The sequence below is a fragment of the Nicotiana attenuata genome, chromosome 1 (assembly GCF_001879085.1).
Source record: "Nicotiana attenuata strain UT chromosome 1, NIATTr2, whole genome shotgun sequence".
In the NCBI taxonomy this organism is placed as follows: Eukaryota; Viridiplantae; Streptophyta; class Magnoliopsida; order Solanales; family Solanaceae; genus Nicotiana; species Nicotiana attenuata.
The window spans coordinates 42,895,732-42,967,820 of NC_031989.1; the positions used below are offsets into that span (position 1 = coordinate 42,895,732).

Consider the following 72,089-nt stretch of genomic DNA (forward strand, 5'->3'; position numbering starts at 1 on the left):
ATTAGTACCCGCGCGGATGCGCGGACACTAATCATGTCAAATATTTAAGTTATTTGGATTGTATGTAAATAATATTAAAAAAATTTACACTTTCTCAATATATATGGATAATCATTGGATATTAACTACATGAAAAAAAAATTAACCATTTCTTCTATTTTTCTTTTTTGATACCATTCTTGCCAGTGTCATTGGATCCTAAAAATAGTCAGGAAACAAAATAATAACTCATATTTATGGCAAAACAATCAAATGTTGAGACAATGAATGACTCTTTAGATAAGACTTAACTCTTTTACTACTACTTAAACTCTTATTTGGCGTGTTCATATCTCTTAAAAATATTTCTTTCTTAAAATTTTAGTTTCTAAAATATTATTTTTCAATAATAATTATTTTTATAATAATATAAATGAAAATATTATTCGTAATTCAAAACTCATTTTAATTGGCTATCTAAAAATATAAAAATTTCTTTAGCTAGTGAATTTTCTTACTCCATTTTGATATTTGACATTAACCATGTTAAATATCTGAGTTATTTGAGTTATATGTAAATAACCTTAACATTTAAACCTTCTAAATAAGTATAGATAACCGTCAGATATTAAATTATTAAGAAACACTATGAAAAAAGGCTAACATTTTTTCTCAATTCTCGTAGTGATAATTTTATTTTTACACTATTCTCATAGGTGTCATTGGACCTAAAATAGCCACAGTGTAAAATAATAACTCATATTTATGGCAAAGCACAAAGGTTGACACGTAGAAGAACGATTCTTTGATTATGACGTGACTTCTTATACACACTTGAACTCTTATTTGGTATGATTTTTATCTTTCAAAAAATATTTCTATTTGAAATTTTAATTTCTAAATTTTTATATATATTATATAATGATTATCTTTATAATGATGCAAGTGAAGAAATTATCCTTGATTTAAAATTCACTTTAATCGGCTATCTAAAATTTTAAATAAGTCTTTGGCCGGATTTATTTCAGTATGACTCCACTTTATGTTTATCGATATCTCTAGCCCCAGAATTTAAATTTTCAATACCCTATATATACAAAAGTTTTGTTCTTTGAATCATTAAATGTTAAATTAGTTGATTATTATTATTATTATTATAAAATATTGCATATATTGTCTTAAAATTGTCAAGTAGTTTAATTTTCGACACCATACTTGGCTTAACCTCAATGCAAACTACTCAAATTGCATTCCAATTCAAATTATCATATCAGTTAGTTAGTAATAGTAATTTTTAAAAACGTCACATGATGTAAATTAAAAAAAAATATTCTAAGATATCCTTATCTTATAATCTATGTATTTGAGTTGAAAAAAATATATTTGAAATCGAGGAGATTAACTTTAAAATTTTTTAAACAAAGATGAAACATAAGAAGAAGAAATTTATTGTCATCTTTTATTTCTCGTTTTTAGATCTTTCTAACATTTTTTCAATATATATTTTCTTTTATCTTATTTGTTATGTCATTATTTCTTTTGTTACAAAAAATTAATTTATTTCACTATAAAAGGATGAGTTTTAATAAAAATTGTCTACATATGAACTTTAATTATATTTTTATTCTTTGGTTGAAATTATTTCATATTTTTCTTTTGGCTTTATCTAATCAGCCTAAATAGGTGCTCACCGGACCACTTAAATTAAAAAAATTGAATGATGTGTAATTTATGTATAATCCATATATAATATGTGTATAATCGTTGTTATCGGTATATCATCTATTTATATTAGCTATAAAAAGTAAACAATAAATATGACCGAATATTATATAAATATTGCAAAAAATTTTGATTTTTTGAGTTTATCCATGATATAACTTCTATTATAATAATTTTAAAACTCTCTACTAATGTTCAAAAATATCTTATCTTTTTATTATCTTTGAATTATAAAAAGTAAAGAGTTTTTTCGAAACAATTTGTTTACATTTTTAAAAAAATATTTCACATCATACCAATCTTTTATTTATATGCACTCTTTGTTACACTTAAAGTCGCTATCGAAACTATCAATTAGAAACCAATTTCTCTCTTGTTGAGTTTGCAAAAAAAAAAAACTTCCACATAATCTAATGATTCAAAACAAATATTATTCAACGAAAAAAATATTATACCCTTGCAATATTGGCTTGACTACAGCTAAATGAAGGGGTTTCATCTTATATGCTTCAATTCCTTGAATGTGCTAAATTGAAATTAATGATAGCAATTCTATAGCCAAAGTTTTGTTATTTGTTTGATGTCCATTTATGCAAATTGACTCTTCAAACAAATATTCTTCAAGAAGAAAAAAGAAACAACTTTTTTTTTTTTTTAATATTGACTAATTTTGTGATGTTTCTTTTATATATGTAAGTAAGCTTTTATTTTGTTTTGTAAACTCTTTTTTGTTATTTAAATAAACATAGACATGTACCCTATATATTATATTTATTTTAAAAGAATTTCGTTTTATTCAAATCTAGCTACAATGTTTCAAAGAACTATACTTACAGGATTTTGAATGTGAAAAAGTTTTATAGTTATATGGATTTTTTTTTTTTTTTGCTAGAGGCGAAGTAGTATTTAACTAATTAGAAAAAATAATAAAAGTTCCTAACATGTTTGTAAATGATCATTAACCAATAAGTATGATAACATGATAAAAAAAAGATAAATTTTATTTTTAATTTAAACTCGAATGTTATAACTTTATCTATAAATTCAAAATTATCTTTTAATTCAAATTCCATATATATATATATATATATATATATATATATATATATATATATATAAAATTTGTATTTAACTAAAATAGTCAAATATAGAATAAAGTTACCATATACTATTGACATTTATTAGCTTGCCACTTGGCTTAACCATAATGTCAATTATATATGATAACTTTCTTGCTTTAATATATATATATAGATATAGATTACTAATTAATCCTCGCGCCTTAAATATTTTGAATCTTGGAGATTCTGAACTTGAAAATTTCTTTTTGATCTGGGTGGTCGAAGAAATTTTAAAAAACAATTCTAGTTGATAAGCATCCAAAGTTTTCTTTTCTATTTTGTGATGCATTTATTTACTTTTTATGGTTTAGTCGCCATAAAACCTAATAATAATAATAAAATAATAATAATAATAATAATGCACAAATTTTTTTATGTAAAATAAAAAAGATCAAAAAAAAAAGTTTGAATTAACCAATATTTTCGATGAGAAAAGTAAATGATAAACTATCTGGCTGTAACAACTCACTTTCTTGTTTATTACTATTACAGTATTACAGAAAATAAAGTTTTATATTACAATATCCGTAGCGACCTCTTTAATCATCACCAAGAGTAGTATTATATGTCGTTGTTTGTAGTAACGACCTACCTAACATCTATTGTATGGACTATTTGTATCTCTTTGACGAGCTTCGTCGCCACAAAAGCTAATAATAAAATAACAAGAACAAAACAACAAGGGCGGACGCACGTCACATATCCATGCCTTGGAGAAAATTTTAGACAAAGCTTGTATAAGAAAAATAATATATTTGGATTCAACAACTCACTTTCATGTTTATTACTGTTAAAGCATTACATAAAATAAAATTTTCAGTACTAGATATGCCTGGCAATCTTCTTAGTCGCAGCCAAAAGTAACTTATAAAAGGTTTTCAATGACAACCCATACAGTCGCACCACAAGTTATGCTATATATGTCGCCTTTCCAAGTGGAGGCATAGCTAAAATCGTTTTCATTATTTACTTTTTGTGGCGATTTCAGTTTATGTAGCGATCTTTTGTGGCGACTATGGCGACCAATTTAGTCGCCACGAAGAGTTATGGGATATGTCAGCGTTGAGAGAGGCAACCAACTAAAGTCATCTTTGTGGCGCAATATTTATATATTGTGGCGACTAAAGGTTTTAGTGCGACCTGCCGCGGCGATCCTTTTAGTCGCCACCAAAAGTTATACTAATATGTCGCCAACCTAGCGAAAATTTATTTGTGCACGTTGTTTACTTTTGTGGTGAGCTTTGTGGTCACAAAACCTAATAATAGAAATATAATACCACCAATAAGGGTTGTGGTAGAGTGGTAAGTACTCCTTCATCCTTAACCAGAGGTCTTGAGTTCGAGCCCTGGGTATGGAGTCGCGTTTGTTAGGGAGCGCTTTATCCCCCAATGTGAGACTTCCCAGTGCGAATCTGGATTAGTCGGGCCCCAATGTGGGCACCGGATGAGAAATCAAAAAAAAAAAAAAAATACCAAAGGAATATATGACATTACTTTTGGCGGCCAGAAAATCATCACTGAATACTTAAAAACTTCTTTCCTGTAGTGAATACTTTAATTTTGAATTAACATTCAGAACATCAACTTCTTTGGATGCTATAATATCAATCATCATAAATCATACATTCTTTTCTGTCAATGAAAGAATGTTCATATCTCAAATTGGTAAATCTATTTCACTGTATATTCAAAATCAAATAATGGCTTGTTGTCTTTCAAGTTCCACAAGAAAAAGGCGCTTCACAGTTTCTGTAAACAAACTTTCAGGAGAAACCCAATTCAGATTCAAGACTACAATAACCGAGTCGAACAGCCCACCAGCAAAGCCACAATAACTGTTGTTTTTACCTTAATCTACACTGCATATACAGGGTGCATTATATGAAGTGGATAAACTGAATATGACTCCGGTACCTGTTGAAAAACACTCACGATACGATGAAATGAGTACCAGACTCAAGACTCTGCAGAAGCTCATGGAAATAACATGCTAGCTCGATATGGAAATTTATGCAGCACTGCAGCCGCCTTCCCTTTCAAGATGATTGAGCAAGTGTCAAATCTGTGGTAGACAAAGTTCCAGACTGGTCAACATCAAGATTTTCAAACTCGTCCAACAAAAGTGAAACGTCATCTTGGTTGATCTTCCCCATCTCCTTAAGTTTATAAACCACAAATTCAGCAGCCCTTCGCATATGAAAAGTGAAGAAAAGTTAGAAAAACTTGATCTTGAAGTTGAAACACAATGGAGTAGAATATAAAAGTACTCCCTCTGTCCCAATTTATGAGGTACTCTTTTCTTTTTAGTCTGTCCTAACAAGAGTGTCACCTATATTTAGAAACAATTTAACTTTAAAATTTCTCTTTTACCCTTAATGACATTATTTAAACGACACAAATATATAAGGCTTGTTTTATACCACAAATTTCAAAAGTCTTCATCTATTTTTTTAAAAAAAATTGTGCCTGGTCAAACAATGCCACATAAATTGGGACGGAAGGAGTAGTTCTTATTTAACATACTCAACAGGCTAATTATTGGTAATAGGCTTTTAAGGTTTATATAACTTACCCTACAAGCCCATCATTATCAAGATCAGCTTCTTCCAAGTCTACATTTGTCATCCTTCTTGTAAGAACCAACTTCACCAGCTCCTTCCGTCTCTTTTCTGTGTTGACTTCAGCGACATAAAGGAAGAACTGAGCCAAACAAATGGTGCTAGTCAAAATCCAAAACACAGCAAAAATGCGCCCCGCTCTTGTTGAGAAGCTTTTGTCTCCATATCCTAAGGTTGTGATGGTAGAACAGACACAATAAAAGGCATCAATGGTACTTAACTTTTCTACCTTGGTGAGGAACACCGTTCCAACAACTATTAGCACCACGAGAGAGACCGTTGTGACAAGACACTTGTACCTTAATTTGTTTGTTTCAATTTCTTTTAGAATTTCACTTGGAATAACTTTACGACGCACGTGCATTGCTTTGATTAATAGTGTTTCCTGCTTCTCCACTAAGTAGTCTGCTCCTTCGCTTAGAACCATTCCGACAAGTGCCATCCCGGAGAAAACAAAGACGGAAGCAAGCAGTTTAGAAGTTGTACTATCCGGCACAAGGTCCCCATATCCAACAGTGGTCATTGTAACAACACAAAAGTAAACAGAATCAAGAACTCCGTTTACTTTCTTTCCCTCGATCTGGTTCTGAACAAAGTAAAAGCACATGGTACCAATAGCCAAGTATATAACCAAGTAAAACATGACTTTTTTGAAACTTGGATGGAGTTTATCCAAAATTGAATCAGAACGTGGGAGTGATTGGTTGTCCTTTGTGTCATTTATCTCTCCAGGAAAGAATTCGGCCATAGGAGCACTTTTAAATCGGCGTAATCTTCTTCTCATTGGGTCAACATTTTGACAGGCTTGAGGGGGCAGATCTAATAAAGGCTGCTTTATGTTGCTGTCTGCCATTTCAAGCAGAATCAAGTACCTCTAAAATGCTGAAAGAAATTAAGGATAAGGACGCTGTTAGTTCAAAAATCGCAACCAATACGCTAATGAATTGTGTTTTCTCAGTAGAGAAGCTCAACTTTTAAGCCAAAAAAGGAAAACTAGCAAGATTGTAAAATAATGTATTAAGTCAATCTTCTCACATTATTCATACACAATTGCACCTTGCTTTTCAGAAACACAACTTAGCATTAAAGTGTGAAAGGAGTCGAAGACTGGATAGGTGCAACTTATAACGAACTCATAAGCATACTACATTCGCAAAAAATTATGGTTTTCAGTACATAATACCACACAACTGGGTCGTTGTTGTTGTTGTTGTTAATACCACACAACTGTAATGCAACTTGTGTTGGCATTATTAAGGCCTATGACAATGTCACATACTAGATTACCATCTTTTTTTAAATTTCCAGCATAAATCAGTCTGGTCTTCCTATGCATTATTTTACAAACTCGCCTGGTTGCAGATTGCATTCTGCTTATATTCTAATTCTAGGATATGGAGGTATAGACTGGTCCACTCGATGCTAATATTGATCGCAATCTTTACGAGGTAACTGCTAGCTGTGCGGTCACATGCATGCTGCTTCTTGCTAGAGATTGATGAATTTTCTAATATGTTTGGTGACTATGCTGAAAAGGCTGAGTACAAAGGGAACTTATCTTTCAAATATTTTGGAAGTCCCAAACGACTGAGCTAACTCCAAATTGTTTCAGATTTAAATGGAAAAAGGAATGGCTAAACTTAACAGCTGAAAGATGTCAGCTGTCTTATACACTTTTTTTTGGATAAACAGGAAATTCCCGAGGGCGATCCAGTCAGTTCAAAACTCGGTAGATAATGGGCCCACTCTTTTACCTGCCTCCGGTTAAATACCAGGCTTATGTCTGCGGCGGAGTTCGAACACATGAGTGTGCCTAATACACACATCACGCGTTGCACTCTTACCGCTAGACCAAAGCCCCGAGAGCAATATAATCCGTCTTACACTAGAAGAGCTTTTCTATTTTAGCATAGTTTCTTTTGCATCCCACAGGATCAAAAGTCAAAACCTCTGGAGAAAGATGTGTGGCAAATGGAAGGTGTTAAGCGTTCCTCCAGCTTAAATTTGTTGGTAGTCAGATTCACAAACAAAGGACGACTGTGGCTTGGGTTTATACTAGTTATGAGTGAAGCTAAGGTCCACTAACAAGCAGTGGGGTACAAGTTCAACTGAACCCAGTATTTTCGACACTAAACATGGATATATATATATGTAAAAAGGACTAAAGTTAGCAAATATTAATTATGAATCCATAATTTCAAAATTACACAAGTTCATGATTAAAAATTTTAAAGTCTAAACTTATCAAGTTTAAATCTTGGATACTAACAACAAATCTCATTTTATGCCAAGAAAGAAAGATTTTCAGTACTAAAATCTTTTCTTTCTTGGCTTTCAGTTGGAAAACTGTTCTTGCAAAATTTTTTTTTTTTTTTTTTTTTTTTTTTTTTTTGCAAAAACTCTTATTCAACTTTTTGAACAAAACGCTAGCTAAATATAAAAAATTGAGAATTGCATTGCAAATTTGCAACATTCCTCGTCCACATATCCCTTGGCATCATAATTTATAAGCAGAGGTAAACTCAATATGTAGAGTCAAAAGTCAATGGATTTAGTCATTTAGAGTGGTTGAATTATTATATACTTCTATATATTTTTAAATTTTTTTGCAAATCCAAAAGCATTCCTCATAATGTAGATCCGCCCTCGTTCACAAATCAAAAACCTAGTTATTCAGCAGTCAATTCCAGCATAATTCAGCAAAATTTTCTCATAAAGCAACGGTAAACAAAGAGGAAAAGATAAACTAAAAGAAAGAGTACTGTAGCGTCAACTGTCAAGATCAGCACATATACTCTAAGATATACTTAATAGATCTAAACAAAATAATAATTCTACAAAAATTGTTCATTAGCTTGAATTACCTGAAAAAAACAGAGCAACTTACTTGTTCTACTCCAATGGAATATGCTTCTGCTTGAAATTCTGCTTCGATTACAAATTAAACTGCAAAAAAAGAGTTGTAATTATCATAAATTTGTTGTTTATTAGCTACAGCTGCATTTATTCTTCAATTTGTGAAGCGTAATCGCAACTTTACAGAGTCATTTTTGCTGTTATTTTCAGCTCCGTTGACAAGAATGAGAATATCTTTTTTGGATTATCGTTATTCCAGTGATTGAAAATAAACTTTATTTAATTTCTCCACTGCCCTTTGCTTGGTCTTTTTTATGTTTTAAATTGACACGTAAGCATTTCAATAAATAAAATAAAATTGTAAAGAATAACAAGCCTCCTATTTATAGGGTTGTGGGTAGTTAAATAATAAGTAGTATTGAAAGTTGGGGATTAAAATTGGTATATATATAACTGAACACTTATAGCATTATTATAGGTAAAACTTATTCAAAAATTAATTATTTTTCTTTTTTTAATGTCACATATAAAAGATAAGAAAATTATTCAGATTTAAAATCTCAAAAGATATGCATATTTCACTAGGTAAATATTGACGAAAGCTAATACATTATTACCAAATTCACAACTAAACATACAACGATTTAAACTCTAATGCACATATTTTAAAGCTACTAAAAAAATAAAATCTTTCCATATTGATGGAAGAATTTTGTAATTGTAGTTGTTTCATATATTTTATTTTTTACTACCGAGTAACGCTTGAATTTGTGAAGATTCATGTTCAAAATTTCAGCAAAAGGTATCCAGTGGAAAATATGTATCTTATGCAAGATAGAAACTTTGTTCAATGGAAAAGACCGTACGCATATTTTTAGAATTCTTATTAGTAATCTTAAAGATTCTATATGGCTGTTATATAGAGGTAATTTACAAAGAACGTTCTGCTATAAGTATGGATGTTGTTGTTATAAGTAAAAAAACTTTTTATAGAGAGGTAAATATAAATTAAAAAAAAATCGGTTATGAGAAAAACTTGGCTTTTATAGTGAACAATTGTTATATAGGAATGTTGTTTATAGAGAAGTCTGACCGTGTATATGTGTGTCACACGGTAAACTTATCTATATAATTATACTTGTTCAACCAAACATGACAGTATTGTACTTATGTTATGGCAAATAAATAGGTTATTATTATAATTACTAGTATTAGTACCCGCGTAATATACGGTCAATATCAAAAGGAAACTAATTATAGCATATTAATATTCATATCCTAATTATAATATCACATCAAAATTAATACTTTAATTATCTTTTTTAGGCCATATTTTCTTATAGTATTTCTAATACGAACACATGAAAAAAAAAAAAATTAAAGACTGTTAAAGTAATTTTAACATGCTTTCAAGTTAAGAAAATAGAAGAAAGCTTTGGAATTTAATTTTTATAGTCAATTTGTATCACAAATTTTATTATTAATAATATATCCGTTTTCATCTATATAAATATCCTTTGAAAAATATCATATTAATATTTTTTTTCTTTCCAAATTTTTACTCTGGCAATGTAAAGACATACACAAATATGACAGTGAAAATTACATTGTACTTATGTTCAAGCAAATAAATAGGTTATTGTTATAATTATTATACAATATAATTATCATATTATACAGTCAGACTTCTCTATAACAACATCCTTATATAACAATATTTCACTATAAAAGTCAAGTTTTTTCAGAACCAAATTTCGTGTTCTGTTATAATATATATTTTCTATAACAGCAATTCACTATAACATTCAAATATATCTAAAACAAACGATACTATTATAGAGAGGTTTGACTGTACAATTATTAAAATAATAATTATACAGTATGATAATTATACATAACTTTCTAAACCCTATATGTTTAAAAACCACAACAATAAATGCAACAGATGCTCAAGTTTGTTGACAAAAAAAAAAATTAGAAAAATGAAAATTTACGACCTAAGAAAATTGGTAAGAGAGGAAGCTTTTGCTTCTTAAATCATGTGTGATTATGTGAAGCAAAAGCTGGAAATCTAAATTTCTGGTTTTCTATATTCTAATCTAGAGTTAACCTCAGCTGCATTTCTTTAATATGGCAATTCATGTGTAGGACCGGGGAGGGGCGATTTAGTTCACGATTTAAATTATATATACCGACATAATAAATACTTGTTAGTTCATCGAGTAAGAAAATATAAGCATTTTCTTATATCGTGAGTCGTTTTTAGTCACCTCCAAAAATTGTGATGGGATGAATAGGATCCATTCAGCCTAAACCTGATATATCAGAATCAAACTCTAGAAATAAAAAAAAATTCTAGTATCGAACACTCTCCTTTTTAATAGACCTTAGACGACCCAAATCTCAATTCATTGAGGTTCTAATATGATTACGGGACACATAATGGAAGGAAAGATCGTCCCATATTACACGTTAACTCTAAGTTTAGTAAAAAAGAAAGCCATAGGATAATTTGCCGTTCCTATTCCTAACGGCAAAAATTAATTAATAAATAAAAACCGTGCGATATGTATCAAAATGATTATATCTTAATTATGTCGATGACACAACTTGTTTTAAGCTTCAAATCAAAAATAAACACTCGATATCTAATACTTGCTGATATCTATATTTCATTAATATCTATCTATATGCCGAAATATCTTCTTTTAACTTCATGTTATGTAAAATTATACCAAACAAGTTGAAATAGAGGAATTACTATTTTATTTTCACTTACGTATGTGTGTATTTCAACGGTATATGGTGCGAAGATTATCTTTGAGGAAGGTCGATTTTATGATTATTAGTTCATGACGCATGTTTTTTAGTTATACGATCATTTCAAATAAACTATAACACAAGAGCTAGATAAAAAGGAATTTGTTTCTATTCAAATTGCAAGGGATCATTATGAGATTATTTTCTCAATATTTGGATGTCAATTTCTTTTCATAAAAAATAAGGCATGTTTATTATTATTTCAGAAAGATTAAGGGTCTAAACTTAATTTTGTTCAAACCTCAGAGCTCTAACAAATAACTTTATTAAATAAAAAGGGCATAGCTCTAAATCTTCGTCTTCTTTCCTCTGTAAAACCTTCGTCCTCTACGCTTAAACCCTAGAGCTCTAAATTCCTCAAAAATGTCCGCTATAGCTCGATCGAAATCGCGCATTTTCTCAATAATTTCACGAAGTAATCGCCGATTTTCTTCAAATGTAACTACAGAACCTCCAAAGGAACCAATAATCTCTTCATCTTCTCTCCTCAAAGATCAGCCTCCGCCACCTCAGAATCAGTCTCCTCCTAATCCGGAAGCTTCTGGAACTGAGAAGAATCGGTGGAGTTTTCTTAAGTATAGCGTTATTGCTGCCGTCACTGGTGGTGTTGCCACTGCTGGTTACGCTAGCTATGGTTAGTTTTTTTTTTTTTTGAAATATTTTTCGGTTTGTTATTAGGTAGGTGTTACGCTAGCTTGAATTAGGGAATTTGGACGTTTTGATGTTGATATTCATCTGCATGGGAGCATGCTTTTAATTTTGAAATGAAGTGAAATGTGCTGAATGAAATGTAGTGGATAATGGATACTTAGGATTCTTGTAGTCGATCTCAACTTGAAATCTAGTGTATATATGTGTGCGTGCGTGCGCGAAGTAGTCACATAAGAAATCCTCTAAGAGTTCGCTAAAGTTTATGTGTGCCCACACGTTTGTGTGTGTGAATGAATGTGTGTGTGTGGGTGAAGCAGTCACATAGAAATTCTCTAAGAGCTCGAAAAGTGGATGTGTGTGTGTAACTGAGAAGAATCCGTGGTGTTCTTTTAACTATAGGGCTATTGCTGCCGTCACAGGGAGTGTTGGCACAGCTGGTTACCCTACTGGTTCGTTATTTATTTTTTGCTTTTTTTTTTTTTGGGATATTATTGGCATTGTTTCATTGTATTGGGGTTTTAAGATGTTTTAAAGTTGATATTGGATTTGTCATATGCATTTGAGCATAGAATGAAGTGAAGTGAGCTGAATAGTATGCAATTGATGCAGAGGATTCTTATAGCGGACTTCAAATACTTTGGGATTGAATGTGTTTCGGGATCGTGAAATATTAATGAAAATACTTTATGTGATACGGAATGAATTGTTCTCTAAAGTAAACTCTGAAATGTTCAATTTTGTGGTCTGATAGCATAAGAGTGAATTTTGACTCTTCGTGGAAGGATTTGTTAGTGTTCCTTGTAGTGATGTAGCAATGCTTGCTGACGTGTTACATCTTAGTTTTGGTCTTATCAAATTCAGTGAAAGTTGCAGACCTCCAGGAAAAGGAAAGTTATTGTTTGCGTTATCTGTATCAGCATAGCTTATTTCATAAAGTTTTACTATACCAAATAAAACTAGTTGGAAGCACAGCAACATGTTCCAGGTTTTATCCGTCCAACTTTGGATCTGGCTATCGTTCTAATCTCCCTGTATCTCTTATTTGCTTAGTGATGTAGTCATGTCTTTATAACTCTCCAGTTAGTTTTCTTCATGCGAAGTTTCAGCTGTGAAGCAAGTATTACTGCTTAGTTTGTAGCTAAATTTCCATGTGGTATTGGTTAACATGTTTGTTGGGGGAAGCCAAAAACTTTTACGAGATCATTTGTAGTTGCTCTTTTGTTAGTTTATGTTGCTCAAGGTGGAGTTTGGTCAAGTGTTAGAAATGGACTGTATGTGTATATAGATTGTCTATGCGGAAACAAGAGGTAAGGGGATACTTCTTGGTAAAAAACCTAGTTGGTCTGACAGATTTATCAATATTTTTCATTCTCGACTTCTCGTGCATATAATTCACAACCTTTGGCTTATCCTTTATCTGCAGCATACACATTGGATGAAATTGAGGATAAGACCAAAACTTTGCGTGAATCTGCGAAATATACTGTTGGGGATGATGCATCTGCTACCGATGTGAGTCTTGTCTTGCACTGCTTTATTTTGCTTATTGTGAGCTTATGGTGAATTTTTGCTTGTTTGAAATTAAGCTTTTGACACACATGCACATGCGCGCTCTCACATACACATTTATATTCTGCTTAGTATGGTTGTGGGTGAAGGTTAGCCCTACTTATTGCAAATTCAGCGCTATGCACTTCTCAGCTTCAACTGATCCATTTGATTCACGTTCACTGTTTGTGCTTATCTTTTGCAACATATTGCTAATCATGGACCCCTCAAAATTTGAAAGGGAATCTAAGTGAAATGACAGGATTTGTCAACGAACTCTAGAGCCTAAATCACATACTACACGAATAAACAGCTCATAGATTATATGCTTGGTATTATATGCATTTGTTCATCTTTTACCTATATAATCTTTTGGCAGTGGTATTTGAGCATGAGTAGAATAAGAGACTAATTTGTTTTCCTTTTTCCGTGCAGAAATTTCAAGCTTTATTATACTCCTCGGCAATGACAGGTTGGTGATGATTCTGACTTGTCTATTCTACACATCTCTTATTTTTAGTCAAGAAGGGGTTGCTTCTTCTTATTTGTGTGGCTTTTTGTCCACATTCATGTCAACTAAGTATAAGTTATGCTATCACAACACTTTGTATTTGTTATGACTTATGTGTATTCTATACCATAATTTTTTTTAAAACTGGAAACACAAGCTAGGTACCAAGACTATTATTATAGACATCCTCGTGTTTTCAGCAATGCTTTTCCATTTCAATGATAGAATTCAAGCATTAGTTTGTTAATTTTAAATTGCTTGACATTTCTATGACCTGATCAGTGTATTGTGGCCTGCAAAAGTCCGTACTAGCTTCAGATTATGCAATCTCATTTTCGGCACATGAAAGTTTCTGCTGCACAGTAGGTGGATGTCTATCCTGCAGTTTGTAGTGTAGAGTGTAACTGATTTATGGTTCTATCCGTGCATTGACTTATTGGAGCTTGTGATTTAAAGGCACATGGATGTGGGTAGTTCGCGGGTTTAAGTATATTGCACATCCCACTGCTAGTATGAAAAAAGTAAAACACATGTTCTACTGCTTAGTAATTTGCTGGGTTTTATTGGAGAATCACATGCTGTAATACGTTTTCTTAATGCTGTGGTGTATGATGTTATTTACACGCGTTCCCTACTTTTTGTTAATTATTAACTTAAAGCCCCAGAGTCTCTTTTAAAGCTGTTGTATTGGTTCATTTCTTTGATATTCCAGTGCCTGCCAAGCTAGTTGAGTTTTACATTGACCTGAGGCGGTTGACCGAGGAGCAAGTTCGAGTTGAGTCCTTTACATGCAATTTTAGTTTTTAATCCCTCTCTTCTTATGCTTCATCCTTCACCAAATTCACCTCAGATCTATGTGCTCTGTTTTAGGGTTTTAGTGAACCAACATCAGACCAGCTCCTGCCAGATTTGCACCCACTGGAGCAGCATGTCTTTACTCTTGTTCTTGATCTTAGCGAGACATTGATATACTCTGATTGGAAGGTAGAAATCCAAGTCATGAACTTGTTAATTTTTTGTGAATTAGTGGCTTGGACTTGCTTTAATTATTTTATGGATCATTATTAGTAATTAGTGCGATACTTTGGCAATTCAGTTTAGAGTTTCCTTGTGGTTTTTCCTCCTGATATAGCTTTTTTTCCCCCTCAAAGCATTCAGATTTTCCATCGTTTAACTTTTCCTTCATGACTACTGACTTCCGTAGTCCTTTAAAAGCGTGACAGAGGCTGGAGAACATTCAAAAGACCTGGGGTTGATGCTTTTTTGGAACATTTAGCTCAATATTTTGAGATCGTTGTATACTCTGATCAACTGAACATGGTAACCGTCACTTTCACTTCCTTCATAGTGTGTTCTAAGTGTTGTTTCAGTTATGCAATCAAAACTTCTGCTTGTGGTTTTGCAGTATGTTGATCCTGTTATCGAAAGATTGGATCCAAAGCACTGCATCCGTTATAGGCTGTCAAGAGGTGCAACTAGATATGTTGATGGCAAGCATTACAGAGTATGTTTCTTAGCTTCATCCTCTAAATGTTCTAGACTAATAGCCTGTTTGGCCAAGCTTATTTTTGGCCAAAAGTGCTTTTTTTTTTTTGCCAAAAGCACTTTTGGCAAAAAATTGAGGTGTTTGGCCAAGCTTCTGGAAGTAAAAAAAGTGCTTTTGAGGAGAAGCAGAAAAAAGTAGCTTATCTCCAAAAGCACTTTTTTGAGAAGCACTTTTGAGAAAAATACACTTAGAAGTAGTTTTTTAAAGCTTGGCCAAACACTAATTGCTGCTCAGAAGTGCTTTTCAAACTAATTAGCCAAACACAAACTGCTTCTCACCAAAGGTACTTTTGTGAAAAAGCACTTTTGAAAAAAAGCACTTCTTAAAATAAGCTGATTTTTGCAGCTTGGCCAAACGGGCTATAAGTCTTTGATTATTTGTATTTGTCGCACTCTCTTCACTTAATAGCTAATCCTTGATATATGTTAACATTGTTTTAGTATGGCAGTTCTAATAGAAAATACCTTTAATTGATTTAAGAAAAAAGAGAGTGAGTAGAAGCATAACATTGATGATGCATTGTGTTTAGATACTTGATTAAAATTGAGAGTTTCGAATAATGAAGAGCAAAAAGTGTCCTTCATCTGTATATGAGTAAACGAACTGAAATTTTGTGACAAGCATGTATTGCTTTTGTGCATTTGCTTCTTAAATCATCTCTAGTGGACAATTATGTACTTTGTATCTCCTTTTTTCGTCTTTCGATAAAGAGAGAGTGGAGGGTGTTATTGGAACTTAGGGGAGGCTTGATCAAGTTTGAAAGAATCAAGAGGCATGCAAATTAAACAGGTTACGTCTAGTTGATATTTTAGAAAGGCTGAAGGAGACAAATTGAAATATAGGATTCAGGAAGTAAAGTTAAGTTGTCCTGTGTCAGTTTTGCATAATAAAATGCGATAGATTCCTATTTTACATCTCACTGAGAGGTTACAGCAAAAAAGGCCCTGCTGAGCAAGGACCAAATCAGGCTATGCCTTTTGGCAGTATTTTCACATAATACATTAACATTTCAGGGGGTGAATGAATTTCTCATATAGACCGTGGTAATAGAAACTCAGTAAGAATCTAGCCACTTGTAAACTTCTTGAACTATGCATAGTCGAAAGGCTTTAGCTTCTGGCTTAGCTTTCAAAAGATAGAGCATCTTTCTTTTTTTGAATTAATGTGCAAATGCTGGCCTTCTCTTAATAGGTTGTTTGACTCTTTACCCTAGCCTGTTGGAAACACCGAAAACATCTACAATTTGATGGCAGGGCTTGGCTGAGTAAGACCATGCACCGAGTAGTTGATTATTCTCATTCCTTGTCATCCTTGTAATGTTGATATTTCTATCACGTGTAATTACTAGTGCATGTACATTCTCTGAGATATTCTTTAGGCCCCCAAGGCCTAGCTCAAGTGGCAAAGGGTGGTGGATTTGTGTCTTAGGTCACAAGTTCAAGCCCCCACTCCATGCAAAGCAAAGCCTGGTATTTAAGTGGAGAAGGGTAGAGGGGCGGGCCCATTATCCACCGAGTTTCGAAGGCTGCGGTTGGTCCAAAGGATCGGTCCCAGACGGATTTCTTGGTCATCAAAAAAAAAAAGATGTCTTTCTCGTTTTTTCTAGTCCTTTTAAAAAAAACTCATTTTGCACCTCTGTCTTCCCTTGTTCTACTTCTTGCAAATGGCAAAAATTGTGAATCCTTTTTTTGGCGCGTGCTTCTTTGGCAGGATCTTTCCAAGCTGAATCGGGATCCATCAAGAATTATATATGTGAGTGGACATGCACTAGAAAGTAGTCTTCAGCCAGAAAATTGCATAGAAATAAAACCATGGAAAGGAGAGGCGGAGGATACTGTGCTTTTGGATCTTATTCCGTTTCTTGAATGTAAGCACATTCATAAGTATAACGTACCCTAATCTTGTCTTCACTTTTGGGAGTACGGCAAGGTCACTGTTAATGACTACTTAACTTTGAGTGCAGATGTTGCTAAACATAGGCCAGCTGATATCCGAACTGTATTAGCTTCATACCAAGGACGTGATATTCCGAAGGAGTTCATTGAGCGGTCCAAGGATTACCAAAGGTCAAGTTTTCCTCTGTTGTATTTATTAGTTCTTGCTAGCTATTTAATTGCATTCCAAATCCTCAACACCTGGAACTTAGGATGCTTCTGATTTTTGTCTTGAATTTTACTCATGAAGTTTGTCTCTTCATATCCTTCCCCCGCCCTTTCTCCTCTTGAGAGAAACAAATGTTAGGAATACAAGTTTCTTCTCTATTGTTTTTCTTTTTTTTGGGGGGTGGGGTGGGGGGTGGGGATTACAGGTCTAATCTAACTTTACCTTGAACATTGGAAACATAAAGTGTTTCTTATTTGTCATAATCCCCAATAGTGGTAGCCATTTGGGCTGCGACTCTCGCGTTTTTTCTGCTTTCTCTTCTAGAGGTTGTTTTAGTCCCCTTTTGCCCCAGGGGCCAGTGGTTGATGAGATTTTCCATATTTAGTATTTACCAGAGAGGTGGTAGTCTTAACCTCTCCCTTCCCCACCCCACCGCCCACCCCCAACAAAAAAAGAAAAAAGAGAATGAAAAGAGTGCTAGTTCTAAACTTAGTTGAAAAGAATGGAAGTAGTTTGAATGAGCTCCAAGAAGCATTGGATCTCTATAAGGCACATACATTGTTTTCCTAGGCTTCTAGTTAATTTATCTTGAAAGGTTCTTATTTATTTTGTTGGGTAGGCTGTGCATTAGAGTTACAGTGGATATTTCTGTTCAAAGCATTTCTGGGCATTTTTGTTTGATTGAGCATACTTGAGATCTGCCACGCCCTAACTGTTCTCTTCTTTCGAGCTGCAAACTGTGTGCCTCCTACTATATTCGAGTCTGCACTCTGCTATGATAAGCTTTTCTTTTCTATTCTCCAATCCCGTGGACCTTTCTCTTTATTCACTTTATTTTGTTTTTGACCCCTTATTGAAATTATAGTATATTTTTGCTTGATGGTCTTTAACATAGTTGATCTGGTGGTTGCAGGCGTATGCAAGAGCAAAAGCAACATGGTCGATTCTGGCGCCGCTAGTAATACGAGTTGACAGCGAGTTAGTCTTGAGAGACAAAAATAAAAATTTTAAAAAAGGATTCCTTTGTAAGATTAGACCAGTTGATAGAAGGACGTAAAACTATAATCCCATTTTTGTGTAGCTAAGGAACAGGATTTGTTCCAGTTGAGAAAAGTTAACTCCTAACAACATGACTGTATTCTTTTTCCCCTCCAGCAAAAGGCTTTTGTCATTATCTCTTCGTAATAATAGAGAATGTCAATGTTTTGTTAGTAGCTGCTTGCATTCAGTATCTATTTTTTCTCTGAATTTTAGGACAGTGAGATATCATTACGTGATTCAACTGAATTTTATACAAAAAGCAGTCTTATTCGCTCATAAACAGCATTTCATATAATTTCCAGTAAACACTGTTATAGCACTTTCACAAACTTGAATGGTGTGTTTGATATGAAGGAAAATATTTTTCCGAAAAAAATAGTATCACTACTCTAGCGTTTTGAAACTATTTCAAAAGTTTCAAAATGGACTAATAGGGTAATCGTATTTTCCCTTTTAATGGAGGATATTTTTAAGAAAAATGTTTCTTGGTGTTTGATGACAGGAGTTACTTATTTTTTGGAAACATATTTCGTTTTCCTTCATACCGCAAAAAACATCTGAAGTTTGACAGAATGTTTGACCTCCTGCTCTGAATATGAGTTATGACGCGGGAAGTAATAGTGCATATTTGAGCATGAATCACCATTTTAGTATTTGTAAGTATCAATTTTAAAATTTAGAACTTCAGGTGAAAATTCAGTTTAAATGGGTATTTCAAGTAAAATGTTGTGAAACAAATTTTTAATGTTCATAAACTTTTTTCTCAATTGAAGTTCGTGTCCTAACACAATCTCAACTATTATGAAGTTTTTTCAACTTCAATCTTCAATTTTAAGAACATTTTTTCAGCTTCAATTCAAATATTGTCCAAAATGGTAGAAATGACACTAGGTAGCCGCTTGTAGCACTTGTATTTAAAATATATTTTGCTTTTAAAAACTATTTAATGTTTAGACATTTTTAGCAAATTTCAGATTGAATATGTTACTTCTTCTTCAAACCTTTAGGTACGAAGTTAGGCGGGGCAAGCGCACAGATAGCCATTCTTGCGGATGCTATTTAAGATTAGTCCGTACTTATCTTGTCTTGATATTTTAAACTAAAAATTTTACAGGACACTTTTGTCTTTAAAAAATTGAATTGAAATATTGAAATTCAGGATGCACTGACTAATTCCTAAATAGCAGTCCTTTAGAGTGTTAAAATAGCACGGGCTAGCCAGTTTTCGGACTGGTCATGCAAAAATAGCCAGCGTTTGCAAAGTCATTGAAAAATAGCCACTATTTTGCTGCAACACGGAAAGTTCCAGCATAATATACTAGAGATTGGTGCACTTGTGTATGAACTTCCAGCATATTATGCTGGAACTCCAACACGCGAAAAGTTCCAGTATAATATACTGGAGATTGGAGCACCGGTGCACTTCATAAATTTGGGCCAAAGAAGCAAATTGGAATGGGGATAGAAAGGGAGAAATTCAAAAATAGCCAGATTTACCACTGGTCGTTGAAAAATAGCCAAGTTTCAAAAGTCATCGAAATTTAGCCACTTTAAATCTGAGCGAAAACACTGTTCAAAATCTGGAAAAATACGCCCGCAAATTTTACGGGAGTTCCAGCATAAGTATGCTTGAACTCCCGTAAATTTTACGGGAGTTCCAGGATAACTATGCTGGAACTCCCGCAAATTTTACGGGAGTTCAAGCATATATGCTGGAACTCCCGCAAATTTTACGGGAGTTCCAGCAAGTATAATTGTCCAGTATAATATACTGGAGTTTGGAGCACTGGTGCTCCAGTCTCCCGCAAATTTTACAGGAGTTAGCAAAGTATACCGGTCCAGCATAATATGCTGGAGTTCGTACACAAATGCACCAGAACTCCCGTATATTATACTGGACCGGTTCCTGTTATAGCAAAATAGTGGCTAGTTTTTATTGACTTGATAAACGCTGGCTATTTTTCATTGACCAGTGTGAAAACTGGCTATACCATGATATTTTAACGGATAGAAACTTATGAGGCCCAATTCTTTCTTGTTCTTTGTCTTTTTCCACATCATTCGCTGCTTTCTGCAAAATAATAAGTAGGAAAATAAACATATATTTCTCTTCTTCGGATAAGCCTATTGCAAAATTCTCGTAGCTTTATTCCCTCTGCTTATCACTGAGTAAAAGACCCAAATGGCAATTTCATCATCTTCACTCTCAGCAGCTCTTTTCCCAGTGTGTAATTCATCCACCATTTCATCCCAATCCAAGTTCTCTCTTCTTTCTTTACCTTCAAATTCCGCTAAAACTAAAATACAGATTTTCAACCAATCAAAAGCGTCCACGTCTAAGGTTTTTGCTTCTCCAGAAGTTTTGGATGCCCAGAATGTCTCTGCTGATGTTGAGGTTCGTAATTTATGTGGTTAATTATCACTATAAAAAACTATTTTAACCAAAAAATGTGCTTTCTTTTTGCATAATTGATGTTGGGTGTTCGTCATTTTTGCTTTCTTTTAGGATATTCCTGCTGCCTCAACGCTGAGTGTTGGTGTTGATGCTGATAAGGTAACCTTTTTTTCTCTTCCTCTTTTTCCTCTCTCTGTGTGTGTATGTGTGTGTCTCCGTGGAGCAATAGGGAGCCTTGTATAGGTCACGGGTTCGAGCCGTGGAATCAGGCAGTGATGCTTGCATCAGGTTAGGCTGCCTACATCACATCCCTTCGGGTGCGGCCCTCTCCGCATAAATGCGGGATGCTTGGTGCCCCAGACTACCTTTTTTGTGTGTGTATGTGTGTGTGTTTCTTTTTTTAAATTGTACGCTGCAGCCTTTGTGGGAGATGTATTCTGCTTTTTAGCTGTTAAATTGTGAAATAGGATTGTTAAGTGTCCCACATTAGTGTAGAAATGGATTGTTGTCTCCTTATATGGACTCGTACAATACTCATCTTTTGATCTAGCTTTTGTTTGTAGAGTTAGGCCTAAGGTCCATTTCTTTACATCAGACCAAAGCTAGACTCATTCCTATTCTTGATTTACATAATGTTGGGTTCCCGTGTTATATTGTCCACACTTCACATAGGCGAATCCACGATTTAAATTTAATGGGTTCAACTTTTAAGATTTTTAGCATTGAAATCGTTATACGTTTAAAAGTATGGGCTCATATCTAATTTTTGTTAAGATATTAGTAGATTGAAAAATAGCAAAATAGCCTTTTGTTTCTTGTTTCTTTTTGGTGTACGCATGAGGTCCCCATATGTATAGAAGATTGGGCCTTCTTTCTTGAGAACCTATCTTTTTTGGGTAGGTTTTCTTCTTTTGGTATATGGCTTGTGTACGGGGTTAGCACCAATTGTTAATAAAATTATTTACCTTATCAAAAAGATATTTGTAGATTTTTACCTTATATCTATGCTTTGTGCCCATAGTTATGGGTTTAGATGAACCCGTAGCCATAAGGCTACATCTACCCCTGACGCTCCAGATGTCCGGTCCTTGGCGGAGGGAGTGTTAAGTGTCTCACGCTGATGATGAAATGGGATGTTGTCTCCTTATATGGTCGTACCCAATACTTACCTCTTGAGCTAGCTTTTAGAGTTAAGTTAGAGCCAAGGTCCATTTCTTTACAAGGATATAGTTGTATGTTGGTCTAAATGGAATATTTGTTGATGGTGTTCTGCTTTTGGCTACTGACTTTAAAATGAATCTGAAACGATAGCATCCATTTGCTCGGTGCTAACAGAAACTAGCTTCATGGCGCGGGGAGGACATGGGACATAAAATAGGATAGGTGTATTGCGCATATTATATAATTAGAGAATTACAATATCTGTACCATCTAGGAGAATACGAATCGATTTTGTTAGGTCCAGCAAGTTATTGTCATAAAAAGAATTCCCAAACATCCAGCTGGTTGCAAATCTCTAGCTTTTGTTTGATAGTAGAGAAATTTCTTTCACCCACACTTCTTTTCTTGTTAGGCCGCTGAGCAATTAAAACTAGGTAGTGCCTGTTGTTCTGCTACGTTACTGTGAGGTTAACTATTTCTAGCCTGTGAAGTAAGGCTAAGATTCATTTGCATCAAATTGGAAGTTTCTTATAGGGCTTTGTGCAGTGATATGATAACCTGCTCAACAGCCAAGCAACTTTTGATAAATGAGATTACAGAGTGTTCCGCAGTTAGATTCCTCAAGTTGGTGAATGTGGAAAAGACGGAACTTCCTCCCTTACGGAAATAACCTGGAGCTTTAGCAGTGATCTGATCACCCAAATATCTTGGCTGACTCCTTAAGTAATTTTATGCGTGGAGCCGCAGACTATTTTCCACTAAAAACTTTAGTTGTTGCGGCAAAAAGACAGAAGGACAGAAGTTTGTCGAATTGATGAAGCTTGTATTAATTTGCTTGAAGAAAGCTACATCTAATGCTATTAGGACCTTTCACTATTGCAATCTTGATTATAGCAACCAGGGTCATTAATATTAGTAACGGACAATCCTTTCAAGGCTATTTTGAGTCGTATTCGTTTCTGGATAATACATATTGACATGCTATTCAGTAAATATTATTTTTGTTTAGAATTTTCGCTGAAAAATTATTAGAATTACGATGGAACAGGACAGGCCATAGTGATTTCCCTCCTTTAATACACTCAGTTTATGAATTCTAAGGACCTATGTTGCTCAAACTCTTCAATAATGCCACCAGGTCCGTGTTGGTTCTTCCAAAAGTAGTGCATTTCGGAGGATCCGACAAGGGTGCGGCAACATTTTTGAAGAGTCCGAGCAACATAGCTAAGGACAGACTTCCCTCGATTTATCAGTCATCTGTGGGAATCCATGGAAAGCTGAAAAAATTATTACTTTACGATGGAGTGTTCTAGTTCAACATTAAGCAGGCTGTGCATAATCAAATTTTACTAGCTTTTGGCATCAAAACTTGGTGCATTTCGGAGGATCCGACAAGGGTGCGGCAACATTTTTGAAGAGTCCGAGCAACATAGCTAAGGACAGACTTCCCTCGATTTATCAGTCATCTGTGGGAATCCATGGAAAGCTGAAAAAATTATTACTTTACGATGGAGTGTTCTAGTTCAACATTAAGCAGGCTGTGCATAATCAAATTTTACTAGCTTTTGGCATCAAAACTTGGATTTTTTTCTCTAACTATTGTTGGCATCATCTAACGATCTAGACATATTTCCAGGCAGCACCAAAGCAGAAGATTAGGATCAAATTGAGGTCATACTGGGTGCCCCTAATAGAAGACTCTTGTAAGCAAATTATGGACGCTGCAACAACAACAAATGCAAAGACCGTTGGTCCTGTACCATTGCCTACCAAAAAGAGAATTTACTGTGTCCTGAAATCTCCACATGTGCACAAGGATGCACGGTTCCATTTTGAAATAAGAACTCATCAACGCCTTATTGACATTCTCTACCCGACTGCCCAAACAATCGACAAGTTAATGCTGCTCGACCTTCCTGCTGGCGTTGATGTTGAGGTCAAGCTCTGAGAAAATCGCTTCTCCTCCTTGTAGCACTGTAACTCTGTTTATCTCTTACAAGTTCATTTCCAGTTTTGGATTTTGTACCAGTACATGCAACAACATTTGTTGGAAAAAGGTAGGTAAATGCATATCCTTTTTTGTGTATTAATTTGGATTACTGGATTAGCAAGCACCTTTTCAAGCTCGTTTTTTGTGTATTAATTCGGATTACTGGATTAGCAAGCACCTTTTCAAGCTCGTTTCATCGTATACTGTTATATGTTACCAAATTTGGCTTTGATTATATCAGCTTATTGCTTGAGAATGCTGATGACAGTTCCTGGGAGACATATCTAGAAGTAGGAAAAATGGTTCATATACTGAATGGGAATTACTGGTTCAGGTTTTAGTATTCAAGTGAAAAAGACTAGAAATGGTTCATATCTTTAGAGTCAAAACCTACTGAATTCTGCCGAATTTGTACTGTGTATGGTACATCTGCCCCTGATTTCGAAACCATTTTACCTCGGATACAAGACTCGTGTAGTGTGACCAGGAGGTCACGGGTTCGAGCCGTGAAAACAGCCTCTTGCGGGTAAGACTCTATACAATAGACCCTTGTGGTCCAGCCCTTCTCCGGACCCCACACATAGGGGAGCTTAGTGCATCAAGCTACCCTTTTTCTTACAAGACTCGTGTAGTGTGATATGTTAAAAGCTCTTGACATAAACAAAGCCGATGCAACCTATTCGAAAGGTTAAAGCTATAGATTAGTTAGAAAGCATCATTGCCCCCAAGGTTTTGGTTCAGCGGTAAGGATGCAACACATGATATATGAGTTACGCGCTTGTTATAGGTTTGAGCCTTGTCCGGATAAAGCCTGGTATTTAAGTTGGGAGGAAGATAAAGGGGCGAACCCTACTTTTAACCAATGAAAAAAAGTCAAGTCCTAAACGTTGCTTGTACATGTATAACCATGGTAGGTCAACATCAAGGTGGCAAGAAAAAACATATATGTGCTGCTTCGAATCTTTAGTGTAGCTTTAGCAACATTAAGGTAAAAGGGGTATGAAGATGATTGTAGGTGGCTTTTTAAGTCCCCGTCAATTCGAGGGCTCAACCTTGGATAGGCGGTGGAAAGTGGAAACTACCAAGCTGAAGTACAGTAGGGGCAGAGGAAATTTCCGGTGGAGCAGTGAAATGCGTAGAGATAGGAAAGAACACCAACGGTGAAAGCACTCTGCCGGGCCGATATTGACACGGAGAGACGAAAGCTAGGCGAGCGAATGAACTTACGATCAAATCCTAGTGGAGACAAAAAAACTATTTTTTTCCTCATCTGTTTAAGCGTTGGTGGATAGGGTTACCTAATATATGTGCTGGTGTCGCGCCCCTTTTTCTCGCGAAATCGGGTTTCGACATGTGATAACTCTTTTAAGGAAGGTGTTAAAAGAGAGAGTCGCCACCTAACGGGTTTGAGGTGCGTTAGGGCACCTATTTGCAAATAACTCTGGTTTAACCAGTTTGCATCACCAAAGATCGGGTAATGGCTCAAATTACCTCGAAGAGAAGGTGTTAGGCACTCTTCGAGGTCTACAACTGTGGGTCCCGACCGAACTCGAGTTATATGAATTAGTCAGACAAACAAAGACAAAGAAAGCAAGGAGTTTGGAAAAATTCATTATTAAAAGACTTTAAATAAATACAAACATTTGACTCACAGATAAATAGAAATAGGATCGGGGGGTGGTCCTAAAGTTTTGAAGGAATTACATCCCTTGTCACTTGGCCTAACAGCCCAACCGAAAATGGCCCAGATTTGAAGTTCTTACCCGGTTTAGCCCATGTTGTACATAACTTGAAAGAAACTTTTGAGTCTTTAGCCCATTATTAAAGACACACTTCTAGGGTTTTTATTATTTTCTTCTTTCTTCATTCCTAGCACACCAAGTTCTCTTCCCACCGCCTCTCGCTTCTTTCTTTCCCCTCATCCTCTCTTAACCTAGCCCTCGCTATTCTCCTTTCCCCTAACCCCTACGGAGTTACTGCCATCAATGGCTCGAAGAAGGCTCAGGCTCCTCCTCCGTCGTTCAAGCCCGCCAAGTCTGATGGTGGCAAGCAAAAGAATATTAAAGATTTTGAAAGAAAAATGAAAATACACACAGATCTGGAAATAAATAGCTCTCAAACTTGATTTGCACCAAAAAATAACCACTAATTTTGGAAGATTTTGAAGTTTGAAACTTTGGTCATCATTGTTATGACCTTGAAGTCTCGAATCTGAAATTGGATATATCTTGTATGGCTGTTGAATTTCGAATCGTTGGCGCAAAATTGTTAACCTATTGACGAGTTGAATCATCCAATACCTTCTCAACTCGAAGCTTGGATAAGAAATCATAACTATTTAGCAGTTTGTATCAACACTGTATAATAGTATATAGTTGTGTATATGGATATACAAACACCTCTTATATACTGTTATGCATGTTTATACAAGTTGATACATTATTTACAGTAAGTGGAGTGTTGGACATACTATGTTTTCTAGTGGAAATATTGTATACAGCATTGTATAATTATGTATAATTGTGTACAAATGTGTATATTTGTGCATAATGTTGTATAATTATATATTTTTTCAGTTTATAAGGATGTATATACATTGTCAGTGTATAAGAGGCCTCTATGGAAGTTTGCACTTCCTTCTCTTCTTCTTTTTCGTGTATGTGATGTATGAAAAAGATCTTGTACGTGTTGGAGGGATTCTACAATTCATTTACTAAGTTTTATTTTTTCTTTTATCCTGTTGGATTGCTTCAGCAATTGCACATAAAAGTATTTGAATTTCTTGCCTTCGGATAATATGTATTATTCAGGATTTTTGAGTTGCGTTGTGGCTGATTTGCATTTTTTTTATCAAATGCTTAATAATGAAAGAAAATCAAGAGAATGAAAACAACTGGTTGTATAAAGAGAGAACAATAACCGTAGTTGATTGAGTGAAATAAGCTATTTTTCGGGAATTAGCCTATTATTTTTGGGCTATAGATTTGCAAAGTGATATCTAGGCTATTATGTTGCAATGCAGGCGTGTGAGTTGTACTTATGTTTTGAGCCTAAAGGATCACCCCGTGCAATATAAATAATACTTCGTAACTCCCTCGAGGTGGGGTGTTACTCATATTATTCGGCAGGCACAGACTATCATCTCTTGCTACCCGATTACTATCTTTAAGTTTGTTACCTAGAGCGCACTAATTGATTCAAAATCGTGTCTTATGCGTGCACTATCCGTCCCATGCCTATGGCCCAGGAGCCGTTTGGACCTCTATTTTGGGATAGTTCTAGACTTAACTTAGGCTGCTCAAAAATGATAAAACTGGGCGACATACAAAATAAGTTGGACTTCATGTAAAAGCAATTAAGGGCTCAAGTTAGCCTCCACACTTTAGACAACAAATGCACGCGAACAAATTCTCACAGTAGGCATTAGACAGTTTCGGAATTGAGCCAAATTAAAGCTATTAAGCCCTATAGACATGGTTTCTATGTGACCTCGTGCAGGCAGTTTCAGATGCAAGATGCAATCTTATAGACGTGATTTCTAAACAGCTATACAGTTTAGGGAAATATGGTATTGCATGCTGATTATTGACATGACAAATTATACGTGATTAAACCTATAGACATGATCTCTGGGTGATTTGCGCAGTAGCTTGCAGTGATAACCATTGGAAATACTCAGAATTACTCATTTTGATCCTATGGGCATGCTTTCTAATGATGGCATAGCTAAGTAACGAAACAGTGTTTGAAAGTTCAATATTAACACCTTAAAGCGAGTGGTAATGTCCTATAGACAGGATTTCTAATGATGAAACTGATTTTTTATATTTAACTCCTATAGACATGTCTTCTAGGTGAGCATTATAATAACAACATCAAATTGATCAATTAAAGACCTATATGCATGATTTCTAGATGAAGATCAGTAGAAAATAATCTCATAGTCATAGAATCTGATGAATATGCTGCAGTTATGCAAATTGAAAGAATGGTCATTGACATTTTATTTCCTATAGGCATGATATTTAATAAACATATAGAAGCAGAATATGTTGACCGAATTAAACACTTAGGTCTTATAGCAGGTTATCTAACAAACACATAGGAGCAGAACATGCTGAACGAATTGAACACTCAGGTCCTATAGGTAGGTTATCTAACAAACACATAGGAGCAGAACATGCTGAACGAATTAAATACCTATAGGCAGGATTTCTACCCGTTTCATGCAAACATTAGAATAGACCCATTTTCCCAATTTTACTAACATCCCAATTGTTATTACAGCATTATTACAGGCCCAATGAATGAAATAAACTACAAAGTTACAAAATAACTATAGTGGGCTTAAGACAGGCCCAAAGTATACCCAGCCCAGCCAGGCCTTCAGTTTCGTACCATACAGGTTTCACCATAGCCCAGAAGTCACAGTCAATCCAACACAAAATAGCCAAAACCTAGTAGCCATAGTTGATCAAAGGTCCAGAAAACAACCATTTACACAAGCCCATTGGCTTATTCAGTAGGTGAAAAGGGGCAGAATGGAGCAGTTAGGACAAAGTGCCAAGGAACCTTAGACCCTAGCGTGTCAGAGTTCACAAGGGTCTCAATTGGACTCCGAGTAGTGCTCACACCATGGAGGTCAATGATAGAACCTAGATAGCCTTGGCTTTCAGCCGGCTAAGAATGAGAACTCAAAAGAACCCAGGTAACAAGTGAAAGAGAGTAAACTAAGGTTGAGAGACAACACTGAGGATTCAAACATAGTCAAGTTGAGCACATAGAGCAGATAATCGAACAAGCTTTAGGTTTTAAGAACAGACTTAGCAAAGATTCAAAAGAACAGGTTTAACACCTAGTGCATAAGTAGTCACACATTAATAGAACAGGTTTGCAGGATTGGTGTAAACAGACTCATAGTAAGGAAAAGGTTCAAAAATATAGGTCCTAGTGTTACAAGAGAGAATCATATTAATTGGCAACAGAACTTAGACAGGATGAGAACAAATCATTGCAACTACTGGGAAGTCAAGACATGCTAGAAGCATACTAATAGGGAACAGGATCAAAACATGTTATATAGGCAAGATATCATCATAGCAAATTCAGAATAGGATAGGAAACAGACTTGTGCCATATAGTGAATGTATACATTCGTGCTTTTGAACACAATCAACTAGTCTATTAAAAGGGATACGAATTATGTAAGTAAAGCATGTTCAAGTAACAGGATTGATAGCAAAATTAAAACAAAGAGATGCTAAAATATAAAGGTCCTAAACATTAGTAAGTTGCAACACATAGACTAGATAAGCTTTAAAGGAATCTAATTTACTCAAATCAGGTTTAGGCATGCTTTAAACTGTCAATATGAAGCTAAGAGTTAAGGAGAGCTAAAATTGAAGTAGAACAAACAGAATTGCACACAAAACAACCCAGAAGAACACATTAAGCAAAATTTCAGGAGCGAAAAAATATGCAAATCACAAATACATAGGAATGAAACTACGAAGTCCAGTAACTCACCAGTTAAGCGAAAAAACAAGAGAGAACAAAAGTCCACAGTATTCTGAATATCAACGGAGAGCAAGAACCCAGAATTTCAATGGCCTTGGCTTTCAGCCGGCCAAGAACCAGAGTGTAGAATAAGAGAATTAGAAAACAAAGAGCAACAACTTCAGTTTTTAGTAAAGATTTTTACAATTCCGGTCTGTCTTAAAGGGGAATGGGGAGGGGTCTATATAGCATTAAAATCGGATGCGCAAACAAGGAAAATAATTGATTAAACACAGTAAGGAAAGAAATCAAGTAAACACAGACGAAGAAAAGGGAGAAATCTCGCACGCAAGTCAGTAAAACAACAGAAAAGGAAAAGTATCAAATTCCAAACCCTAGTTAGGGTTTAAACTCGAAATCGGACAACTGGTATGAAGGATCCAGTTCATCTCGCGTATATGGACGAAATATCACACAAATCTTCAAGATTGAGTCGATTCTCGTTCGATATAGAGGTGGTATTTGCCAAAATTAAGTAAATACCTAAGTAATACCAAAATCGAGTAACCAGTACCAAAGGAACCCAAATATGGTAAGCAAATAAAGACAAATACCCATTATCAACGGGATTAGGAGAGGGGATTAAGGGGGAGGCGACTAGGGTTCTTCAGAGAGAGAGGGAGATGAGAGGATTTAGGGCGGCGAGTTAGAGGGATTATGGGCTAGGGTTTCTGGGTTGGTAATTAAAAGGGAGGGAACAGATATGGGCTGTTGATCTCAGAGATCAACGGCCACGATTAAAAGGGGTTGGGGACGGGTTTAGTTAGGTGGGTTGCGACCGGGTTGGGTAATAGGGTTATTGGTTTTGGGCTGGGGTTATTGGGCTAGTGTATTAGGTGTTTTGAGCCATTACTTGGTCCGAAAATGTTTAGGAATTTAGGCTAGTTTTTTAAATACCCAATATTTAGCAAAAATAATTTATAAAAGTAATTAATAAATAACAAAAATATTATTTGTGCATTAAAAAGATTAAAAATAATAACTTAACGTTATAAAAAATATAAAAGTTATTTTTTGCATGCATAATGTAATTATACATAAATATAGGCTATTATTGCAAAATATGCAATTAGCCTAAAAATGCAAATATAATTATAAAAAAAATAAAGTAAAAATATTTAAAAACATGCATGTTGGTGTAAATGATAAGTTTGGATGATTAAAACATCATAAAAATAATTTGAAGGATAATTATTGAATATTTATACAATAAAAATGCAGAAAGAAATTAATTCAAAGCCTTTAAAAATTATGGAAAATTTTAAAAAATGTGTGTATAGGTTTATAAGCTAAATGATGATGCAAAATATACTATATATATATATATATATATATATATATATATATATATATATATATATATATATATATATATTTATTTAAAAATATGAGGGAAAAATTGGGTATCAATAGCTGATGAAAGATAATAAATACTCAGGGAAATTAGTCGAAGTACCCGCTAGTTCATCGGACGCCAAAGATACTCAATTATTATAGTAAATACCTTTTCAGCTTCTTTAAGGGCCACTTTTGGGGCCTTTGGCATTTTGTACTATACATTACTCACTGTATTGATTACACCATTTTTTTGGATTCTTTTTAGTTTGAAAATAATCAAATTCCAAATGCATTATGGATCTACTTTTCTTAGCATTTGGTTCTTCCTCCAATTATCTCATTGCAGAATCAATGAGTAAGAAACTTGTCAACTCCAAAACCATATTGATTTTGAACAATCTGAAACAATCAACTGAAGCACCATTCTTTGAACTAGAAAGACTACTATTTTCAATTTTACATTTCTCTTTCTCTAGACGGGAGTTTTGGAGCAACGGTAAAGTTATCTTCGTACGACCTATAGGTTACGATTCTAAGCCGAGGGTCTATTGGAACAACCTCTCTACCTTCACTAGGTAGGGGTAAGGTCTGCGTACGCATTACCCTCCCCAGACCCCACTTGTGGGAATATACTGAGTTTGTTATTGTTGTTGACCTATAGGCTACGGGTTTGAGCCGTAAAATTAAGCATTGATGTTTACATTAGAGTAGGCTGCTTACATCACATCTCTTTGGAGTGCGGCCCTTTTCTAGATCCCATCAAGGTAGGCTACTATATCACATCCCCTTGGGGTGCGGCCTTTCCGCGGACCTTGCGTGAACGCGGAATATTTCGTACATCGAAATACACTTTTATATTTTTTCTTTATTATAATAATATGTTGTATCGTCTTAACGGTGTATATTTAAAAGTTTAAATTGTTCGAGACGTTTCTAGATCCCATTCGAAGGTACGTCTACTATNCCGACCCTGCGTGAACAAAAATATTTCGTACATCGAAATACACTTTTATATTTTTTCTTTATTATAATAATATGTTGTATCGTCTTAACGGTGTATATTTAAAAGTTTAAATTGTTCGAGACGTTTCTAGATCCCATTAAGGTAGGCTACTATATCACATCCCCTTGGGGTGCGGCCTTTCCGCCGACCCTGCGTGAACAAAAATATTTCGTACATCGAAATACACTTTTATATTTTTTCTTTATTATAATAATATGTTGTATCGTCTTAACGGTGTATATTTAAAAGTTTAAATTGTTCGAGACGTTTCTAGATCCCATTAAGGTAGGCTACTATATCACATCCCCTTGGGGTGCGGCCTTTCCGCCGACCCTGCATGAACAAAAATATTTCGTACATCGAAATACACTTTTATATTTTTTCTTTATTATAATAATAATATGTTGTATCGTCTTAACGGTGTATATTTAAAAGTTTAAATTGTTCGAGACGTACATTTCTATTAAAGTAGCAAGTTGTACTCACATTTCCTCTCCTCCATAGGTTCAAATTTATCAGAAGCAGCAACACCATAGAAAGTGAGTTAGCTTTCATGATTGGTTCATTTCTGATGCTAGATTCCAAGGTCTTGTGGTCCACATTCCTCATAATCTTTCAGAAAGATTGGTCTCAATAAATCAGCATATTAACAAAAGTATTGCCAAGAAATGTGACTTTTGAATGTTTACCAACAACAACAAATCCAGCACAATTCTACAAATACAGTTTGAGAAGGTAGTGTGTACGCGGATTTATCCTTACCTTAAAAAGATAGAGAGGTTGTTTCCGATAAATTCGCGGCTCAGGAAAAATAAGAAAAAAAAGGAGTAACAACAAGTAGTAGCACCAGCGGACCAATCAGGAAACCAAAGTAAACGAAACAACAAGTTATAACAGAAATCTAAGAATAAGAAAATACAAAACTAACACTACGTAACACACTAATACTACTGATATGAACAAACAAAACAGAAAACAGTCGGCCTAATCTTCTACCCAAATTTTCGACCTCCACACTTTCCTATTTAGGGTCATATCCTCGGTAAGATGAAACATTGCCATGTCTTGAATTTTTAAAATTTATTTTTTATTAGGAAAAATAAAATATCTTGGACAAAAGTTTGTGACAACTCTTCTTGAATTGTTAAATTCGTTATCATTACGTTGAAACCTAACGTCATTGCATTAGAAAAAGAGAAAAAGAAAAGAAAACAACAACAATATCCTTGTTATAAAACAATAAATGAAGAAGAAGAGTATTACAGAGAAGAGTAGAGAGAGAATTCTTATTGATTTTTGGCTGAATTACAATGGAATAGAACCTTCTATTTATAGGGAGAGGGTGACTTAGCCACCAAGTAATAAACCCTAGAATCTCTCTAAATATAGACATTCACCATAAATAAAATTCTATTTATAACACTCCCCCTTGAATGTCTATTCAACAGATAATGTGCCTCGTTAAAACCTTAACTAAAATAAAACCCAGTGGGAAAAAAATTCTAGAGAAGGAAAAAGAGTACACATATCTAATAATACGCCTTTTTGTTGCCTCGTTAAAAACCTTGCAAGGAAAACCCAGTGGGACAAAACCTTGTAAGGAAAAAAGAGTACAACGCGTATTAACTCCCCCTCATGAGAGCATCACTTCACATCCTTAAGCATTTGCATTCCAATCTTGTGCACCATCTTCAAAAGATCTTTGATAGATATTTGATAAACAAATCAGCCATATTAACTTGAATGAATATATTGCACCTTGAAATCATTATTCTTGATAGAGATGGATTGTCTTCATATGATCTTGTCGGAATCGTCAGTTCAATATCTTCACATAGAGGTGAAAGCTCTTGCTGAATCTCTCTTGAGATTTTATGAAGTATTATGTCATGTGATCTTCTAGATCACTTGCCTCCTTTATTATGATCATTTTGATCATTTGCCCATCTTCTTTATCAAGAAGTTTACTTGAAACCGATTTGTCTATATGCTTTAAGCGTACTATAGACTTTGTCCTTCTAGAACTTATTCTAATAGGAGCATTTGCAATGAGAATATAGTTACTTTCTTTGGGTCAGCAAATGCGTCTGGCATGCTTTGCAATAAATTGCACATGAATTATCCTTTTATGAACTTCAAGTTCATATATTTTATTCGAGGATCTAGTTGTATAAATGATAATTCATTCCATGTAACTTTTTCTCAACTGTTGTATCTTGTCTCCCCCTCATGTTAGAAAAACTAACTTGTTTCCTCAACTTTGAGAACCCATCTTTGTGCATTATGGTGTTAATCAAAATATACACCGCACATCAATAATAATAATAAGATGGAATTATTTGGTTCCTGACCCTGAACCACTTGTGAGGGGAGAATGTAATATACTTTCGTATATAACCTATATCAAACTGATATAGATAACTTTGTTCTCATAAGCAATAGTTTAGCTATTAAGTGGAGGCACTCAATAAATCATTTTGCTAAACCAACTGTGATGTAAACCAACTTATCAAGAAGAACTATCTTGAATAAAAAATCTGAAAATTATGCTCTATATTAAATTATTGAGCAAGTTACCTCGCAAACACCAAGTTGCGGATCAATAATAATTGCACATGTAACCATCTCATAGATGCATCTTATGTGGTATACATGGCAGGTGAATGGGCCCATATTCACCTTTGATACTTCCAGCATTCATGGGATTCATTCCCAATTTTAATTGGTCTATTAATTAATGAGAACAAGCAATGTAAGAGAATTCGTAAAGAACTTTCTAGTTCTTTAATATTTACCCATGTGAATTCTCTTTTATTTTTGCACATCATACTTGAATTAACATGGCTAAACCAATTATGCCAACTGGATAAATTATCAGTATTGATAAACTTCAGGTTACACCATGATGTGTGCAATTATGAATAAACTCCAAGTTTATTATGATATGGGTTTTTATATCAATAAATATCCACTTCATTGTGGTATTCTTTTGTTTATGTAGTACAAATTGGAGAATAAAGCGGGTAGCTTTTCACATACATATTACCCCGCTACAAGTTGTAGTAATAGAAGATATTAAATCTTTCCTTTATTTATAGTCTCAATATAACCAACCGCTTTCGCGTATACTTTCGAAACTGAATAAGTTTCTTTGAGACTTACTACAACACAATACCTTATTGGTAATTAATTGTGTTTCTCCAAAATAGTATAATTGGCTCTTGCAGAGTTCTCAATTAATTTTGTAGTACCACATATTAATCAACACCCATATGGTGAATATCTCTTTTAAAGAGAAAGTTATACCATTATGGTTATGGTCAAAATTATATGCAAGATCTGTTTCTTGCATTACCGTTGTCTTTTAACAATCACAATGCCAAAATATTTTGGCGTACAATAGGTACGTGACCAATGATCATTCATGCCATAATAATAACATTATTTTCTTATATCACCTCAAACCTCCTTTTAGAGGTGAGTGCGGTATATTCACTACCACTAGCACGTTCATATTCTTTGAAGAATGAATATGTATTCATAAATCAGATGTTGTCACATTCACATCATGAATGGACCATAATCATCTATATGTGCTTTACAAAATCTCATGTCAAATCGATGACAAATATTTTTCACAGAGTGAAAGATTATTTTGAGAATCCTTATTGTTCTCATTACCACAAATGATGACGATTATAATTTCGTCTATTGCCACGTCCATATCCATCGATGCATTCATAGTAATAATTTTATCTTCTTTCAGACTTATCACATACTGCTATCACATTCTCTTAAGGGAATGAGAATGGAGCAAATTCAATGGGACGAGTTTTCAATTCTTTGCCCACAATCATACATGAATTTGATCATGGCGAGGCATATAAATTTTACCACTTCAGGTGGTTATAATTTCTTACAAACTCCATTAGAGTTATAATCAAACTTTGTTGTCTTTGCTTGTATTTAAAATCAAAGTATAGAATAAAAGAGAAAAATACGGTAAAATACTTACCTTAAATCCAGAATTTAATCATGAAGGAAGTTCATGGAATAATTGACAATCATTATGCTCAATCTCAAAGCTTCTACTCAATTGGTTAGAGTCTCGTGCTGATAACGTGTTATAAAATAATAAATGAAGAAGAAGAGTATTACAAAGAAGAGTAGAGAGAGAATTCTTATTGATTTTTGGATGAATTACAATGGAATAAAACCCTCTATTTATAAGGAGAGGGTGACTTAGCCACCAAGTAATAAACCCTAGAATCTCTCTAAATATAGACATTCACCATAAATAAAATTCTATTTATAACAATTCTAAAATATCTTGAATTTATTTAAGGAGAAAGGTCCAAATTTATCCTTTAAATTTGCGAAATGGTTCAGATTTGTCATTGTTTGGGTTAAATATACGGGAGAAATTTAAAAATAGCCAGATTTACAACTGGTCGTTCAAAAATAGCCCAATTTCAAAAGTAATCGAAATTTAGCCACTTTTTATGTAAAGATAAATCTGAGCGAAAACACTGTTCAAAACCCGGAAAATACTCCAGTATATTATGCTGGAGTTCCAGCATAAGTATACTTGAACTCCAGCATATTATACTGGAGTTCTAGGATAGTATGCTGGAACTCCAGCGTAATATGATGGAGTTCCAGCATAAGTACACTAGAACTCCAGCATAATATACTGGAGTTCCAGCAAGTATATTGGTCCAGTATAATGTACTGGAGTTTGGAGCACCAGTGCTCCAGTCTCCAATATATTATACTGGAGCCAGCAAAGTATACCGGTCCAGCATAATATGCTGGAGTTCATACACAAGTACACCGAACTCCAGTATATTATGCTGGACCGGTCTCTATTGCAGCAACGGTGGCTATTTTTCATTGACTTGGTAAACGCTGGCTATTTTTGATTGACCAGTCCAAAACTGGCTATACCGTGCTATTTTTACTAAATATACTCCTACCATTAGAGAGTTTGGTCCAAATATGCTCTTATTCACTAACACCGAAAGCTTTCCAATCTATGAGATTTTAATTACGAGAAAATATGATAAAATTTGTCTTTTATTTATGCAATAAATGGTCCAAATTTACCAGAAAATTTTGCGAAATTAATTATCGTGGAAAGAAAAAGTGGAGAGGCATGGTCCAACACATATAATATAACTAGTCAGAATTAATAAATATAAAGTCACTTTCATCTCCTGCAACAAAAAGCAAGTGATTGTGGTAGTTCATTTTTGTATTTGAGTATTCAACCAGTATTTAGTATATTCTTTTTAATAAAATGTACTAAAAACTAGTCTAAACTGTAAATAGTTTGATACTATAAAAATCTTGATCAACTTCCATTTGCGTTAGTTGGTAGATATTAGTTTGCTACTAAATTTTGGCAAGACTTTTTATTGAATAAAATGTATATATTCTTATTCTTGTAATTAATATTTGATCTCCAGAATAACAAATGCACTTCAAATACTAATATTCTTATAACTTCCCATGTTGAATTTAAGGGACATATTTCTCTTTTTAGTCTCTCTAGAATGACTTTTTAAATATAATTAAACAAAATTAAAGTTAAACTTCTCATTTTACCTTATGAGATAATTTATAGCCATACAAATATTTATTACTACCACCAAAGGTTATGGTGGGCTAGATAGAATTCCTTCACCCTTAATTAGAGGTCTCGAGTTCGAGCTCTGAATATGGAAAAAAGCTGATAGGGAGCGTCTGTCACTTTATAAATCAAGATTAGTCGAGCCCAAAATAGGTATCAAGCACCAAGCGAAAGGTCTCGAGTTCGAGACCTGAGTATAGAGACGTCTTGATTAGGGAGTGCTTTATTAATTAATGTGGGACTTCTCGGCGCGAATTTGGATTTAGTCGGACTTCAATCAGAGGTGGACTCACATGATGAGTTAAGGGGTCACCGGCACCCGGAAACTTCGATAAAAACTCGATATAAACTTGTAAATATTTTCGAAAAATAGTCAAATATAAGCATAGGTTCCCGTACCATCTTTATGAGCAGTGATAAATTTATATGAATGTCATAGTGCCCCGCAACCGTTGAATTTTGAATCCGCCTCTTACCTCAATACGAGTACCCAACACTGGGTGAAAAATAAAAAAGATATTTATAACTTGTATTGAAGCACAAATTTTAGAAAGTGGAAGGGTGTAACTTAGAAATAGGACAAAAGAATAATCATTACTACAAAATAACTCATTTTATTCTTTCTTCATAGGCTTTGCCATATCCACTGCTTTCTCTTTCTCTCTCTTTGTATCTCTCTTTCTTTCCTCGCCGCCACATATTTTCCTACGCACACTTTGCTTCAATGTCCACTAATTTCCTCGGATCACCACCACCTCTTTTCAAGAATGTAATTTCTCCTTGTAATAAACTCTCCACTTTCACCATTAGAGCTTGTTTACATTCTTGTGAGCCCAAAATTGATGATCATATCTACAACAACTATACTAAATACTGCACACCCAATTTCCCAAATCCTGTTTCTCAAACACCCATTTCAGAAAAACAGCCAAAAACCATCTTGAACCATACAATTTTGGACAATTTTGCAAAAGATGATGATTTGTGGCTAAAAATGCAAAAAGAGGCAAGGTTAGATATTGAGCAAGAACCCCTTTTGTCAAATTACTATAAAAATTCAATCTTGGTTCATGATTCCATAGAAAGTGCTTTAGCTAATCATCTTTCAATGAAATTAAGCAATTCAAGTATTTCTAGTGAAACTCTATATGATCTTTTCATGGGGGTGCTCACAGAGGATCAAGAATTGATTTTTGATGTTAATGCTGATTTAAGAGCTGTTAAAGAAAGAGATCCAGCTTGTATTAGTTATATACATTGTTTCTTGAATTTTAAAGGGTTTTTAGCATGTCAAGCACATAGAATAGCACATAAATTATGGTCTAAAGGGAGAAAGATTTTAGCTTTAGTAATACAAAATAGAGTGTGTGAAGTATTTGCTGTTGATATTCATCCTGGAGCAAGAATTGGTAGAGGAATATTATTAGATCATGCAACTGGAGTTGTAATTGGTGAGACAGCAATAATAGGAAATAATGTGTCAATTTTACATAATGTAACATTAGGTGGTACAGGAAAAATGAGTGGTGATAGACATCCAAAAATTGGTGATGGTGTATTAATAGGTGCAGGGACTTGTGTTCTTGGAAATGTTAGAATTGAAAATGGTGCTAAAATTGGTGCTGGTTCTGTTGTGTTAATGGAAGTTCCTGAAAGAACAACTGCTGTTGGAAATCCAGCTAGATTGATTGGTGGGAAAGCAAATCCAATTAAGCTTGATAAAATTCCTAGTTTGACTATGGATCATACTTCATATTTATCTGAGTGGTCTGATTATGTAATTTGAAGGGGAGCCTAGGCGTAGCTGATAAAGTTGCCTCCATGTGACCAGGAGATTAGGGGCTCAAGCCGTAGAAACAGCCTCTTGCAGAAATGCAGGGTAAGGTTGTGTACAATAGACCTTTGTGGTCCGGCACTTCCCCGGACCCCGCGCATAACGGGAGCTTAGTGCACCGAATTGTCCTTTTTGATCTGATTATGTACTTTAGATGTAGGATTGCTATGTATATGTACGACTTAGAGATCAAATATAATAAGTTTCTTTTTATTTCTCGTTAGTCGCTTATTTATTGTTGTCTTTTTTTTTCCTAAGAATTTCGATTGTGTTACACAATTTGGATACTTTAAATAAACTTGAGTATGTATAGCATACACAAGTGCTAAAACCTTTTCTCAAAGATATTTTTAAAATATTCGGATCGTTGCTCCGAATCTTGTTTTCCTAGTGTGAAACTAGTTGGTTGCCATTTATTTTTCTACGTCCATATAATCTAATAAAGTAGATCGATATTGACCATATAATAAAGGCGGATCCCTAGGTGATTAGTCTGCTGGGAGAGGAACAGGACGCATGGAAAGGGAGAAGAGACATTTCCTCCGGTTGAAATGTTATTTTAGGCCCTTTTATGAAACTCTTTTTCAGTAAGGGAGCTTTGGAGCAACGGTAAAGTTGTCTAAATGTGACCTATAGGTCACGGGTTTGAGCCATGGAATCAGCCACTAATGCCTGCATTAGGGTAGGCTGCCTATATAACACCCCCTTGAGGTGCGGCCCTTCTCCGGTCCCTGCATGAATACAGGATACTTCGTGCACCGGGCTGTCGTGTCGTGTATGAAACACTTTTACTATTTGCAAATGTTCATAACGTGCTATCTCATTAAGGTTGAGCTTCCATATTGTTTTTGCACAATCTACTATTGGATTTGGAGGGGATCTGCATTTGCCAAAGAAATTAAATAGGTGATATAAGCATTATATTCTATGTGAAAGAACTTGAGCTTGGAACTTGAGGAGAAGAACAAAACTCCTTTGAAGCTCGAGTGGGAAATTGAATTTTGCCAAATTATTATTCGTCTAGATTAGGTGTTTGTTTCAAATTTCAATAAGATTGGGTTGATCTTGAGGAGTTTATATCTCAATTGTACTTCATGTATAATATAATATAACCTATATTTATTGGCTACGAAAGTAAATAGTGAAACCCAGTGGCTATTTATGTAAAGGTGCTATATTTTAAATTACCTCTCATAAATTATAGGAAAAGGGCCAAATATATCCCTGTACAATGAGAAAATATTTAAATTTACCACTCGTTATACTTTGGGTCTAAATATACCCCTACTGTTATACTATCGGTTTAAATATACCCCTCTTCCGTTAAGTTTGTCCAAAGTGGACATCCAATTCTATGTGGCACTGACATTTGATGAGGTGGATGCCACGTGGCATGCCACCTTAGCGCCCTTAACCTATTTTATCCCTTCTTTTTATTTTTTTTTCCACCACTAAATTTTTTTTCTCCTCTACTACGATTGTCGTCATTACCGTCACCCTAAATAATATTGTATTCGAAGTTTAGTCTTTTATATATGTTTGTTTCTCCACTAATGCTCACATTAGATTCAATATAATTACACTGCTAGCTGCTTTGAAAATTGAAAAATTGACCTGCTACCTCTATTTATATAGAGTTTAGAGTGAAGGGCAAGTTGCCAAGTACTCAGACAGGAGAGTTCCACCATTATCCACTTATCTTATCAAACTCTTCTAATATCACCATTTGAGTGAAATTCAATATTGTCATGGAAGAAAATTTTAGTGGTAGAAAAACAAATAGAGGGGAGAGGTAAAATGGGTTAGGAACACAGGTGGCATGCCACGTGGCATCCATCTCTTCAAATGCCAGTGCCACATAGGATTGGATGTTCACTTTGGACAAACTTAACGGAAGAGGGTTACATTTAAACAGAGGCTGATCCAGGATTTGAGGCTTATGGGTTCCTACTGTAATTTTAAATTAATATGCAATAGTAACTGGGTTCACAGTTAGATATTTACAAATATTTAGTGAATTTTTTAATATTAATACAGGGTTTACGCAAGAGTTATTGGGTTCCCGAGTACCCTTATTCCATGCTCTAGGTCCGCCCCTGTATTTAAACTAATACTATTACAGCAGGGATATATTTGGACTAAAAATATAGCAAGGAATATATTTAAATATTTTCTCATAGTACAAGGGTATATTTGGACCCAAAATAAATCAACTCCGACCCTCTCATGTCCTTCAAAGGGTTTAGTGTTTTAGTAATAATTTTAAACCTAACAATAAGTTTATTCATAGTTCTTTATAATTCACTTTCGGATTTAATCAAATGATGTTTGTTCGACAAGCATTTGTTAATTTACTCGCAATCGAACTGACCTCGGTTGCAAGTACTCCAGTTAAGATCAACAAGGGTTGTCGTGGAGTGGTATGTATTCCTTCATCCTTAACCAGAGGTCTCGAATTCGAGTCCCTGAGTATAGAGTACCTTTTGTTAGGGAGCGTTTTACCCCCAAATGTGAGATTTCCCGGCGCGAATCCAGATTAGTCGGGCCCCAATGTTGGTATCGGATACCGGGTGAGAAATTAGAAAAAAAAAAAGTACTCCAGTTATCGTTCTCTCTTATACTCTAGTAGCAACTTCAAAAGGGTCCCCAACACTTGTGCAAATGCAAATCCTGAGGTTTAAATTGCTACGTTTGATAGAACTTAAAGCTAAAATAGTTCGATTAGCGATGATATAAAGTTGCGGACAACTAAAAATTAGTATGTGTGAGCTGCCAATATGAAGAACCTCCTTTTTTTCTGATCTTTGTTACATTTGATTTGTTGTATAGTAGTTATAACTCCTTGAGTCGGGGTCTATTGGAAAGAACCTCTCCACTCTGAATATAGGGGTAAGGTTTGCGCAAAAGCGGATCCAAAATTTGAAGTTTATGGGTTCCTACTATAATTTCAAAAGAATATACAATAATAATTGGGTTCACAATTAGATATTTATAAATATTTAGAGGACTTCTTAGTAGAAATACAACGTCTATGCAAAAGGTACAGGGTTCCGGGGAAACCAGTAACAACACTCTAGATCCGCCATTAGGTCTGCGTACACACTACACTCCCCAAACCTCACTTGTGGGATTATACTGGGTTTGTTGATGTTGTTGTATAGTAGTTATAACACATTTCACATGGTTGATGACATGTGTAATCAGAGGCGGAGCCAGAATTTGAATCTTATGGGATCGGGATTCCAGTCCATTTAAGTTACTGTATTTTAAATTAATAATTTATACATAATCAATGAATATCTTAAGAAAAATATAAGGTTTGGGCAAAAATTACAAATTTCAGCCAAACCCGCAAGACCTATGCTAGCTCGTGTAACCATGTCTTGAAATGATATTTCAAAAAGGTATCACTTGAAAGGGTGCGATTTTTCATGAAAGTATGGTTTGTTAAAATGACTGTTAGAAAAAACGTGTCTCTATTGGCCTATAAATAGTACTCCCGTTGTTTCAATTTATATGACACACTTTCCTTATTAGTTTGTTCTAAAAAGAATGACACATTTCTACAATTGAAAATAATTCAACTTTAAACTCTTCATTTTACCAATTTTATCCTTAATGAGAAATTTTTATAACTACACAAATGTCATGGCCTCACAAAGCTTTTACCCCTTAGTCTTTTAAGACCACAAGTTTTAAAAGTCTTTTTTTCTTTAAACTCCATATCGAGTCAAACTACCTCATCTAAATTGAAACAGAGTGAGTAAATAGTAAGGACCAATCCACACTTCAAAGAAAAATCATGTTCCTATTCTAGAAATCCTACAAACTATTAATTGAAGATCAATCCAAAGTTCAAAGAAAAAGTCTGTTTGTTTCTATTCTAGAAATCCTGCAAACTATTAATTGAAGACCAATCCACTGTTCAAAGAAACAGCCGGTTCCTGTTCTAGAAATCCTGCAAACTATTATTCGAAGTACTTAACACTCATCGCGGAAATTGGCTGAAATTGATTGGCGCTGTGATAAACGGCCAAAAATGCATATTTTTCTGTGTACTTTCATATCATAACTTGTGTGGTTATGGTAGGTTGCATGAGTTTTTGTAGTGAATTACGCTCATTACGTACATTCTTATGTGTAGGAGCAAGTTGGATGAAATGTAAGCAAAAGAAGTTGTTTCGGGACCAAAAGACAAAAGAAAGACTTTGCTCGTTCACTCACGCGTGCACATGAGAGAGTGAAAAAGCTTGAGAAAAAACAACGGATTATGGAAAAAAAGGCATGGAAGTGCACGAGAGACGTAGAAGGAAAAGAAAAAGAGAAGAACTTCGCTCGTTCACTCTCGCATGCGCACGAGAGAGTGAACGAGCTAACCTAAAAAGGCTGTTTCGAAGTGGGCTTGTATTATTTCGCCACATACTAACCCTATCCCGTATAAATAGTCTATAACCTCATTTTTTGTAGAGGAGTTGGAGAGAGAGATGTTTTTGGAGAGGGGATTCGACCCAATGAGGCAAGAACACGCTAGGAGCAAGGCGGAGAATTCTTCTACGTATTTTTCACTTTCTTCTTCCTATTTTTATTATTGGTATGTATTCTAGTATTCTAATTTTGCATACTATTATGAATAGCTAATTTGTTATCTAGGGTTTTGATGGAACCTTTTGTAGGATAAATTCTTGTGACGTTTTTATATAATTGAGCCGTTGAATTTCTCTATTTATTGTTATTGATTGAATGGCCAACAATTCAATGTGCCTATTTAGTGTGTATATTGAGAGAGAGAGAGAGAGAGAGAGAGAGAGAGAGAGAGAGAGAGAGAGAGAGAGAGAGAGAGAGTACACATTTAGGTAGTTGTTGAACAACATCACTCTTAACGTATGTGAGAGATCAATACAGAGGGTTTAAAGGCAGGATTAGAGATAACGAAACCTTGGTGCGATCGTAGTGAGAGGTGAATTAGTGCCAGCTAGCGTAGTTCGAGAGAATACGTCTAGTAAATTGTGATAGTTGCTCGAGAGAGATCTACGCATCCAAAGTACTCACGATCGATAAAGAATACTTAATTAGGCGAAATTATAGAAGACGTAGCGGGAAGGATTCCGACAATTGGGAAAATCATAACACTAGACCTCCTTGATTTAGTTTTCAACCCTTAATATCTTTAGTTATTAATTTACTATTTTAATTTGTTAGTTAAATTAGTTATGTATAAGAATCTTAGTATTTATAACTTAGAAACTATTCGGTCTTGCCTTCTTAGTGATATTGAACAATTGTAGCTAAGCCTTAGTTCTCTGTAGGATTCGACTAAGAGTTTTAGACAGGATTATATTTGCAGAGACCGCTTATCCTTTTTAGGACTAGAGTTGGGCGTGATCAAATTTTGGCACCATTGCCGGGGAACTAACGGTGTAGCTGTAGGTGTACATATTGCTAGGTTGCAAGTTTGAACTTTATTTTTGTTTTCTGTATTTGATTTTTTTTTACTTGTTAATTTGAGAATTATGGCATCGTGGAATTATGGGAGTTTTGATGTTGGTAATTCTACTATTGATCTTCCTTGTATGTATTGTGGAGGAAACCACCTGTGGAAAAATTGTCAAAATATTACCGAGAGCGAGTTATGTGCACTAACTCAATCTTATGAGTGTAATGTATGTGATATTTGTGGTGGTCATTATGGTCACTTTTATGGTTGTGCTTATATGTCTTATCCTCCCCCAACCCCTTACTATGATGGTTCTACTTTTTTTAGTGAAGTTAATAGGAACAAAGAACCCAGAGAAGCTGACCTGAAGGAGATCAAAGATATGTTAGAGTGTTTCATGGAACAAAGTAATGAGAAACAACTGCAAATACAAATGCTATGTGATACTATCGAAAGACATGAGGCAACTAATCATAACCTGGAGGCACAAGTGAGTCAATTAGTTGAAGCATTTAATGCTCAACAAGATGATATTGTGGATAGTAGCCAAAAGGAGCATGCATTAGATGCAATAATTGAGATGCTAGTGGAGGAGGTCAGAGTAGAACAACAACAATCTACCCAACTAGAATTTGAGGATGCCGATGTTGAAGAAGTAATACTAGAGTCAACCAAGGACGTTGTGGATGCATATTTAGTTGACTCTAGTGTCATCGGTATTGAGGATGTTGACAGCACCAAAGTTCATGTAGTTGAGCGCATTGGTCCACACTCCAAGTATTTTTTCACACTGTGTTTGGATGATGATATAGAAATAGGGTCTTCCGAGCCAATTGAGGATTCAAGGAATGAGGAACAAGGTGCCTACATTCTGGAATTCTTCTTGCCAGAAAATCAGGATTACACATCTCATCTAAAGGCCAAGAAGTGCAGAATACTACATTATTTCCTTGGGCCAGCTAGATTCCTTCCACCACCCCAGGAACATAATCATAAGCTTGAAGTAAAACTTGGGGTCCAATTCATAAGTTCGAAGTGGAGGCAAAAAGTGGTTCATGTCGTGTCGCGGCGTTAAATCAGGCGCTTGTTGGGAGGCAAACCAACTTTACTGCTTTCATTGATTTTTTTATTTTTTTATTGTGTTAATTCTTTTAGTATAGGTTTTGATTTTCTAGGAGCATGATAAGCAAAGTCATTGGAAGGAAGCAAAAGAAAGCAAGATGGCTGGAACTAATTGTGGGGTGCCCGCATAAAAGACCAATGTGAGGGAGAAGTCTGAGTACCCCATGAGCTATTAATGCTTCGGCCTTTGGCCTACCATGGAGTTTCTTTTACCCTCTTGTTATTTATCGTGTGCATGAGGAACAATGCATAATTTTAAGTGTGGGGTGGGAGAAGACTGTCTGGATAATTTCTTGTGATACGTTATGTATATATAAAAATTTAAAAAAAATAGATAGAAATAATTCCCCTTGGTTTTTCTTATGGCCACGGTTCTTTTTCAAGGGATGACTCTTTGAAGTAGTAAATTTTTTTTAGGTAGAATTTTCAAAAAATTTGGACTTTTCCCGACGAAGATTTCTTAGACCGTTTTCTTGAGGGATTAAAATCTAAAGAAAAATAAAAAAAGATTGTCCTTTTTATTTCTTCTGTAGAACTGATAATGGAATGGAAAAACTTGAGTATATGTGCTTTTTGACATGTTTTATGCCGGGACTTAGAGCTGTAACATTTGAGCTGATTATCTTTTTCGTGTTCTATGTGCCCACATGCCTTGAGAATATATGTGACTTTCCTTTGACGCTTAAGTTCATTTGTTGACTCCTGTGATTACTTTCCATGAGTTGAGTTAATATGATGACTATGCTTAGTTGTTTAACTTGAGTGTCGGGTCTGAACCGTCCGGAGTGAATCATGTGTATTGTGTGATATGAGGCTTGATTAGATTCTGTGCTATCATGTGTTAGTCTAGAACTTGCCCTGTCTGTTAGTCGAAGCGAAATAAGTAAGTTTTGAGAATCTATGAGATGATGTAGGTGTTTCTTTGATTGTCCATTAAGCTAGTGTGCCACCATAAATAAAATTGTTCCTTAGATAGCCCATTTGAGCCTACAAACCTTTTCTTTGGCATCCACATTACAAGCTGATTCGCTTTTTGTTCTTAATTAGATCTTTTGAACTTTTACCTCCGAAAGCACTTAACTCGGTAGAAGAGTAAGGTGAGAGTTGGGGTAGCTTTTGAGTGGAACCACAGAAATGCCAAAAGGTGCACGTATGTTCTGAAAGATCATTAGTCAGGCAACCCAAGTTTGGAGAGTGTTGAAAAAAATAATCAAAGAAAGTAAAAAAAAAAAAGAAAAAAGAAAAAAAATACACCTCCTATTCCTCTTATCCGAGCTAGTGAACGCATAGCTATGCTTAAGGAAGAAGGGTTAAATTGTATATGGTTTCGTAGCATTGCTTAAATTGGTCATGAAGAGTATGCATTTGAAAGTGTAGTGTATTAAAGTGATTAGGAGGGTTAGCCACTATACCAAAATATATTTTACCAATCCCTTAGCCTACATTACAACCTGAAAAGACCTAATTGATCTTGGACTTCACAATCCTAATTAGTAGAGACATACACTACGGGCAAGCCTATGGTATAACCTCGGGATGCACATGAATCTCTTTGTGAGAGTGAGCGAATTCTTTCGATGTGCAAGTTCTTAAATTACACTTGAATGCATATTTGAGTGTGTGGACTAATTTATCTCTTTAATTATGGTGAGAGCACATGATTTTACAAAGGATTGGTAAAGATCAAGCATTTTGAGTTGACATAAGAAGTGAGTCATAGTAAGGAATGTATTGGAGTCATCTCTTGAGGTTAGGATGTTAGAAGAAGTCACACAGATATTTTAAATAGTCTTGGCATGAGTCTACTTTTGAAGAAAGATGTCAATAGTTCTTATGTTGAGATCTATGTGTTGGTATAAGTCATCGTCATTGGTATGATGCTTGAGTATATTTTGAAAATGTGTTTCTTGACATTGTGCTTAATTTTGAAAGTTGCTCGAGGACGAGCAAGAGTTTAAGTACGGGGTGTTGATAAACGATCAAAAATGCATATTTTTCGGTGTACTTTCATCATAACTTGTGTGGTTACGGTTGTTATATGAGTTTTTGCAGTGAATTATGCTCATTACGTGCATTCTTATGTGTAGGAGCAAGTTGGACGAAATGTAAGCAAAAGAAGTTTATTCGGGACCAAAAGACAAAAGAAGGACTATGCTCGTTCACTCTCGGGTGCACACGAGAGAGTGAACGAGCTAGCTGAGGAAAAGCTTGAGAAAAAACAGTGGATTATTTCAAAAAGGCATGGAAGTGCAGGAAAGACCTAAAAGGAAAAGAAAAGGAGAAGAACTTCGCTTGTTCACTCTCGCATGCGCACGAGAGAGTGAACGAGCTAACCTAAAAAGGCTGTTTCGAAGTGGGCTTGTATTATTTCGCCCCATGCTAACCCTATCCCATATAAATAGTCTTTAAACTCACTTTTTGGAGAGGAGAGACGTTTTTGGAGAGAGAGACATTTTTGGAGAGGGGATTCGACCCAAGGAGGCAAGAACACGCTAGGAGCAAGGCGGAGAATTCTTCTACAAGTTTTTCACTTCCTTCTTCCTATTTTTATTATTGGTTATGTATTCTAGTATAGTAATTTTGCATACTATTATGAATAACTAATTTGTTATCTAGGGTTTTGATGGAACCTTTTGTAGGATAAATTCGTGTGACGTTCTTATATAATTGAGCCGTTGTATTTCTCTACTTGTTTAACTACGTTTTTATTGTTGTTGATTGAATGACCATCAATTGACTGTGCCTATTTAGTGTGTATATTGCTCGAGAGAGAATGAGAGAGAGTACACATTTAGGTAGTTGTTGAACAACATCACTCTTAACGTATGTGAGAGATCAATACAGAGGGTTTAAAGGCGGTATTAGAGATAACGAAATCTTGGTGCGATCGTAGTGAGCGCTGAATTAGTGCCAGCTAGCGTAGTTCGAGAGAATACGTCTAGTAAATTATGGTAGTTGCTCGAGAGAGAGCTACGACAACCAAAGTACTCACGATCGGTAGAGAATACTTAGGCAAAATTATAGAAGACGTAGCGGGAAGGATTCCGACAATTGGGAAAATCATAACTCTAGACCTCCTTAATTTAGTTTCCAACCCTTAATATCTTTAGTTATTAATTTACTATTTTAATTTTTTAGTTAATTATTTACGCATAAGAATCTTAATATTTAAAACTTAGAAACTATTCGAGCTTGCCTTCTTAGTGATATTGTACTGTTGTAGCTAAGTCTTAGTTCTCTGTGGGATTCGACTCCGGACTTTTAGACCGGATTATATTTGCAGCGACCGCTTATCCTTTTTAGGACTAGAGTTGGGCGTGATCACGCTGCATCTATCCTAATGAACTTTTAGCTTTTTCTTAGCCCTCTTCTTTAGCACTGGCTTACGCACAAGATACTTTTCCTGGCCAGCAGATGACTCTTAGTTAGACTGGTATTGGTTAGGATATTACATAAGAGGAATTCCACTCTAGGGGTTCTCCAAAGCCTTTCCCATATAAAAGAGAAAAGTTATATTAACGCTTTAGCCGAAGAATACATCTTATGAAAAGAAAATAACAATCGTTAGTGGAGGTCGCAATACGAAGTTTCTTAGACATATTGTTGTCTAAGTTTTAGAGTTTGCTTTAAATCTCTAACATAGATATACCTTGCATACCTTGATATCATGGTGATGTTTGAAAGTTTTAGATGGTCTTCTTTATTCAATTTTTCACCTCAATCACTTACTGTTGCTCCAATTCCAAGAAATTCCCCAATTTTACTATCATATAATGGAAAATTTTGATTTATATGTGTTTACCTTTAAAATTGGGTAACAATTAAACTTATAATATGGTTTTAAGGATACGTGATTTCACCTAATACCAATTGATAAATGCAAAAAGTATTAATAGAAATTAACCATAATATAAAGCAAACAAGTGTTTGAACAGGACTCAGCCCTCGAGCTTGAATACCCTCGAGCTAGTTGTGCAAGAGCAGTTAAAATGTAACAAGCTGATGAACAAGAGAGTATGAATTAAAGAGAGAGTATTGTATTGCTTTGATCTGCGTGAATGTAAGGTGTTTACAAGATAATTAGGGTCCTCTTTATATAGTAGAGAAATTCTATTTATGGTCTAATTACGGAAGTAAATCCCATGATTAACTAAATAACCGATTTCTGATCCGTTCCGAGATTTACGCCATGATCTTCGACCGGTCACGGATATCTCGCTTTTCCGTTATTGCGTCTTGCTCGAAGTCTGCCATATTTGGTCTCGATCGCTGCTGGCCTCGATCTCGACAGGCACCTCGATTCTCGAACTTGATACCTTGTCTTCGTGCTCTGGTCTGATCTATTACGAGGCTGACCCTCGATGCAATTCCCTGGTCTCGATGAAATAGTAAAATCGGACAGGCCCAGTTTTAACCGTATACAAATTCCCCTCGTTTCTTAGAATGAAATGAGAAGAAACTAATTGACATTCGATTTTGTACCTCGATCTGTCATGATGTCATCCTCGTGACATAAGCGATGGAAATGACCGAAACGTCCCGTCGGTACAGTTTCCAAAATCAGTAATGAGCTTCAGTTGGCGGTCGGCCACCAGTGCCTTTGAACCGTCACCGTGAATCCTTTAAATAGGTCTTTTTCTCACTTCCTCAAACTTTACTTTGAATCTTTCTTGTACTAATCTTCAAAATCCTTTTGAGTTCTTCAAGTTTATCTGCAAATCTTCAAGTTTTTCATCTGTAAATCTTCCAAATTTGATCATTGACTCTTTCTTTTTTCAAACAACAAACATCCTCGTTTCCCTCTGTTCATAAAGATAGAAATGGTCAAAACATCTAAAACCATTCCGCAGAAGGAAAAAACTTCCTCATCTAAGCCGGCCGGCGATAAAACACCGGTGGAGCCACGCCCTGAGGAGTGCGTTCCGGAGAAGGGTGTGTCATTGATTCCGACTTCAAAGTCGAGAAGACTTTGTTGGTCCTTGGTCAGTGCGAGCCTATGTCGAGATATATATGCTCGATAACTAAGAGTGATCTGGAGCAGGTAAAGAAAGACTGCCATTGGGAAAATAAAGAGGTGGTGATTTCGGCCCCCAAAGAAGACATCACCACCCATGTGTAAGGGTTTCTGAGTGTTTACAGTTACCCTTTCACGCTGGGTCCTGTCGATCCCGTCATCATCGATTTTTGTCGCAAATACCAGATAACCCTAGGTCAGATTCATCCCACCTTTTGGCGGATTGTCATTCTACTCCGATTCTTTGCGAGCAAGGTCGAAGGGATGTCTTTCACCCTCGACCATGTTATTAGGTTGTACAGCCCCCGTCTCTATCGAGGCGGGTTAATAAGGCTTTAGCGCCGAGCTACCTAGGTGTTATTCTCGAGCATAGACGAGGACAAGGACCGATGATGGATGGGCCGGTTTGTTGGAGCGAAGACTTCCGACCTAATCCCGGCCGAGAAGATGCTATTTCCCGAGGAATGGAATATTAAACGTAAGTATAATCCCACGTATCGCTTTCATTTATTGTTTTGTTCCCTTTGCTTCTTCTCATTGACATCCCTTCCTATGATGTAGCGGTCTCTTGGATGCCCGATGCAATTCCTAACATCGAGAGATGGGTTCGGAAATTGGCTTTGACCTCTTCGTACGCTGAGCGCTCATGGCGTGCTTTGGCAAGGGGCCGATGGGAGGCCAAAAATCACGGTAAGCCTCTTTTCACATATTAGATGATCGTTTCTGAATTTTTTTTTTCATACTCACTTGATTTCCTTTCACACAGGCCTTGGAGAAAATGCAGTCATGAGGCCCCCGTCTAGAAGGAGGTGGTTTTTCCCCCGGTCGCCCCAAAGCCGTCGAAGGAAAGGAAAACAAAAAGGGTCTCGCCCTCCGATACTCTGAGGCCCAAGAAGAGCAAGGATCGCAGGTCGAAGAAAGACACCGTCGTCCTGCCTGCTGATGTAGCTCAGCGACTAAGGGAGGAAGAAGAGGAAAACGAAGATGTTGACATCGAGCTAGTAGTTGAAGAGGAGCGCCTAGGTCCCAAAGGCCGCTGAGTCGGTGATGATTGAAGAGGTTCAGCTTTGGATCAAGAAGATATCGGAAGATGGCCCGAGCAAAGTCCCCGAGTCGTCGGAGGCTGAAGGTGCCTCTCGCCGTGATGAGCAATCGGTGGATGTGCCTGAACAGGCCGATTTCGAGGCCCTTCGAAATAAAGAAAACGCCCCAAGTGACTTTCTTGGGGCAATAGATATTGGCGATTCCCCGCCTCTCCCCACATTTTCCGAGGGGCAAATTCAGGAAGCCCAGGCCATGGGGACTCCCGATGCGGGAACGACCCACAAAGGGGAGGACCTTTTCATTGGTTGCTTCATGGGAGTTGAAGATGTTACCGACCTGGGTGATGCATCGAGTCTCTTCGATGAGGCTCAACGACTTCTGAACCGGGTAAGCCTTAGCTCCCTTCATCAATATTACGCTCGCATTCATTTCTATTTGCCTGATTTCCTTTCTTTTTCATAGGCCTTGACACTTCATCGGGAAGCGTTTTCTAAATCCTGGGCAGAGCTGAGCCGATGCGAGGCCGATCTTAAAAGGCTCATGGAGGCGAGAAATGCCCTTAAACTTCTTAGTGGGCAAAGAGAAGAGGAGATCAGGGACCTCCGAGCCGAATTGGCCACAACTCGTAAAGAGCAGATCGACCTGATTGAGCAGGTAATGAAATTTTTTTTAGAAGATCGATGTACCAATTCGGGAACAACGACTAATACTTTGATCCTGCAGGTTCAGCAGAAGGCCGAAAAGATCGAGCAGCTTCGTGAGGAGGACAACATGATGTAGGCGGAGACTTTTGGGTGGAAGCAGAACATGGACCGCTCGAGCCCAACTGCATCGGCCGACACCAACTCTATAGAATGAAGGAGGAAAGCTCGATTTGGGCCAAGAAAATTGAGGATCTCGAGGCTCGGTTGGCCGCCGAACTTGCAAAGGCCACATCTGAGGCAGAAAAGGTGAAGGCTGACGTGGAGGCGATCGTGGTCGTCTACCGAGTTGATGCCGAAGCTGCTCAAATTCGAGCAAAGGAAGTTGCTGATACGGTTCGGGCTCGATCATACTGGGTTGCCGAGCATGCCAAGTACCAGTCTCGAAGAGAGACTCTTGAGGAGGTTCATGCTCGTGGCTTCGACCTTGCTGTATATATTGAGAATGCAAAGGTACTCGGGGCCCAAGCCAAAGCGTTGCTCTCTTCCGATGATGATGATTCTGGGAGAGCGAGTGGATCCGAGAGTGGAGGGGATTCTGATGAAAAATAGGCACTTTTTTGAATTTTTATGTAGGATCCTGACCGATCTATGTAAATATTTTCATATGTATATAAAATGTTTCCTTTCTTATCTCGAATTTTGCCTTGTGAAAATTCCGATTTGCTTTTCGCCTTACAACAATTTTGATACACTTTATGCCTTTTGAGAATTTTGACTTACTTCGTGCCTCATGAAAATTTTGTTCGTGAATCCGAAACTTAGGCAACTTGACTGAAGTTAGACTAATATAGTCGAGTGAGTACTTGCTCGAACTCGAAGTAGAAAACCCCTTAGGTTTTAGTTAAGTGAGATGACTACTCGAACTTAAAAAATGGAACGACCCTTACGCTCTTGAATTAGGCTGATATGGCCTCAAAATAATGGCTCTTTTCCCTTTTCGGCTTAAAAAAGTTGATTATATAAGAATTTGTTATGCCTTAGCACGAGATAAATCTGTACCCATTAGGATTTTTGAGGGTTAGTGTTATCGAAACCCTTTGCCTTGTTATGACTTAGCACAAGCTTGTTCGAGAGTTCGAACAATTTGGTACCCCTTAAGGTTCTCGAGGGTTGATGTTATCGAAACCCTTTATAATTTTGTTGAGGGTAGCCTTTTTAACCGATTTTATGAAAATATTTGAAGGCATGTTTTACTACGGAATTCGGACGTCTCCGAACCGTGTTAGTTTGGCCGTAGCCTTTAACTTGAGATCTGCCCTTTGGGCTTGTTTCTCAATTATACTTAGAACTTGTTCGATGTGTCAGTCCCCGAGTGGGGTGGCCGTGGCCTATAAAAATGAGGGTTGCCTTTTTAAGGTCTTATAATCTCGGGATTTTAGTAGTTCTATTACATCGATTTTTCGAACGGCAATCCCCGAGTACGGGGTGAGCTGTTCGAACTTTAGTTGTGATTGGACCTTAAGCCTATTTCCACAATAGACCAAAAGTATGAAATTGTAAAGTAATGTTTTCTCTAAGGCATCAAATATTTGGCAAGGAAAAATACTTTTCTCAATAGATCATACATGCGTACATGTTTGCTTTTACGGCTCGAGTAATCTACATAGGCACGGTTCGTTTGACCGTTTGGCCCTTACAAAATGTTTCCTATCGAGACCCAGTTGACACGAAGTATCATCCTTGTAACAAAGTTGACATCCGAGGGTGATGCCCCCCAGTATTAAATGTTGATTGTAAAGAAGCCTCGGATACTGTTGAATTGCTCCAAGTTAGCACGAACAACGGTTTGCTCGTTAAAAAACCTTGCCGGAAAAACCCATTTGGGATAAAAACCGGTCGAAGGGAAAAAGAGTGCAACGCGTGCTTTCATACCTAAGGATTTCGTGTTTGGAGAGAACTTCGATGCCTTCGGTCGAACACCTGCAACAATTTAGTATAAAATACAAATGAAAAAGCAGAAGGTCATACCTTAGCAATAATATCGCTTGAGGAGTGATATGTTTCAATTATTTGGCAATTGTTCGCCGTTCATCGTGTCGAGTCTGTAAGATCCCTTTCCGGCGATACCGAGGACTTGATCCAGTCCTTCCCAATTAGGGCCGATTTTCCTTCATTTGTGTCTCGAGTATTGAGGGTGACTTTTCTCATAATTAAGTCCCTGATTTGAAAGTGGCGAAGATTGTCTCTTCGGTTGTAGTACCTTTCGATGCGCTGCTTTTGTGCGGCCATTAGGATAAGGGCAGCTTCCTGTTTTTCATCTAGCAATTCGAGGCTTGTATTCATAGCCTCGTGATTTGACTCTTCCGTTGTGTATCAAAATCTGACGTTAGGTTCTCCGACCTCGACCTGGATCAGAGCTTCGGCGCCATATACTAAGGAGAATGGTGTTTCCCCCGTACTAGATTTTGACGTTGCTCAATATGCCTAAAGGACTTCAGGCCAAATTTCTCTCAATTTTCCCTTAGTGTCTGATCACGCCAAACTATGCCTTGTAAAAGGACACGCGGACGTTGCAAATATAGTCTGGGTATTTAGGCCCAGAGTCGAACCCACAGGGAATTAACCTATCAATTACTTTCTTTGGATGTACTCAATTCTATGGAATCAACTTCCCCAAACTTTATAAATCAAAGTTGATGGTATTACTAATAGCTAAGACTGAAAGTAAATAGACGGCTGAAAACTAAATATGCTTGATGTGTAAACAATTGGAATAAGATCTAAGGTAATGGTTTCCCCCGTTGTTGATTTCCTTGGTTGTATATGTCTTATAACTGTGACTTAGTTATCTCTATCAATCATGAACTCTCCCGCTACCATAAATCTTTCTCAAGCAATTATGATAATTTACTAGACGCACTCTCTCAAGCTACGCTAGCTAGATTCTCAATACAGTTCACTTAGATTGCACCCGAGGTATCGTTATCTCTAAACCAACCTCTAAACCCTTGGTTATGACTCTCGTCTATACTCCGGGAGTGATGTTTTTCAAACAGCTACCTAAATATGCACTCTCTCTCAAGCAGATACATACTAAATAGGGACAGATAATTGAGGGCCCTTTCAATTAACCACAATCAAAACGTAGATGAACAAATACAGATTAAAACCAATCCATAACTATATTAATATAACAACCAAGTTATCCCCAACGGGTTTCACCAAAACCCTAGATTAAAGGATTTAGCTACTCATAACAACATACGATAAAACTACTAAATTATTCATAATGGAAGAATTGCAAGAAAAAGAGAAGAAATAAAGAACTATGATGTTTTGGGTGATCTCTCACACTTGTTCTTCTTCCCAAAGTAATCTCAAAACTAAGACTAAACTATTTTGGACGAGTTTCTATAGCTTATAAGGGTTTTACAAAAGTTTTCCCGAATTGACACTTTGGCCCCCAATTTTCAGATACGTGAACAGTTCACCGCGGCCGCGGCGTGGACCGCGGTCGACCGCGGTGAACACTGCCTGGGCCTATTTTTGTGTTTTGTCTCCACTGTCCACCGCGGTCGCGGTGGACTTGTGTCCAGTCATTTTTCTTTTGCTTTTTGTGTTCGGGTACTTCTCGAGCGGGTGTTTTCTTCACATTATTGCCTCCAAATGCTTCATATTGCTTCCTCACCTATGCTATTCCCTGCGAAACCAAATAACACTATTGAAAGCATTTTGTTGGCAATTTACCTTATAAAACAACAACAAATCATAAGCAATTAAGGTGTAAATATCAACTATATAGCCTACTATCAACACCCCACTAGGGGTGTGCATTCGATTTATCGATTCGATTTTGACCCTTATCGATAATTAATTATCGATTATCGATTTGTACATATGATTATCGTTATCGTTTCAATAAGGTTTCGATTTTTTCGATTTCGATTTATCGATTTTTGGGGCTTGTCGATTCGGTTATCGATCACACCAATAAGAAAATTTGCGGGATTCCACGGAAAGTATATCGCTATAAACACGCCTAACTAATATGGACCAAAAGAAGCTAAAATAAGACGAACACCGTTTATAACATAAAAATTTTGTCAACAAGCACATGCAACGAAACTAAAGTAGGGGATCAAATGTATGCCACCAACACTCCAACGGTATAAAAAAAAATACATCATCAGGGCTAATTCTATTTTCCATTAATTTGAACTTCATTCCCTTGAGCTTTAAGTATGATCATTCCTTAAATGTGGTAGATGAAATAATAGGGTTAGGGACTTAGGGTAAAGGAAAGGGTATTATAGAATAAGGGTAAAAAAAAAGTTAAAAAAAAATATTTTTTTTTTAGTATTTCTTATCGGTTTATCGATAAACCGATAAACCGAAGAGGACAAAATCGAAATCGAAATCGATAACTCGATAAGGAAAATTTCGAAATCGAAATCGAAATCGATAAATCGATAAACCGATATCGATAAACCGATAACAAATAATCGATTCGATTTATCGATAAACCGATTCGAATGCACACCCCTACACCCCACACTTAGATTATTGCTAGTCCTCGAGAAATTCACCACACTCATCAAAATTCCTTCCCTAAGCTTTTCCCTCAACGACTCACACAATGAACATTTTACAAAAGTTACACTTAGTAGTGAGCAAACTTTACCTCAAGAATCAAATCTTTCGTACCCTGTAACATTTGCACTTACTCAAACCACTCTACACAAGAGTCAAGACGTACCTTTCCTTTGTGAATCACATGCCCTCACATCACACAAGAGAGTAGTTCCATATATAATGATAGTGATAACAATTAGCAACTAAAATAGACAGAATTCGCTCACTCTCAAAAAGAACATTCACATGCCACAAAGATGCACCATAGGCTTGCCCCTAGTATAGTACTCGACTAATCGAGCCCCACCCAGTCTAAGATCAATAGGACTTTATTTGGTTGTAATGTAGGCTAAGGGACGGGTAGGATACATTTAGACATAAGAGTGACTACACCTCCCTAAGCACTTTAATACATACAATTTAACATTCAAACCCCATACTTATGTCAAACCAAAATTTCACCTTCACATCAATGTAAATTACCCCAATCTTCTTTAAGCACTCTTACGTTAAGAGTATATATATATATTTATTTATTTATTTATTTTTTCAAGTGGCTCTTCCTTTTTCAAAACAGTGCACCTTTCTCCTTATTCAATTAATTCCACTCAAAAGCCAAACCAACCATCCCACACTTAAACTTTTACAAAGTTCATACAATTCAAGTGCTCATGAGAGGTGAAAAGGTTCAAATAGATGGTTAATTCAAACAAATGGGTAAGGCTTGTAATGTGGTTGCCAAAGAAAAAGGCTTATAGGCTCAAAGGGGTTAACTACGATAAATAACAATTAGGTGGATAGAATATACATATCCGGCTCAACAAAGAAATGCCTACATCACTTCTAAAACTGAATGAAGCTACTATTTCGCTTTGTAAACACACAGGGCAAGTTCTAGGCATCAATTGTACAGCATGGAATACAGTAACACTCACACACACATGGCACGTGACTCACTTCGGATTAGTTTATCAAGACATTCTCTTTTGAGTGTTTAAGTTAGGTACAAACATACACTTTTTAAGACACTTAAATAAGATTCAACCCTTGAAGCTAAGCGCTACACTCTAGCGTCTATCGTGTTTAGGTGTAAAAACGCTAAGGGGTTTTTTTTTCGATTTTAAGCTCGTCGCCCATTAATCCTAACCTAAAAAAAAACAAAAAAATCTACCTATACCCGGTCAAGCTAAACCCTAGAAAAAGAACCGTGGCCCAAAGAAAAACCAAGGGGGAGTTACTACACTACCTAAAAAAAAAATCTTTTTGGTATTTTCTCTAGACTAACTTCCCTCAAGAAAATTTTCTAAAGGATCCGTCATCAGGAAGAGTCTCTATATTCCTTTTTTTTTCGACTTAGTCCCTCAAGAACCACGTCGAAAGAGATCCGTCGTCGGGACAAGTCACTTACCATTTCTACTTACCTAATGAACTACTATTCTACATTAAAACAATCAAAGCAAACAGTTAATTGTTACAATTACAACATACAATGAAGTATCCCCCACCCCACACTTAAAATAAAGACATGTCCCCATGACTTCAAAATGTAAAGAACAGTGAGGTAAAGGAACTTCCCTGAGGCTCACTCTTGGTCAGAAACTGTGTCTGGGTTCACGTTGCACGCACGACCCAGCGCTCACAACCAGCCGAAGAATTTCTTTTCTGATTTCACTTGCCTGTCAACCACTACCTCAACACGGGCACTCAAATCATTGACTGAAGTACTCAAATCATCGACTGAAGTACGCAACTCAGACATCTCCTGTGCTAAATCTGCCATGCTAGTGCTCCAGCGCGGCTGTGATGGTCCGGCCTCGTCCCTTCTCGGAGGAGCTGTGATCTCAGCAGCTGCCCTAGCATCATCATCAAACTCATCAGCAGAGTCATCACTGTCTGGCACTGGCTTCCTTCCCTCAAGTCCAATTTTCTTTGCCCTGAATGGGGCCTTCAGAGGTAACTTCCCATCAACTCGAAGATTCTCAGGGACCTTAGCAAGGAAGCACAGTCGGGTGACTGGCGAAGGAAAGTAGTGGCCCTTGATCAGCTCAGGCGATCTAATGAACATTTCATCATGGAGGACGCGGGCGACATCAAACCCTTGGTGAGTCATAAAGCAGTAGATCATAGCGGAATGTGGCCCATTCACATCAGTGGTATTGCTGGATGGTAGCAGACGGGTGTTGATGACAGTGAGCCAACACTTTGCCTCCCATGTAAGAGACTGTGAGTGTAGAGTCTTAAACTGAGCTACCCATTTGGGCATTCTGCCAGGTATACAGATTACCGCCTGAAGTCTATCCCAGTCAACCGTCGGGCGATGAGACATGATGTACTGATCGTCACCCGTGAATGTGGGGAGGCGATACGCTCTATGGATGGCCTCTATAGAAGCATTAACAGGGGTGTTGCGCACAATCACAACCCCATCCTCGTTTTTTGGCAGATTTGCATAAAAATCTCGCACTAGCTGAATGTCGGCCTCCTCGGGAACCTCAAAGAAGATGTCCAGCTGACACCTCCTTAGCTCATTAAACATATTGGGGCACTCTTGCACCAATGTCGTCCGATCGATATGGACCTCATGGAGTAATTTCTTTGCAGCTTTCTGATTGTACCTTGTCTCTGCTGATTCAGATACGAATCTAGTGCTATTGAACCGCGGTGCACTGGCTTGGCCCCTAGCTCGTGAGGAGCCTCCTGGACCACTAGCAGAGGACCCGGTGTTTCTTCTCTTACGGGATGAACTCATAGTACCTGTCAAAACAGAGAACGCTTATTAGGACGGGTCCAAAATGTGTGACTATGGGTGGTTACTCAGACTTCACCACAACCATGTCATAACATCTCCTTATATCTCCATTGAGGCAATTTACCAAACACATTGTGGGCAAGGTAATTATCTTCATATACATGGCCCATGGGAATCAAGAAAACTTCCCCAATTCAACTATCCACTACACCCACACACCCCACACTTGGTCTAAACAATCACCCACCAACAACACCATTCCAAACATTCAATACACAGCCCCTTCACCAAATATATGCTAAAAAACGAAATTACACTACAAAATAAAAAGAAAATCTAACAAAACAAAATCCTAGCACTAATACTACATTATAACAACATTTAACTAGCATAATACAACAAAAAAATAACAAGAAAAGAGAGGGGGGCGGAATCGTACCTTAGGGGAAGAAGGTGGGGGTGATAGTGAGCGAAGAAGGAGAAGATGTGAGTTTTGGGAGAGGGTTAGGGTTTTAGAAAGAGAGAGAAGTTGGGGATTTTAGGGGAAGGTGTCGGTTGTTTCTTTTGGGTGAAGGGGGGGTTTAGGTTAATTAAAAATTGAAAGAAGAAGAAAAGAAAAAAGGAAGAAAATGAAAAAAAATAAAAATAAATAAATAAATAAAAAATACTATACCTGGTACCCCCGCGGTCGACTGCGGTGCACCGCGGCCGCGGAGGTATTTAACTTGCGAGACAATGTGTCCCGCGGTTCACCGCGGTCGCGGGGAATTTTTACAACCCCCAGTGATTTCCGCGGTCGCGGGGAATTTTCTCGCCGAGGCAGTGTGTCCTGCGGTTGACCGCGGTCCACGCCGCGGTCGCGGGACTGGCAGCATCCTTCCCTTTTTTTTTACATGAAGTTACATACTACACTTACAATACATTCGTGGGTTGCCTCCCACGCAGCGCCTGATTTAACGTCGCGGCACGACGCAAGTAGTTGAGCCATCACTCCTCATTCGCGTACTTGGGTTCTTTCAGATTGATCACCACTGTATCCCCTTTTTCTTCAGCTACTCCAACGTAATATTTCAACCTTTGCCCATTTACTGAAAACTTGTTTGTCCCATCTTCTGATTCGATCTCAACTGCTCCACTTGCGAACATTTGCACCACTCTAAATGGTCTTGACCATCGGGACTTTAACTTACCCGAAAACAATCTCAACCTTGAATTATACAGTAATACCTTGTCACCGGGTTTGAAGTGTCTGTCCACAATGTGTTTGTCATGCAGCTTCTTCATCCTTTCCTTGTATAGCCTCATGCTTTCAAAGGCTTGATATCTAAATTCTTCCAGCTCATGTAACTCTATAAGTCGATTTTGTCCAGCTGCATCAGGATCCATGTTCAATTGCATTAGTGCCCACCAAGCTCGATGTTCTAGCTCTACAGGCAGATGACAGGCCTTCCCAAATACCAACTTGTATGGTGACATACCTATTGGTGTTTTAAATGCAGTTCTATAGGTCCAGAGTGCATAATCAAGCTTCTTTGCCCAATTAGTTCGTGTGGCATTCACAGTCTTGGTTAATACACTCTTTATCTCCCTGTTGGACACTTCAACCTGCCCACTGGTTTGCGGATGGTAAGGGGTGGCCACTTTGTGGCGTACATCATATTTTTCAAGTAGTTTCTCGAAGGCTCTATTACAGAAGTGAGTGCCTCCGTCACTGATGATCGCTCTTGGTGTCCCAAACCGGGTGAATATGTTCTTTTTCAGAAATCCTACCACCACTCTTGCATCATTAGTGGGCAACGCTGCAGCCTCTACCCATTTAGACACGTAGTCCACAGCAACAAGGATGTACTTATTGCTAAATGAGCTGACAAACGGACCCATAAAGTCAATCCCCCAAACATCAAACACCTCTACCTCTTGAATCGGGTTCATAGGCATCTCATGGCGACGGGAAATGTTCCCAGTCCGCTGGCATTCATTGCAGCCCTTTACCCAGAGGTGTGCATCTCTAAACACAGTCGGCCAAAAGAATCCGGATTCTAGCACTTTCGCAGCTGTCCTGACCCCTCCAAAATATCCTCCATGTGCTGATGCGTGACAAGCCTGCAAAACAGAAGATTGTTCTATCTCGGGGACACACCTCCGGATAATATTATCAACACATATTCTAAACAAATAAGGCTCATCCCAATAATACATGCGGCAATCACGATAAAACTTTTTCTTTTGGACAGATGAAAGGTCGTAGGGGACTATACCGCAGGCCAGGTAGTTCGCAATGTCTGCATACCATGGCGTTTCCTCAAGACTGGCTGCGAGCAGTTGCTCGTTTGGAAAGGTTTCCAGAATCTCTTCGACCTCGACTGATTTTTCAGATCCTTCAAGTCGTGATAGATGATCAGCGACTTGATTTTCTTTGCCCTTACGGTCACGAATTTCGAGGTCAAATTCTTGCAACTGCAGCACCCAACGAATCAGGCGCGGCTTAGACTCCTTCTTCTCAATTAGGTACCTGAGAGCTGCATGGTCAGTGTATACAATTACCTTGGAACCAATCAGATATGATCGGAACTTGTCAAAAGCAAACACCACCGCTAACATCTCCTTCTCCATCACAGTGTAGTTGAGCTGTGCACCGCTTAGCGTTCTGCTTGCGTAGTAAATCGGGTGCATCAGCTTATCCTTTCGCTGCCCCAAGACTGCTCCTATCGCGTAGTCGCTTGCATCACACATGAGCTCAAATGGTTGCTCCCAGTTGGGGGCAACAATGATGGGTGCAGTTACCAACCTTTTTTTCAGTTCCTCAAATGTCAACCTGCAATCATTAGAAAACACAAAGGGCTGATCCTTTTCAAGGAGATGGGTTAGCAATTTTGGAAAAATCTTTTATGAAATGCCGGTAGAACCCGGCGTGTCCAAGAAAACTTCTCACCGCCTTGACTGAAGTGGGCGGTGGTAACTTCTCAATCACGTCAACCTTAGCATGGTCAACCTCAATTCCTTTACTGGACACTCGATGTCCCAGGACTATACCTTCTTGTACCATAAAATGGCACTCCTCCCAGTTTAGCACTAAGTTTGTCTCCACACATCTTTTGAGCACTCTGCTTAAGTTGTGAAGACAGTCTTCGAATGAATCTCCCACCATGGAAAAATCATCCATAAAGACCTCCATAATATCCTCCACCATATCTATGAAGATGGCTAACATGCACCGTTGAAAAGTCACTAGTGCATTGCAAAGCCCAAAAGGCATTCTCCGAAAGGCAAAGATGCCATACGGACAGGTAAAGGATGTTTTCTCTCTATCCTCGGGGGCTATTGATATCTGATTGTACCCCTAGTATCCATCTAAGAAACAAAAATGTGATCTCGCGGCCAGCCTGTCCAACATTTGGTCAATGAAAGGCAAGGGAAAGTGGTCCTTTCAGGTGGTGGTGTTCAATTTTCGGTAATCCATGCAAATCCGCCACCCTGTGACTGTACGAGTTGAGATCAACTCATTGGTTCCTCTATTGATGGCTTTGCTGGAGGTGTAGCCCTTTTTTCTAACTCAAGGGACTCGAACTGAGGTTCCCTTTTCCAGAATCTTTGGCCTTCAAGTGTCATGACCCATTCAGCTAACCCTTCACCATCTATCTCTTCTAAATTTGTCAGATATGCCTCTAATGGATCTTTAACAGTCAGAGTCACATAATCTTCTTGCAGGATCACATCTACTGCCTCCACTAGAGAGCAATTAGCATATTCACTAGGTCTCCTCATAGATTGCTGAACATTGAATATGACTTCTTCATCATTCAGTCTCATTTTTAATTCCCCAGTCTCACAATCGATCAATACTCTTCCAGTGGCCAAAAATGGTCTACCCAAAATGAGAGGTGTCTCCTCATCTACCTGACAATCCAAAATAACAAAGTCTGCAGGGAACACAAACTTCCCCATTTGCACCAATACATCATCAAGAATACATGTTGGCCTTTTTACCGTGCGGTCAGCCAGCTGTAGCAACATTGAGGTCGGTCTAGCTCTGCCAATTCCCAACTTGATGTACACTGCCAGCGGCATCAGATTTATGTTGGCTCCCAAATCACATAATGTCTTTGCAAAGGCATAACTCCCAATTGTGCATGGGATGGCGAAGCTACCTGGATCAAACATCTTTTAAGCCATCGGTCTTGTTACTACTGCGCTGCAGGTCTGTGTCAAAGTCACAGTGGACAGATCCTGAAAATCAAACTTCCGTGACATTAGATCCTTCATCATCTTGGCATAGCCGGGCATCTCCCTCAGAGCATCCATCAAAGGAATATTCAACTGAATTTGCCGCAGCATCTCCATGAATTTCTTGTATTGGTTTGTCTTCTTTTGTTTTACCAGTCTCTGAGGGAAAGGTGCAGGTATCGCCCTTTGTGCATTGCTTGCTGGCTTCTCTCTGTTGGAATTTTCTGGCACAAAAGGTGCCACCTGTTCTGCAGCTTGCTCATTCATCTTTTCTTTGCCTTTTTCCTCCTGACTCTACTCAACCACCACCTCAGTAAGCTCTGTTGGTTCCTTCACCTCTAATGGCACTGGAGTGACTGTCGTATTCTCCTTACTGGCTTGTATAATCTCCTGTTCTCTGTCTAAATCTCTTCCATTCCAGAGACTTACTGCCATCAGCTGATTCGGGTTTTGCTCCTTGGGGTTTATGTTTGTGTCTGCAGGCAAAGTTCCTTGAGGGCGGTTGTTTAGAGCCATGCCCCAGCTGCGTTTCAATGTTCTTTATGGCTGAGTCATGCACTGACAACTTTTCCTGCACTTTGTTATTTGTCCCAATGAGTTGCTGAAGCATACCCCTGATTTCCATCATGTTGTTGTCTTGCTGCTGAGGAGGTGGTTGATATGTTAATTGTTGCTGATTTTGCTGTTGATAGCCCTGTGGTCTCTGATATGGTACTGGCACCAGTTGGTTTTGAGGGTGCATACCCCCAGGCTGTTGAGTGTTAGGCCTGTACTGCTGATTTTGCTGCGGTCTCCATTGATGTGCTCCTTGCCTCTGACCCCCATAGTTGTTGACATAATTCATATCTTCCCTTGACCCTTGATTTTCACCTTCTCCGCTCCATAAACACACATAAGACTGATTAATACAAGGTGTACACAGTCCTCCATTTGTTGTATCAACAATGTGCACCTGTTTTGTGCCCATCTCATCAATCTTCTTTGTCAATATGCTCATCTGGGTCATGAGTGTGGCCATATTCTCTGCATGTGAATTGTTTGGGTCAAGAGGAACTGAGTGCACTATGGGTGCCAGTGTTGTAGCTCTAGTCATCCACCCCGAATTTTATGACATCTTGTCAAGAAGGATTTTGCACTCGGTGAATGTCTTACTCAATAATGCACCTCCAGCTGAAGCATCCACATTTGCTTTAAATTGTCAGCTAGCCCCATGTAGAATCTCTGGCCGAGCATCTGGTCTGGAATGCCATGGTGAGGACACTTCACTAGCATCCCTTTAAATCTTTCCCAAGTTTCTTGTAAGGACTCAGTCGGCTGCTGCTTAAACTGCAATATTTCATCAATCTGTCTTGCAGTCTTGTTTGGTGGATAGAACTTGTTCAGGAACTGCTTGACTAATTCCTCCCATGTAGCAATTGAATTGATAGGGAGCGAATTTAACCAAGTCTGAGCTTCCCCGGTCATAGAGAATGGGAACAGTAGCAGCTTGATAGCTTTCGGGGTCACATTTGGCTGCCTTTGGGTCACACAAATTGATAGAAAATTTTTCAGGTGTTGTTGAGGGTCTTCAATGTGCGATCTGGAGAACAATCCTTTATTCTGCAGTAGATGCAACATGTTGTTGGTTATCTGGAAGGTCTCAGCTTGAATTGCGGGCACAACTATGGCAGTGGCCAAGTTATCAGCTGTGGGCTGTGCCCAGTCATAAAGTGCAGCTTCGGGCACAAGAGGTGCCACTACTCTTACATTAGGGTTTGCCGGCAGATCCCCAATGTTTCCAATGATGTTTTCTGCGTCACCCATGTCAAATTCGAGATGGTGTGATTGTTGTGATTGTTGGAGCCTCTTGTTAGCACGGTTCAATGCCCTGAATGTTTTCTCGGGGTCTGAAAGTCCTTCTAGTAGTTCTCCAGTCCTCGAGGAACTTCTAGGCATACACCTGATTTTCACAAGAGTTCAAACGTTAGAATTTTAATGAACAGATTGGGTATAGAGAAAACTGACTACACTAAGAATTTTTGTACTTCTTTCAATTGTAATTGATAACACTGTAAAAATTTCCCGGCAACGGCGCCAAAATTTTATCACGCAAAACTATGCCTTGTAAAAGGACACGCGGACGTTGCAAATATAGTCTGGGTATTTAGGCCCAGAGTCGAGCCCACAGGGAATTAACCTATCAATTACTTTCTTTGGATGTACTCAATTCTATGGAATCAACTTCCCCAAACTTTATAAATCACAGTTGATGGTATTACTAATAGCTAAGACTGAAAGTAAATAGACAGCTGAAAACTAAATATGCTTGATGTGTAAACAATTGGAATAAGATCTAAGGTAATGGTTTCCCCCGTTGTTGATTTCCTTGGTTGTATATGTCTTATAAATGTGACTTAGTTATCTCTATCAATCATGAACTCTCCAGCTACCATAAATCTTTCTCAAGCAATTATGATAATTTACTAGACGCACTCTCTCAAGCTACGCTAGCTAGATTCTCAATACAGTTCACTTAGATTGCACCCGAGGTATCGTTATCTCTAAACCAACCTCTAAACCCTCGGTTATGACTCTCGTCTATACTCCGGGAGTGATGTTGTTCAAACAGCTACCTAAATATGCACTCTCTCTCAAGCAGATACATACTAAATAGGGACGGATAATTGAGGTCCCTTTCAATTAACCACAATCAAAACGTAGATGAACAAATAGAGATTAAAACCAATCCACAACTATATTAATATAACAACCAAGTTATCCCCAACGGGTTTCACCAAAATCCTAGATTAAAGGATTTAGCTACTCATAACAACATACGATAAAACTACTAAATTATTCATAATGGAAGAATTGCAAGAAAAAGAGAAGAAATAAAGAACTATGATGTTTTGGGTGATCTCTCACACTTGTTCTTCTTCCCAAAGTAATCTCAAAACTAAGACTAAACTATTTTGGGTGAGTTTCTATAGCTTATAAGGGTTTTACAAAAGTTTCCCCGAATTGACACTTTGGCCCCCAATTTTCAGATACATGAACAGTTCACCGCGGCTGCGCGCGGACCGCGGTCGACCGCGATGAACACTGGCTGGGCCTATTTTTATGTTTTGTCTCCGCTGTCCACCGCGGTCGCGGTGGACTTGTGTCCAGTCATTTTTCTTTTGCTTTTTGTGTTCGGGTACTTCTCGAGCGGGTGTTTTCTTCACATTATTGCCTCCAAATGCTTCATATTGCTTCCTCACCTATGCTATTCCCTGCGAAACCAAATAACACTATTTAAAGCATTTTTTTGGCAATTTACCTTATAAAACAACAACAAATCATAAGCAATTAAGGTGTAAATATCAACTATATAGCCTACTATCAGCGTCGTTCAATCTTTTCTTTAGATTTTGAATGATGGTCTTGTTTGTCGATTTGGCCTGTCCGTTCCTACTAGGATGATACGGCGTCATCAAGATCCTCTTTTTGTGATCTTCGAGGAACTTTGTTATTTTGTTGCCGATGAATTGTTTTCCATTGTCGTATACTATCTCGGCGGGTATCCCGAATCGGCATATGATGTGATCCTAGATGAAGTGTATAACTTCTTTTTCTCTGACTTTCTCGAAAGCCTGCGCTTCAACCCACTTAGAGATATAGTCAGTCATAAATAAAATGAATTTAGCTTTACCTGGGACTGATGGCAGAGGGCCGACGATATCAATTCCCTATTTCATGAACGGCCATGGGGATAGGACTGAATGAAGTTTCTCTCCAGGCTGGTGGATCATCGGTGCATATCTTTGGCACTTGTTGCATTTTCGAATAGTATCTTTTTCCATATTGGCCCAATAGTATCCCGCTCTGATGACTTGTGAACCAGTGATTCGGCACCGGAATGGTTCCCGCAAGTACCCTCGTGAATTTCTCGTAGGACGTAGTCGGTGACTCCCGGACCCAAACATATTGCCAGCGGTCCATCGAACATCCTTTTGTATAGTGTTCCATCTTCGGCCAATGTGAATCGTGCAGCCTTTGTTCGTAGAGTCCTCGATTCCTTAGGGTCCGATGGAAGCTTCCCGTTTTTTAGATACTCGATATATTTATTCCTCCAATCCCAAGTTAAGCTTGTGGAGTTTATTTTGGCATGGCCTTCTTCGATTACTGATTTCGAAAGTTGTATGACAGTCCCCGAGCTAAGCTCATCATCTTCGATCGACGATCCCAAATTTGCAGGGGCATCGGCCTCGCTATTTTATTCTCGAGGTACGTGCTATAGCGTTCATTCCTTAAAACAATGTAGAAACACCTGTAATTTGTCTAAGTACCTCTGCATTCGATCTTCCCGAACCTCGAAAGTTCTGTTGACCTGATTTACCACAAGTTGGGAGTCACACTTGGCCTCGATGACCTCCGCTCCCAAGCTCTTAGCTAGCTCGAGACCTGCAATCATAGCCTCATACTCGGCCTCATTGTTAGTCAATTTCGAAGTTTTTATAGACTGTCTAATTGTATTTCCAGTGGGTGGCTTCAAAATGATGCCTAGCCCGGACCCCTTCACATTCGAAGCTCCGTCCGTGAAGAGGGTCCACACCCCCGATGATGTACCCGATTTTAATAATAGTTCCTTTTCAACCTCGGGTACGAGGGCTGGTGTGAAGTCAGCCATGAAGCCTACCAAGATTTGAGACTTGATGGTCGTTCGGGGTTGATACTCGATATCGTACCCGCTGATCTCGACGACCCATTTGGCCAATCGGCCCGAGAATTCGCGTTTGTGCAAAATGTTGTGAAGGGGGTAGGTGGTCACCACACAAATTGGGTGGCACTGAAAATATGGTTTAAATTTCCTAGAGGCGCTTATTAGAGCAAGAGCTAATTTTTCTAAGTGTGGGTACCGGGTCTCGGCTTCACCTAAAGTTTAACTAACATAGTAAACAGGAAATTGCGTACCTTGCTCTTCTCGAACCAGGACATCACTCGTCGCAAACTAAGGATCTCGCGGCCGATCGTGGCATCGATCATGCGATCGATATTTGGTAGAGGAAAGGAGTCTTTGCGACATGCTTTGTTTAAATCTTTATAATCTACGTACATTCTAAGTTTGTTCCCCTTTTTAGGGACTACAACTACGTTTGCTAGCCATTCGGGTATTTTACTTCCCGAATAGATCCTATTTTGAGAAGTTTGGTTACCGCGTCCTTGATGAACGCGTGTTTTACCCAGACTGGGGCATTCTCTTTTGTTTTATCGGTCTGAACTTCGGGTCCAGGCTCAATCGATGTATTGTGATCTTCGGTGGAATTCTTGTCATATCTAGGTGGGACCAAGCAAAACAATCCATGTTATCTAAAAGGAATTGAACGAGTTTTTTTCTAAGCTCGGGGGTTAACCCAGTGCCTAGGTATACCTTTCGATCGGGCAGATGCTCGATCAATATAATTTGTTACAGCTCTTTCACCGTTGACTTTGTTGCATCAGAGTCATCGGGGATTATGAAGGTTCGAGGTATCATGTAATCTTCATCCCCGAAAATTTCCTCCTCCTCCGATCGGGTCGAGGCCGGTGGTTGTGGTTGTTATTTGACTTCTTGCTTTCCCTTTGACTCCTATCCCTTTGTTGATTAAAGTGCTGATACCGGTACTACTTCGTCGATTGCAAACATTTCTTTGGCAGCAGGTTGTTCACCGTACACCCTTTTGATTCCTTCTGATGTTGGGAACTTCAAGACTTAATGAAGCATTGAGGGTATTGCCCTCATATTATGAATTCAAGGTCTTCCGAGCAGCGCGTTGTATCTCATGTCACCTTCGATTACATGGAACTTTGTTTCTTGGATAGTTCCTGCCATATTTACTGGAAAAATGATTTCCCCTTTGGTGGTTTCACTTTCCATGTTGAAGCCGTTGAGTACTCGAGCTGCAGGCACGATCTGATCCTGGAGGCCGAGCTTCTCTACGACCCTCGATCGAATAATATTTTCCGAGCTACCTGGATCAGACAACACACGTTTAACTTGAATTTTATTCATAAGTATAGATATTACCAGTGCGTCGTTGTGAGGTTATTCGATCCTTTCTGCATCCTCGTTGTTGAAAGACAAGGTTTCTTTTGGTAAGTAGTCCCAAGTTTGCTTCTCCCTTGTGATTGTCACTTTGGTGCGTTTGAATACCGGTCCTTGAGGGATATCGACCCTACCAACGATCATGTGAATTACGTGTTGTGGTTCATCTTGCTCGTCCTGCCTGTTCGAATCTCTATTTTTTAAGTGGTTCTTGGCCCGATCACTTAAAATTTCTCGAAAGTGACCCTCGTTGAATAGACGGGCTACCTTCTCCCTCAATTATCTGCAGTCTTCGGTTCTATGACCATGGGTACCATGGTATTTACACATTTGATTAGGGTTCCTTTGAGCTGGATCGGTCTGTAAGGGTCTGGGCTACATAGTATCCTCAATCCGACCAATGGCTGATACAATACCTGACACATCGATGCTGAAGTTATATTCTGACTGTCGAGGTGCCTCTTTGGGTCCGGCATCCCTATCGAAACCACTTTTTCTCATAAGCCCCCGGGAACGCTGTCCTCGATCATTCCTTCTATCATTCCGTATTGGGTTACGTCCAGGCCCGTTATTTCTTCGATCTCCACTGTATGGTTGGTATCTCTTTCTATTCGTTCGTGGTTCCCGATCGACGTCCTTTTAACTCTGTCCGGACCTGTTGGGATAAATCGAACCAACTGGAGTTCCCAATTGATCATCTTCGACCCTAATCTTTGATTGATACCGATTGTGTACATCGGCCCAAGTGACAGCTGGATATTCGATCAAATTTTGCTTTAACTGTTGTGAAGCTGTGGAGCTCGGAGTGTTGAGACCTTGTGTAAAAGCTTGAACAGCCCAGTCGTCGGTGACTGGAGGCAAATCCATTTGCTCCATTTGGAACAGAGATACGAATTCCCTGAGCATCTCGTTATCCTTTTGTCTCACTTTGAAGAGGTCCGACTTCCTAGTCGTGACCTTTATTGCTCCGGCATGTGCCTTTACGAACGAATCAGCAAGTATGGCGAAGGAATCTATGGAATTGGGCGGCAAATTGTGGTACCATATCATTGCCCCCTTCGATAAAGTTTCTCCAAACTTCTTCAACAGAACAGATTCAATCTCATCGTCTTCTAAGTCATTCCCCTTTATTGTGCATGTATAAGAAGTAACATGCTCATTAGGATTGGTGGTCCCATTGTATTTGAGAATTTCTGGCATGCAGAATTTCTTCGGGATGGGCTTCGGAGCCGCACTTGGAGGGAAAGGCTTCTGCACGAACTTCTTCGAATCTAAACCCTTTAGAATCGGGGGTGCCCCCGGTATTTGATCAAACCATGAGTTGTATGTTTCTTTCTTTTTATCATTGGCCTCGATTTTCTTTTCACCTGATTCGATCCGTTTAGTGAGCTCCTCGAGCATCTTCATAATGGCGGGGTCAGTCCCCGACTCATTGGCGTTTGGTCTCTCCAGTACAGGTTCGACCCTGTGAATAACTTCCTATGATGTATCGAGATCAATTCTACTTGGTGCTCGATTTTGATTTTGGAGTTGCGCTATCGCAACTTGCTGAGTGTGCAACATTTCAAATATCATTCGAAGGCTAATTCCGCCTTCTCCACCTCTCTATGCGTTCTGATCGACCGCTCGAGCATCTCTTCGGACACTATTTCCATGGTCAACGCCCAGATTTGCATTTAGGGCGACGTGTGAACTGACATCGACGGGGTCTGCGATTGGTACTCCCTCGTGGCCAGCTTGAGGCACTTCGATCCCTGA

General features: G+C 37.5%; 4 protein-coding genes across 4 annotated transcripts; 3 read left to right on the forward strand and 1 right to left on the reverse strand.

The window, feature by feature from the left end:
- Positions 4,364-8,573, reverse strand: LOC109225495 (two-pore potassium channel 1-like). The gene is made up of 3 exons (XM_019390177.1): positions 8,328-8,573; positions 5,395-6,322; positions 4,364-5,009 (listed from the first exon to the last, which is right to left on the reverse strand). The coding sequence occupies exons 2-3, from the start codon at positions 6,291-6,293 to the stop codon at positions 4,859-4,861; spliced, it is 1,050 nt and encodes a 349-aa protein (XP_019245722.1). The 5' UTR covers positions 6,294-6,322; positions 8,328-8,573; the 3' UTR covers positions 4,364-4,858.
- Positions 11,412-18,686, forward strand: LOC109225503 (mitochondrial import inner membrane translocase subunit TIM50-like). The gene is made up of 10 exons (XM_019390190.1): positions 11,412-11,750; positions 13,191-13,279; positions 13,751-13,787; positions 14,539-14,600; positions 14,697-14,810; positions 15,042-15,146; positions 15,232-15,330; positions 17,083-17,239; positions 17,336-17,438; positions 18,389-18,686. The coding sequence occupies exons 1-10, from the start codon at positions 11,480-11,482 to the stop codon at positions 18,432-18,434; spliced, it is 1,083 nt and encodes a 360-aa protein (XP_019245735.1). The 5' UTR covers positions 11,412-11,479; the 3' UTR covers positions 18,435-18,686.
- On the forward strand, positions 20,618-24,258 carry LOC109225511 (30S ribosomal protein S10, chloroplastic). Its single transcript, XM_019390201.1, has 3 exons — positions 20,618-20,911; positions 21,023-21,070; positions 23,709-24,258. Exons 1-3 carry the CDS (start codon positions 20,699-20,701, stop codon positions 24,018-24,020), a joined length of 573 nt encoding a protein of 190 aa, XP_019245746.1. The 5' UTR covers positions 20,618-20,698; the 3' UTR covers positions 24,021-24,258.
- Positions 38,205-39,643, forward strand: LOC109225518 (serine acetyltransferase 1, chloroplastic-like). Its single transcript, XM_019390214.1, has one exon. The coding sequence runs from the start codon at positions 38,316-38,318 to the stop codon at positions 39,375-39,377; it is 1,062 nt and encodes a 353-aa protein (XP_019245759.1). The 5' UTR covers positions 38,205-38,315; the 3' UTR covers positions 39,378-39,643.

Excerpts from the sequence above, each read along its gene's own strand:
- LOC109225495 (XM_019390177.1), bottom strand. The coding sequence starts at position 6,293 with ATGGCAGACAGCAACATAAAGCAGCCTTTATTAGATCTGCCCCCTCAA. Across the intron at positions 5,010-5,394 it reads GATAATGATGGGCTTGTAGG|GGCTGCTGAATTTGTGGTTT; the intron begins GTAAGTTATATA and ends TCATATGCGAAG.
- LOC109225503 (XM_019390190.1), top strand. The coding sequence starts at position 11,480 with ATGTCCGCTATAGCTCGATCGAAATCGCGCATTTTCTCAATAATTTCA. Across the intron at positions 14,811-15,041 it reads TGATATACTCTGATTGGAAG|CGTGACAGAGGCTGGAGAAC; the intron begins GTAGAAATCCAA and ends GTCCTTTAAAAG. Across the intron at positions 17,439-18,388 it reads CGGTCCAAGGATTACCAAAG|GCGTATGCAAGAGCAAAAGC; the intron begins GTCAAGTTTTCC and ends TGGTGGTTGCAG.
- LOC109225511 (XM_019390201.1), top strand. The coding sequence starts at position 20,699 with ATGGCAATTTCATCATCTTCACTCTCAGCAGCTCTTTTCCCAGTGTGT. Across the intron at positions 20,912-21,022 it reads ATGTCTCTGCTGATGTTGAG|GATATTCCTGCTGCCTCAAC; the intron begins GTTCGTAATTTA and ends GCTTTCTTTTAG. Across the intron at positions 21,071-23,708 it reads TTGGTGTTGATGCTGATAAG|GCAGCACCAAAGCAGAAGAT; the intron begins GTAACCTTTTTT and ends ACATATTTCCAG.
- LOC109225518 (XM_019390214.1), top strand. The coding sequence starts at position 38,316 with ATGTCCACTAATTTCCTCGGATCACCACCACCTCTTTTCAAGAATGTA.